The 58,410-nt window shown below is 43.2% G+C and overlaps 2 protein-coding genes across 2 annotated transcripts; both read right to left on the bottom strand.

Moving 5' to 3' along the window:
• Positions 1-12,681: 12,681 nt before the first annotated feature.
• LOC114793405 (insulin-like growth factor 2 mRNA-binding protein 1) lies at positions 12,682-40,613 on the bottom strand. The gene is made up of 15 exons (XM_028985138.1): positions 40,439-40,613; positions 39,143-39,203; positions 20,981-21,029; positions 18,645-18,696; positions 17,920-17,983; positions 17,177-17,467; positions 16,940-17,074; positions 16,104-16,226; positions 15,468-15,603; positions 15,071-15,193; positions 14,564-14,680; positions 14,284-14,358; positions 13,990-14,121; positions 13,371-13,484; positions 12,682-12,837 (listed from the first exon to the last, which is right to left on the bottom strand). The coding sequence occupies exons 1-15, from the start codon at positions 40,611-40,613 to the stop codon at positions 12,682-12,684; spliced, it is 1,803 nt and encodes a 600-aa protein (XP_028840971.1).
• A 6,556-nt stretch (positions 40,614-47,169) lies between these two features.
• On the bottom strand, positions 47,170-56,875 carry LOC114793415 (ubiquitin-conjugating enzyme E2 Z). Its single transcript, XM_028985153.1, has 7 exons — positions 56,108-56,875; positions 55,622-55,694; positions 53,982-54,169; positions 53,116-53,227; positions 50,696-50,808; positions 49,552-49,642; positions 47,170-49,057 (listed from the first exon to the last, which is right to left on the bottom strand). Exons 1-7 carry the CDS (start codon positions 56,548-56,550, stop codon positions 48,881-48,883), a joined length of 1,197 nt encoding a protein of 398 aa, XP_028840986.1. The 5' UTR covers positions 56,551-56,875; the 3' UTR covers positions 47,170-48,880.
• Positions 56,876-58,410: the final 1,535 nt, after the last annotated feature.

Raw genomic sequence — 58,410 nt, 5'->3', positions numbered from 1 at the left:
CGATGCCTCGCGATTCACTAAACTGCTGCTTAAGCTGCCTGACCTGCGCACTCTGAACAACATGCACTCAGAGAAGCTGCTGTCCTTCCGCATTGACGCATGAGACCAACGCCGTGCCCAACACCAGCTGACTGAATCAGCACCACCATAGGTGGATGCACTTTCTTTTTTTTCTTTTTTTTTTTTTTTTTAGGTGCCCAGCACCATTTGTCTGCTAGCTGGGCTGTTTCACCCTGTCATCCCAGAACGAAAAGACTTCTGAAGGGGTGACATTAAATGACCCTAACCCTAATGTCCAAAAAGCCTATGAACAGTTAAGCTGGCATCAACAGTCATTTATAGTCGGCAAACTGCCAATGCATTAGTGGTCCGGTTCACACACTGTACACCTCTGCCTCTGTGATGTGGGGGTGCAGTCATGATCATTATGAAACACAATCTGTAGGTGGTAATGCAATCCTACCTGGGTTTTTTTAATACTAGTAGTAAGAATTTTAAAACAAAAGAACCAGCACTGATAACACCCTATGCTTTACCATATCTGCCAGGTTCTGGGGTTCTCCGGGAAGCTGCTATATGCACACAACACTCATTTCTTCTATGATTTACCAGCCATGTACATACCAGCATATGTAACATGTATTCAGTCCAACATGCACACTTCACCACAACCCTGTGACTTTGTAAGAAGCATATATGTATATAAAAACCAATACTTGAACATTTTTAAACATGTATAATGTGTACATATATATATATTTTGTTGTTAATGTTAAGAAGGAATGCTCAAGGTGCAAAAATTATCATGTGGGCATAAATGTTTAATATTCAGAAAGTCTGTATGCATATGTTTTTCAGATGTTATAAAGGCATTTAAGAAATGCTATTTGGAATGTGTGTATCCTTTTGCCTTTTATAAACAATTGCTGTGTTTTACTTCTGTCCGGCACTGGCTTGTAAGAATGTCACCTTGGGCCCAACACGGGGACACGGGGCACCGGAGTACAAAGGAATTTGCTATTTCCTTCCTCTGGCATCCCCTGATGTAGAAATAAATAGCAAAGTTCTAATATTGTCAAATATGACACAAACAATAATTACAAATGATGAAGACAGGGGTCCAGTTTATATGGTCAACTGTTTGGATTTGGCTTTAATGATAAAAGCCTAGTATGAATATGTAGTTGGACATGTAATTATGTGGTAATTCTTGTATGATGGACAAAATAGGGTTGAGGTACAAGAGAGCAAACTGTCATTTTCAATGTAAAAAATAAATATATATATATATATGAAAAATAGCAGCATGTACTCTGCAAATACAAAATGTCTATTTTCCTATGGCACCTCTGTAAGTGTACACTTTATTCATTTGTACAAAAACAAATAAATACTGTGGAATCATGCATGTGTTGTGTCTTCATATTGCAAACCACTCAGACTTACATGAATCACGTCATTACAATGGTTTGTAACATGAAATAATAGCCACGTTGACATTTTTAGACTGTAAATCTAAATACACTTCCAAAGCAACAGCAAAAGAGAAGTGTCCCACAAGCAGTCAATTAATCCAGAGGAGACAGTCTATAAAAGAGTGGCATTAACCATAATAATTATTATATTCATGGAAAAATGGTGACTGCTCAAAACACACCTGGTCATTAAAGCATCCCCATACCTACAACTGGGATCAGAAAAGTGCACCCACAGGCACAGCACAAAGAAGTGGGTCAAGCTGCCCTTGTAACCCAACTTTTTACAGCTTCTCTATTGGTCCGGTCAGCAGGGGCCCCTCCATCCAAAGAGCCAATCAGAATAGAGCAGACATAAAGCTGAGGCCTGAATGAGCATCCAGTGTTATGACTGAATGAGAATGGAAGAGAGGAGGCGACCGCATCCAGAGGTGGCACGTAACCACGACACTGCTGTTTTTTTTCTCTTTTAAACTGGATTAAAGATTTATTAAAAACTTTATCCACTGAGGGTAAGACAATGGAGGATTGTTTTCCGAACTTTTCTAGGCTAAATTCACACAGTATTCCGGGTCCTCGTGTTATCTAACCTTGTTATGTCACTGGCTTCACGGCATGCAAGAGTCCCGGGGAACGTATGCACCTACTGCCACCTAGTGGCCTGCCTGCGTAACTACATCAGAGTTGCCAACGAACATAAAAGAACTTCCATCACGAAATACATTTCAAAGGTGGCATCTTGCATTTGATGTAGAAGAGTACTAGACAATACGAGTAGAAATAAAAGTGGTTTTATTGACACATAAATGAAAGAAAGTGACAGACAAAACAAGGAGTATCAATGACAGAAACTATACACACACAGTCCCCTTAAACATTTGGGCAGGAGGAAAGATACTCCAGCCAGTCAGACAGAGTGGGGTTTGTTTTGGGTGGCTAGAAAATGCAGAAAGACAAAAGTTACTTAAAGCTGCCACACACATTATAATCCACATTTTGGCATAATTATCATCCTTAATACATTTCAGTACAGGCTTATAAATATGCACAATGTATTGTTTTGCTAATGTATTGTATTGGACTTTATGAAATCAATTGCTTGCTAATGTATAATCATCTGGAGACATGCTGTGGTACTTGCCTGTAAAGCAGAAATGTCAGTCAGGCTGCCATCCTTGAGCACAGATAGCAAAGTGACATGTCCGCTGGAAGGGTACCCTTCACCCACCTCCAGATGGCACACAACAGACGCAGACTTGAGAAACACCAGCAGCTTCTGTGCAGGTCGCCAGTCTATGGCAAACCTGCAAAAACATGCAAAAACTGATAATTGCAGTAAACCATAATCTTGTTATACAACCAACAGTTGCTAAATTCCTTGACAGTAACAATAATATTTTACTTTGTCCTGACTTGAAGACTAAGACATGGCCATTAGGGAACTTATGCACAACCAGATGCAAGATGAAGCCACTCAGATAAGCCCTGTTATTTATACCAAACACCCAGATCCTGGTAATAAGCTTCTGAAAAGATGTCCCAGCAGGGTCACCACAGCCACCAGCACCATAATGGCTGAAGCTTCAGGGATCTTCAAATGGACTGCACTGTCCAGTACCTCCAAACATGGACAGATGCTCTATACTGCTTTTTGGACTTTTCCACCACTACACCTGTTGGACTTTTTTCTTTTCTTTTTTTCATCACCAACCCTGCACTGACACCAATTGCAGGCTCACTCTAACCTGGAAGGGGATCCCTCTCTGTTTCACTTGTTCCCAAGGTCCCAAGGTTTTTTTTAATCTCTCCAAGGGTTTTTCCTTCTTTTTTTTTTGCAGAAGGGTCAAGCGTGGGGGATGTCAAATGAAGGGCCTGTCAAATCCCATTGAGACATTCTGTATGTGGTTTTGGGCTTGAGGGAAACAAGCCTTGCTCTTTACTGCTTGTAATAGTTTAATCAGTACTGCATACCTGGAGTGCAGAGACTGGATTTCAGCCAACTTTTCGCCCTGGCTGACATAATGCTGCATGACCTCTAACAGCGTGGCGCTGAACTGGTGCATATGACCCTCAAGAGACTCCTCCTCAAACCCTGTTGTGCCCTGAAACACCTAAGTGTTGGGTGAGAGCACAGAACAAAAATTAAGATTCAGTCCACTGTTATGGTAGCATTTTCTTAAAAGTCTAACATGAACATCTGTCAAAGGGCAAAAATATTAGTGATAATATTTTGTGACATAAAACATTTTTGTGTATATATATATATATATATATATATATACACACACACACACACACACACACACACACACACATATGTGTGTGTGTGTGTGTGTATAATTGAACATTGGTGTCACCTGCAAGTGGAAGCGTTCATTGGGGCTGGTGGTAACAATGACACGCAGGGGCTCCAATTGTCCAGCCGGTTTCATCTCCACACAAAGCTCTGAAGGGCTCACACACACCACCTTGTACTGCATAAGGCCTTCAGTTCCTTCAATATATTCCAACAGTCTATAGTCAAAACAAGAAATAAACAAAACCGTGTTTGCAGGGTTACTTTTTTCTTTAGAAAATCCAGTGTTATGAAGTAAATGAACACACTGCATCACACAAAATGCTAATCTTGCACTGTGATGGGTTGATTTGGACTCAGGGGGTCCCGGTATGTCATTATGGTACCTCCTGGTCTTATTTGCCCCATTTACCAGTTACATGGTAATGTCAATGCTCTTTTATCCAACCGAATGATGTTGCTTAGCAACAGCACCAACAGCTACACTATACACAGAACTGTACAAAACCAACACCAACCTAAAATGTGTTTAAAATGTTATTATTGTGTGAGTAGTATGCAAACATTACAATTTGACAATGAGCTTTTAGAACATCTCAAGGGTCTCACTTGTCTCTTAGTGATGAGAAGTTATCCAGGCTTGATAAAATCACATCAGTCTCCTCAGTCATCTGTTTGATCTGTCGGTCACAGAGGCGCAAAGCATTACGGGCCTTCTGCAGTGAGTCATCCAGCTGTAGGCTCATCTGTGTCTGTGCAACAGAGAAAGAACGTCAGATGTGATCCTGTCAATGCGTAAAAATCTGGATTTAGCATTCAAGCCCTGCTGTAAAGAGTTTTCACACTTTACCTGAAATGCCTGGTTCTTTTTCTTCCTAATCCTCTGCTTCAGTTTGCTCTCCTCCTTCTTTTAAAGGGTACGCAAACACCACACCACATGAAACCCAACATTTTCTTTCACAACAAACCACTGCAGACATTGTTAAAAACAACTATAAGATTAGATTAGATCACATAACCATACCTTCTTCTCCAGGGAATGAATCAGCCCCTGAAGTTTCTGTTGTTTGTTCTGCAGCAGGTATATACGATCCTGCAGGGCACTGATCAGAATCTCCACCTGCCCCAGTCCCTGCTCATACTGCTTCTTCAATTCTTTCCATTGCTTACGAGCATTACTGTCTAAAGAGAAACAACAGAGGTCGCAACATTTACAGAATCATCTAAAACCTGGGCTCCCAGCTTCTTCCAATACCTTGAACATTCATCCCTTAACAAGGAGCTTATCGAGGCTCAATTATGCATTTAATTATGCAATTTTAAAAAGATACATCACTCTCACTCTATGATTAGTGGAAATAATGATTGTTTTAGCTCTTATGTAATATCAATCATATTATATAAAGTGGTTACAATAACTTCAGGCTCATTATTTGAAAACCCACTAGTGAATATCTTGAGGGAAATCTTGTTTTCTCCATATGTGCACATGTAAAAGGTACTGAAAGTCCATATTCCACATGTAAAACACTGTACGACTGATACATCAGTCTGCCTGCGTGACTGTCTGTGATAGAAAGACTTGCCTGGGTTTCTGGTTTGAGAGTCGCTGAGGAGCTGCCCTGGGGACTTCAGCTCTGTCAAAAATGCAATCATGTCATCCAGCATGCACAGCTGCTGACACATAAGCTTCTGCTTTCTTCTGCAGTCCTGCACATACAGAGATGCACCACTGAGGTCAGGGAGGCTTTTAAATCACCAAAAGACTCAAACCACAGCAAAACATTTACATTACCATCAAGTAAGGCACCATTAGCTCTCCCTCTCCTCTTCCTGAATATCTGTCACGCTGCATGTTAACTTGTTAGGATCACTTCTTTCCAACCAACCTACGTCAGGACACAGGAAGAAACCACGCCAGGTTGACACTTGATTGTTTTGTCCAAACCCAGCCGACCATCCACTTGCAGAATAATGACTATTAGCTATAGCTGACTAATTCAGAATTGGTATTTATTTCAACGGCAACGTATCGTATTATATTAGATTAAGTTTATCTTTCTAGAGTCGCACATTTTTTTGCATGCCTTGTAGCATTAGCATCACTGCAGTAAGAAAAAAAAAAAAACATCGGTCACTCATTTAAGATGACTAGACACACAGATATCTCAAACATTTATTTAATCTGTTTGTTTGTATATTAATATATGAATGTTACCACATATTACTATAGCGGACCATCTTATTACTTACGAGCGAGCAACGTCGGTCTCCATTTCTACTTTTGAAAACAGGCCGCCGAACGCTGATTGGTGAGATCTAGACCAATCAGCCAGTAGCTTTTGCATCACGTGTTACGTGACGTAGACACCGTTCTTTTTACAATCGGTGACCGGGAGATGTCGCCATTCTCAATCAAAATTTATTAGGCCCTGTGCACTGTGTATGCAAGAACCGCGAAATGCTATACATTTAAAAACCAAGCAGTGTTTTCTGACGTTTTTGCTCCAGACTGACACGTGTTTTTAATGGCCTTATAATGAAGGTGTGGCTTATAAGCAGTGTGGCTTCCATAAATTCATGCTTCCAATACCAGTCCATAGAAACTATATGGTTTGGGCCTGGCCAGTACTTTGATAGGAGACCACCTTGCATCCTGTGGACCAGCATTTCTACTTAAAGCTAGTGATACACTTTTATTTTTTTTGATAATAAAAAAAAAATACAACTAATAATAATTCATAATAATCTAAATGGGTCAACTTGCCAATATGTAGTCAGCTTAGCTGGCCTGTACTTTTTGAAGGAACATTCACATTTGTGGCATTTAGCAGAAGCCCTTATCCGCAGCAACTTACAACAGTGGGGTAGTAGACTAGTAGGTAACACACTCATCTATGGACCAGAAGACCACTTCCATAGGTTTAAACCTGACTTAGTACCATTGTGTTCCTTAGTTCCCTGTGACTACTGATAGTAATTTGCATGGGATAAGGGCATCCGATATATGCTGTAAATGTATTTGGTCAAGATTTCATATTATGAATTCAGCAATATCTTATCACAAGTAATTATCAACAAGGCTGTGGTGGTCTAGTGGTTTAAGGAAGCGGGCCCATACTCAGAACGTTGCCGAATCCCGATCTGCCAAGGTGCCACTGAAGTGCAACCGCGCAAAGCACCATCCCCACACACTGCCCCCTCGGGCGCCTGTCATGCCTGCCCACTGGTCACTAAGGGTGATGGGTTAAATTCAGAGGACACATTTCACTGTGTGCACCATATGCTTTGCTGCTGTGTATCACAATGACAATCAATTCACTTAACTTTTTAACAAGAACTCTATTCAAACACAAAATGAACACCCTGGAAAAAAAATTAAAAAATCCACAAAACTGGTCTATGCTTTCAAATTCATTTTCGATCAAGAATGAACAGATCAGAATAATGAAAGAAAGAGTCACAATAACACATTCCGCTTTTCTCATCTTTTAATATCACATTCATGTCTATGCTCTGTATTGTTTACAAGGAGTTTAAAACAAGTGTTGATGAACTAAAGGAAAATCAGGCAGGCAGAAAGTAAAAAGTTGAAAGTCCAGGCATGGGGCTGTGCGCTCAGGAGCTGTGAGGGGACGGGAAAAATGTGTATGATATAGATCCCCCCTCCAAATCCCCCTCATCCCAAAGTTTGTTTCAGCCAGCTACACAAGACCTTTAGCTCCAAATGAATAATTAAAAGATAAAAAATAAAAATGAGATTGCTTTTTGACATCATGCTGCTCTTGAAATGCCTCACAGAGTGTTATGTTTATGCACTTCACAAAGATAAAGAGTGAGAGAGAGAATTCTAATTCATCCAAAACACAAGAGATACAATCCTATGTCATTTTAAAAAGCAATCTGAGAATAAAAAATAAAATAAAATAAAATAAAAAGACGATTTTGAGGTTAAAAACATACGTCTACTGAAGAACAAAACTGGATAATGAAATTTAAATTTTATCCTTTATCCCTCCCACCCCCATTTCACACAACTTTTTTATTTTATAAGCTATTGATGGAGGAAAAAAAAAAAATCTTTGGAAGAAGTAAAAGTTTCTCTTTTAATAAACTATCCACTACAGTATATTGAGATGCTGCTACCCACTTGCTTATTAATAATTTTATTTTTCAGGAGCATTTAGATTTTTTTTTTACATTTTTGTGTCCTTTTCTATTTTAGCATTGCCCTGTTTCTCGAAGAGGTAGATCAACAAAAAATTACATGATTACAGGTTTTTGTGCCCATTTATTCAGGAAATGAGGACAAAGGAAATAATTATGGGGAGATATTTGTGGGGGGGTCAAAGTGTAAGTGTAGAAAAAAAAGGGGTAATTTTTAAGGGAGGAGAGTGGTTGGGGACGGGATTAAGAGGTCATGAGGATCCCTGCCAATTGTTTTTTTGGGCTGGGGCAGAGGGCCTGTTAAGGAAGATGGAACAGGCACAGACATTATTTGATCAACTGAGGTATTCAAGGATTAGTTGAGGGACACCCATAGCTTATTCCTCCCTACAGGGGGTATGCAGTACTAAACTCCAGTGTGAGTACGGGGGATGTTTTCACACGCAGGTGGTTTCATTTAGCACCAGCATACAACAGTGCCTCTTCTTCTTCTGTTTGGGTTCCTCACATTGCTCCCATCCTCAAAGATCCCCGCCTAGTTCTTTTTTTTTTTTTTTATTTCAGCACGCCCGGACTTGCTACAAAATCCCACCCCAAGAAAACTCACCCCTTCTTAAGCAGCACCCCCTTCCTTCATCACCCCTCCCCTGAAGTCCATCCTCATTGCTTCATATTAATAGTCAACTCTAAGCCAGAGAGGTAAAGTCAACCCAAAGTTAAAAATGAAAGATATGGGAAAAAAATAAAATAAATGTAACATGCACTGTCACTGTTGTCTGGTTTTATATAAACAATCTTATGGCTAAGTCTTGAGGTAGCGTTCCTAGTTATGTGAGGTTTATTCGTCCGTGTAGCACCCAATATCTTCCTCGAGTTTAGGCCAGAGTCGAATGCCGATGCTTTCCATCTGATATAAACATGCACCGATGAGGTTGAGGTGGACTCTGTTGTCTATGTGCTGAACTATGTGCTGAAATTAGTGGAGTAATAATCATGTTTTTTCTTTTCTTTTCCTACCCAGCAGAAGAACCTTCCTTGCCAGGCTGTGAACAGTCATTATGACACATGCCACATAATTGCATAAGAAAGACAAAAAAGGTGTATATAAAATAAAAAAAAAAAAAAAAACAGAGCGATTCTGTAGCGCTCAGGGTAAGACTGGGCCACAGTGATCAAAATCAGAGGCCCGAATCGGCTCTGTATCCACAGACACGAGCACAAAAAAGTTCTTATCGGACCTCCCAAAAGAAGCTCTGTTTGGCACAGGTTAAACTGCTCGTTGTTAGTATTTTCGACTGATTTAGTAGCTGTTGAGATCTGTGCATTAAACGTAAAATCAATAAAATAACCCAAGAACCCAAGCTAAAGCAACCATTTCGGGGAAATAATAAAAACTAGAAACGACCGAACAGAAGTCAGAAAACGGACACAAACAAGCCAGCGTAAGAGAGGGTGTATTCCAAAACAGGTGAAAAAATGTCCTTATATATATATATAAAACAAAAAATGCTCACAACCCCAGAAACCAAAACAAAAAGAGAGATGGGTGAGAGGGTGGAATATGGGTTAAAACGGAGAATGACGTGAAGGCAAAACGGGAAGAGTGGATTCCATCACAAGAGCTGTTATAAGGGACACAAATATGTATATTGCTCATATTAATCCTCTCTTCATCCCAATTCTCCTCAAAACAAACGAAAAAAATGTTCACATGTTCCTCTCCTCTCGTTTCTCCCGTTTAAACAAATTGCCAAAAAAAAAAAACCCTCTCTGTATTTTGATTCCTTTCCTACTTTGCATCAAAGTTCCTGGAGATTTACAATTCATTTTAGTCAACTTCTATTTCCCTACTACTAATGAAACAGTATGCAACCAGATGTCATGTCCAAATAAAAGCTTGCTGTTAAAACAAATTAATAAAGTTGCTGCAGTCTGAACAAACCAAAAGCACGCCTTGGCATCTATAGATCCTCTTTGCGTCGTTTCCCATGTGAGGGGCTGGGCAGTGTGTTTGTCTCGGAGGAAAGCGCAAAAGGCAACAGGGCTTAAAAAAAAAATGAAAATAATAAAAATAATAAAACAGCAGGTGTCTCCTGAGACGATTTTGGGAAGCAGAATCAGGATGGCAGATTTCGGGAGCATTTTCGCAATGAGAAGCAATGTTAGTGTGAAATACAAAAGGAGGCGATCTGGCAGTGTCAGTCTATAGTCACACCATGTTAACTCTCAAAAAATCTGTATGTTATCCAACTGCCCCCTCCCCAATATACCTCAAAAATACAAAATGTTACATATTTTTTTCCTGATTGCTTTCTTTCACATTGTATTCACAGGTTAAATCTGTTACGAATTCATGTGATTCTTGCTATTTTTTGCTCCATGTGTCAGAGAATAACATCTCCTTCTACTTTTTCTGCTTAAAAAAAAAACAAAACAAAAAAAATACCCCATATCACTAACCCCAGCAAAATGTATTTTCTTATACAACCCCCCCAAAAAAGCCTCTCACACACACACACACACACACACACACACTCAATTCAAACAGCAGGGAAGGATTCAGAGGGCTGAGGCTGGGCCAATATCGTTGGAATGGGGTCTGTCATATCTCCGTTGTATGATGTCCTACGTAAGGCTCAACACATTGAAGTCATGTGAAACGTGTGACCATATAAACAGCTATAATGAAGCAGCAATATCTAGAGTGGGTTCCACAAAGCAAGATTTCCAGGTTAGTTGGACAACTCAAGCTTAAAGATGAGACTTTTTTTCCAGTTGGATTGTTCTTTTAGTTTAAAAAAAAATAATAAAAATCTTGCTTGTATCGCTCCAGCATTTGTCTGTGCAGTTAGAGACATCGGGAGGATTGGGCCAGGTGGCGCTACTTCACGGAGAGGCCACTCGCCCATTGGCCAGGGCGGAGAACCAAATCAGCTCTAAGCTCGCCCCAGCAGGAACCAGAGGGTCGCTCCATGTCTGAAACTGACCACAAGCGACAGCCCCCAACAGACCCTGAAGCCACCTCTGGTTCTAATGAAATGGGGACTGTTCATACACACGTACACACAACAAAAGGAAAAAAAAAAAAATACCAAAAGCAACAAGACAAAAAAACAAAAAACAAAAAAAAAAACTTTGTCTTAAAAAAATAAAATATTCAGGACTATCAGCTCTTATATAAAACACCAGCAAGCAAACAAAGAAAAAAAAGAAAGAAAAAAGGAATACTGAGGTAACAATACCCTGAGGTAGGTTTTTCTTTCTTTTAATTTCATTTCTCTCTAATTTGTTCTAGTAACAGTGAAGAGGACCGGGATCCGGCAGCCTCACCGGCAGACTCTGGGCGAAATGGGAGACAGAGAGAGGGGAAGGCAATTTCTCCTGCCTGCTCTTGACCTCTGTCCTATGAAGGGTGATTGGAGGTAGCAAGATAGCAGAGTTTGGCCCTCAACCTCCTCCTCCTCAAAAAACAAAACACACGCCTTGATTTCTGTTGAAGGCTCATAAACAGCGTGAGACTGTTCGTAAATGATTAGCCAAGCTCTGCCCTCTACATGCCATCGCTTCACGCCCTCTTTTCTCAGTCCTTATGGGGCTGGGTTAACTCACATATCATATATATATAATATATATAAAATATGCCATTTGGACACAGGCCGCACACCAGCGAGCATCGCTGGCAGGTTTTGGGTCGTGGCTGACTGGGATGCCGTGTTCACGCCACGTAGCTGTTACCCTGCAATAGAACTGCAGGGCCAGCCACGGCCTGTGCGCTTACTGTACTCTCACTGCCCAGACCGTCCAACAAGCCTACTGACATGAGAAGGAAAGACCACCTTCTCGAGAGAAAAAAAAAAAAAAATCACTTCTAAAGGGCTGCGGACGGTCATGCGCAGTATCTCAAACTCATATTTATGAAGATTATATTTACAACCTCATTGTTTTCTCCTTTTGGATTTTTTTTGTTGTTGTTCTTCTTCAACCCTTATGGCTTATACGCCACATGGGACAACAAGAGCAGTGTTAACAACTGCAGCCCCTATGCTGTTCTCCTACTGGCTGGCACAGGTCACCTGATCGGTGGGCCCCCCCTGTGCACATGCCAGTGCAATTGATTCCCTCACTCCCATTCTCCCAGTTCCGCAGCACTGCATTTTCATTAATAATACCTCTGAATAAACATTTCTATACATATATATCTCTATTTTTTCTCTTAAAAAAACACCCTTAAAATATCTGAATGACTGGAGATGGCTGGGGCCAAGGCAGAGATGTCATGAGCATGGAGGACTCTGGGTAGTGTGCATACACTCTGAGACTAGACTCGTCCTCAAATGCAGATCCTGGATCAGGCTCCCCAGCTCCACTCCTAATCTTTAGTACAATACGAAATAAGGCAAATCTGCCCCAGTGCCTGCAGTTAGGGGAAGCTTCTTCTGTATTTTCATAAGGCACACCCCTCTCCCCCATCCTAAAGCCCTGCGATCCCCAGTCACTCATTCAGGCCTGGCATCTGGTCTCTGTTTTTTTTTAATTCTAAGTTTACTTCTATTTTTTTTTTTTTTTTTTTTTTTCATCTAAACGTTGCCGTCTCTCAGGCATTTTCCCTCTCTCCATTTGATGCTTCTTTCTCCCTGTCTATCGCTGGGTCTGTGTGTCGCCATCTCGATCTGTCCATTCGTTCGTTCGTTCGTCTGTCTGTCTGTCCGTCCATGCAAAGGCTGCAATCCCCTCCCGGTCATTTTACTTCCTCCTGGCGGGCTGGGGCTCCTGTGCTACTCCCTGCGGACCCCCCACATCGTACATTCTCTGTGGCTGGGGTCCCGGGGGTCCTCCCACACCCCCTTTCTGCTGCTGTTTGACTTGGGTTAGAATGTCCCTGATCTTCCTCTGTGCCAGCTGAGAGAGAGAGAGAGGGACAAAAAAATATTAGTTTTTTCTTCCGTAGTTCTAGGAATAACATAAGAATCAATGTCAGTGATTCTGATTCACCTACACTATCAGTGAAACGTTTTGACATATTGAATGCTAAAAACATATTCTCACCACAGGAACTGTTTCAGGGCTTTTAGAAAAGCATCCCTGTTGTCTCACTGTGGTTGACAGAAGTGTAAAATGTAATCAAAGAAAACTTCAATGCTTTGAAAAGTCTAATATCTGTAAAGTTGTGTTTAAATGTTTTTGTAATACATGATCTCAGATATTTGATTATCTCAGATATTTGATAGTTTTGAGGGTTCCGTTTTGCCCTAAGATTTTGTCCAAAAAAGTACTCACAAATGAATAAACCTTTCACCAGTATTATGTCCAAAATTCAAATTAGAGGAGGTTGACCTTTAATTAAGCAAGCCACTACAGACTTGCCTGCAAAAAGGATTTGGAAGGTGAAATAACTTATCCTAGGCAGAAAACGCAATAGGGAGATATCACACCTGGCTTGCGTAGAAGTGGCCAATGATCTTGACAATGACCTGGTCCTGTTCGTCTGGGGTTTGCTCACGAGGAACAACCACCTCTGCAGCGGTGAGGTTCTGCAGCTCGTTCACCTAGAAGGCATAAACCGCTAAGTAACAGTACTCTACTATCCATGTAAACCAGTTCAACACTAACTAAATTAAATATATTTTTTAATTTAATTACATTTGATTAATTAAAACGCATGCTTGTGTTTGCTAATTGGATATTTCAAATTGCATGTTAAATCAAAAGGTGTAAAGTGCTATTGTTGCACGTTTTATTACATTGTTACATATAGTGTTCAGCTCTTGCTGCTGAGGTGTTACTAGTGTCATTAAATTAATCCAGAATCCATGTGAAAACATGAACAAATCATGTACATGCTGAAACAAAATTGATTTTTATCTATACTATTTGACAATGTTCAATCCACATGAGAAACGGCATTCAGACAAGATCCAATCACCATGGCGAAAAGTGATTTTAATACCAAGGGTAATGACAGACTGCATAGATTGCATTTTTCATTATCCAGATACCTATCTCAAGCTAACATGATGTGCAAAATGTGCCAGTAAGATTCATGCTATGTACCGTTTTGCCTCCTTTGCCGATAACTCTGCCGGCAGCAGCAGCTGCCACCTTTATGTGTGTTTCCAACTTTACTTCCTCCTTTGGGCCAAAGAAGTTCTCCTCTTTCAGTTTGCCATAGATCCTTCCCTGAGCCTAAGTGTAGAGGAGAGATAACGGTTGTTTGAAAGCTCAATCATTCTTTTCATATATAATGAATGACAATTATGTAAAATGTACTAGAATTCTATTATTTGCATGAATAGAATTTATTTATATCTTATGGCCTGACACTATTCTCTTCAATGGGGGCCATACCTTGAACTGAGCCTCCGGAGGTCCTGTCACAATGACCATGCGCATTTTGGAGTCAGGTGACTCTGCTGGTGCAATCTGAAAACAAACTAAAGAGTTTAGTTTCATGCAGGGGAGGGTTCCCAGTGGCTATGCTGTAATAGATTCTGACAGAATTATGTTATACCATATGGGCACATCAACAGTGAGACCCTCAGTTGATCAAAAAGAACATCTCATCAATCCTAATGCATAGGGCGTGCTATAGCTTTACATGTATATGGTAGTTCTGTAAAAACCCAACCTTAATGGAGGCTCCAGCAAAACGGCTGAGCTGCTTTATGTGCTGTCCCTTCTTCCCAATGATTGCTCCAACTGCTTGGGCTGGTATGTACACATGGACAGTCTCCTGCTCAGGAGCCTAAAGAAACAACATGAATGTCTCTTAAATGGCACAATGCAATGCTATTTAGATGTTCATATAGAAATGTATTCATTGGTACCTTATATTAAAGACAAACAACATCCATAATTTGCAGTGTACAATCAGCAGCAATGTGAATATTGGTTTGGGATAACAATTTGCTGTATGTTGTATATGAGTGTATTAAAACAGTCATGAGTGTGGCTGGCATGAGAGAATCCTTAAGTTTTGGTCACATGCTTGAAATCTGTGCTAAATTTGTAGGTGGCATTCCTGTTCTTTTCTGGGTGCAGAGAGCTTGATCCCTATGGTCACCTGTGCTCATCAAACTCATGACAGAATGTCACTTTAATCCAGTCAATTTTCCAGTAAGACTAGAGTACTTACCCCAAATGATCCATAGGGGGTGCCAATAGCAGGGTTCCCAGGAGGTGGTGGGGGCATAGAGGAAGAAGGAGGGAAAAGACCCAGTGCTCCAAGGTTCAGCCCAGGAATTAGATGAGTCTGTTGCTAACAGAGACGCATAGAGAGGAGTCAGTATGCAATAAATAATTTCTCCCAAAAAGATATCTGACAAATGTAAATGAATGGTGTAAATACTACAGTTTCCATGAACCTGAGAGATGTGTGAAACGATGTGTGATTGGATGCTCACCTTAGATAAAGTGAGACTTGCATTCAGAAACATACATGTACAGACATCTCTCTTACATCCACTTTTCCTTACTAAAACCACCATGCAGACAAGCAGGAGCATGCGATGAGACAGGACAGCGCAACTCACATTCATGGCAGCGATGTCGTTGTCATAAGCCTCGCGCACTTTCTTCATAATCTCTTGCTCAGCAAGACAGCAGGCCTCTATCTGGCCCTTCACCGTTATCGTCCTCTCTGGGTTGTAGAGAGTCAGGTCCTGGAGACTGAAGCAGAACACACAAAGGTGGTAGAACAAAGAAGAGGAAATGTTAAAAGAAGGCAAACGAGGAACTATAGTTCCTAATAATATACAACGGTTAATCAAAGCACACTGCTCCAGCTCTTCCAATATAATCACAACACAGGAGAAGACAGATAGCATTGGGATGCTTCATCCAATGAGACGCTTGTGTCTCTGCCAATATGCCCTCAGAGAATCATAAATAAATCAGAATAAAAAAAATGCCCCCAGACCTGACTGCCAGTCAAATTATTATATTTAAGTATCAATACCAGTGCTAATTGACATCAAAATAGACACAAAAGTTTTGATTATTACATGAGAATGAATTTTTGACAACATTAAGTAGATAGGAAGGCTGTTTCCCTTTGGAGAGAAAGACCTGAAAAATGTTACTTTTTAGCGAATTTTCAGTAATTATTGAATCTATTTACAATATTTAATGTATGTGTGTGTGTGTGTTTGTTTAGTAGTTCTACTCACGGAGAGATGGTGATCTTTGTGTCCGTATCCTGCTCAACCTTCTTCAAGTTACGTCCCTCCTTCCCAATCAGCCGACCCACAAAATTGTTATGTGCCAGAATTTTCAGCGGCACTTCATCTGCCCTGTAACACACACACACAGTAGTGTGTGTTATTCATGTCCAGTGTTCATGTCCTTCTCTAACATACTTGTGAAAAGTACATTGTACCTATGTCAATTAAATCGATTGTTTGACATGAACAATAGGTACATTTCAAATGGGTATTTTGTCATGCTGCAAAATAATGTTCCATGTTCTCAGAGGCCTTTTGCCTATTTCACTTCCACTGAACCCACAAAAGCCATACAAAATATATACCAAACACTGTCCCCCCCAGTCACGCCTGTATGATCACATATGCAGACTTCCACATTCCTAGTGGCATGTAAAGACTTGCAGTGTCAGCAAACCCAACGGTATAGTACTCATCACTCAAACTGACCCCTTGTTCTGTGCATACAAAAACAAACTATTTGCCAAATGGCTTAAAGCATTCCACTCAAGTCATTTAGGGAGGGTAGTAGTTTGTTGTCTAGAAGAAACCAACCAGCGACCCTACAAAGTCACATACAAATCAATGTTATTAAGCCCATGTTGTAGTCAATGTTAAGTTGCTCTCTGTAAATGTGGGGGAAAAAAAGTAGTCTTTTTTTCCCCCAAAAACATTTTCAAAACTTCCTTATCCAGGTGAGGGAATCTCTGCAATTTATGTGCAATGATATCTGATGCATTCTTCTACTAAGAGGTTCCTGAGAATGCAAACACATTTTACTGAGGCCCTATCTGTACACTCACGTCTTTGTGTCCTTGGCCTCCTGGTGCATGATTTCCAGGATCATCCGGCAGGCTGCAGAGCAGCCTTCTGGTGTGGAGTGGATACTAATTGGCTTCTCAGCAGCTCCAGCATTCTCCTTACGATGGACATCAATCCTAGAATAACATTTTCAGAGAATCATATTAATTAAAAGCCTTCCAATGAAGGACCAAAATTGGGGTAGACCTACAGAAGCAAAAAGAATAATGGCCACTCACTTGCTCTGTGTCTGCTTGGTAATGTTTCGGATGGTAGCGCCCTCCTTGCCGATGATGGCACCAACGTACTGGGTGGGCACCAGGAGGCGAAGGGGGATATCAGAGTGCTGGTGTTTGGCTGGGATGCCTGAGCCTGGCGAGCCCTGCCGGGGACCTGCGCGGGGTCCATACCCTGCACGCCTGCCATTATCGGGGCCACGCTGGGCATCTCCCTCAGAGTTCTCGTCTGGGATGTACGAGACTCGCAGTGCGTTGTTCTCAAACTGGTACCCGTTTAGTTTCTGGATGGCTCTGAAAGACATGGATTAACGTGGATTAGAACAAGGCCACCACATAACCAAACTTTTGTGAATATTGTGAATGTTTCTAAAAGTATAAGAGCAAATTGAGAGCAGATATTCTGTACCAGTGTGCCCACTGCATTTCATGCAATCTAAATGATATTACACAAACAATTTTTAAAATTTAAAAGAAAGCATTATTAAAAATCCTCGCTCTTGCTACTTTCCAGTTTGCGAGCGCTGTTCAAGCTTCGCTTCTTGTAACACTAAGCGCACGCCACTAGGTGTCAGAGCGAAGCTTTTCAATATATTAGACATGGCTCAGCGCTCCTGCAAATGACACCTTTAAAAGTAACACCCCAAATCGGTTCTCAGAGGAGCTTAATGATTATGAGCAGATGTGGAAAGATCAATCTGAATGGCAGAAGCTACAGCCGAGTCATAGTGAGAACAGAGTCTTACTGTCTGGCCTGCTCCCGGGTTCCATATGTAACATTGACCACCGCAGTCTCACTCTCTGTGTTCACTGAGAAACAGAAGAACGCAGAGGAGCAGAGTGAAATTGACATCTTGATATGTTCTCTGTTTTAGCAAATCCTTCAAAAAAATATATTAAAAGTACAGATTATTGATTCAGTCATTAGATTTAAATATTGCAACGTTGTTTAAATAACAATTGAAATATGTCAGAACAAAGTCACTGCATGAGTCAAAGCTAATCATGATAGTATTAGATTGGCATAAAACGTTAAAAAAAAAAATTAAATATACAAAAAATTATGTAACTTTATGGCACATAAAAACACCACAAGGATTAATCTCAAGACTAATCCTTTTAAATAAAGACCTGTGTTGTGATCAGAGAAAATTCAGCATTTTGGCATGTCTCCATGACTACAGAGGACTTGCATTTATTCTTCATAACGAATGGTTTCAGGACAAACGGTTTTGTTTCATATCTATATTGTTATTGGGGGGAAACAAATCTGTTGACTGCTTTTAAAACCTTAAAAAACAGGACACACTACAGAAGAAATAATGAAACAATATGTTTCCTGAGATCCAGCTGAAGCAAGGGGAGTGACTAGTGGGATTTTCGAGAGAAGGAGGTATCTAACTGGGTCATCATACTGTGGTTAGGAGTGCTAACAGCAGGAAGACAACCCATAAACCAGTCGAGTTTCTACCTTGTTCACAGTTCTCCACAGTTCCATACTGAGCCAAGAGTCCATCAAGCACCTGCGGAGTAGTTAAAGAACAAGATCAAATCATGAAGAATGAAGGTAACAGACACAAAAAAATCTGCCGACAGAAAGATATTTTTAAAAATTACGGTTATCTGGAATGAATTAACCTTTATTAAATGGTGTGTATATAAAGTAATTTTTTACTTTCAATTAAATACAGAAAAGAGTTCATCACTAATCATCCCTAATACCCTGGGCTCTAATGATAATGATAAAACAATTATAACATAGAAATTAGGAAAGATATTATTAAAAAAAAAAAAAAAAAAAGTGTAGTTTCTTCTTGCCCAATCACATTTGATTGTAAATTTCACCAGTTTACAATAAAACAGCTGTGATCTACTGCAACAGGTTGATGCAAATATCAAGCCAATAAACCTGATAAAAATGTTACAACCGCTAAAGCTAACAACAAATCTTTGCCAATAACCCGGTAAAAGTGGTAAAAGCTAAACCTTTGAAGCCTGCAAATCTTTTCCCTGAAGCCTAATTATCCTGTAATTAATTAGCACCGTGGCTGAACGCTATCAGTAAGTGGACACAGCTTGTTCAAATTTAACGGTGTCGTTGGTCCAATTCTCTTTGTCTGGATGATTTTTACTTAGATATTCCCCTCGTAAAAAAAAAAAAAAAAAAATTATAATCTTAAATCGTTTTCAGCTCAAGTAACAGCACATGCAATGCCACCACACACAGAGATATAGACAGCAATATTAATAAAACATGCTAGAACATGCAAGTGCCTCGTACAGTCAATAGTTTATGTCCAGTATATATAGTATATATAGTTTATTCAAAAGTAAAGGGACATGTACTGATGGACAGTGATATACAGATTAACAGTAAATAGCTTGCAGAACAGGTTGGATCAGTAAGGTAAAAGAGACAGGTGATGGGTTTTTGTTATCTGATCAAACGGAAATCTACACCAATCAGACACAACAGTGGAACCAGACAGGTGAAATGAATAATACAGATTATGTGGTTATGGAGGCACCTGTGAAGTGGTGGATTTATTAGGCAGCAATTGAACTGTTAGCTCATTGAGTTGATGTACTTAAAGCGGGCCAAATGGAAGGGTGCTACAAAACAGATCTTTTGTGGCGCTCCACAAACGATCAAATGAGTAGGACCAAAAACGTGGCCCAAGAAAGGACAATTAATGAACTGACATTGATGCATATGGGGAATGGGGTTTAATACTGTCTGGTCTAATCAAACAAAAAAAATCTGATGAAAAGCTGGATGCTTTTATGATAGAAAGGTGTCAGAACACACAGAGCATCACAGCTTTCAGCGCCTGGGGCTGTAGAGCTGTTGACCTCTATCCCCAGTAGAAATTGGAACCAGAACTGGATTAAGATGAGGGACATTTTCTTGCACCATGGGAAGATGAAAAGTTGGTGGAGGTAAAAAAGTGAAAATCTACAGAGGCCAATGTCTCAGTGGGTCAGTGCTGTTTTGGCGCCATAAGTGAGAACTACATAGAGTATAGCAGATGCTTCATGTGGTTTTATCAATACGTTTCCCTTTCAGAACCTACACACACAGCACTTGAAAGGTTCATATATGGAAATATTTGTGTAGTTGGACTAGTTACAAAAAGCCCACTTTTAAGAGAAATTGCAATGTACAATTTTACAGCAGTTATAGAACCCTACACACCTTTTGGGACTCATTTCACCCAGGTTTTTCTAGTCAAGGAATCACAATCTCTCAGATCTTATGAATGATGCGCTCATACACATAAACAGCAGTTTTGCCCGCTTTCAGAAATGTAATGCGATGTCTCCGCCTATTGTAACTACTTGGAACGAGCCCCCTTGTGGACAACAATGCAAGGACAGGCAATGGAGCACAGTAAGCCCAGCCCACCGGAGCCGCAGCCTGTAACCACGATGGCTGTCAAAAGGCAGCATGTGCTGTGCCACGCCCCACATACGCTACACCCACTTTCAGAAATACAGACATAGAAAAAAAAGAAAAAAAAGAGCTGGAACGAGATAGAAAATGCTAAATATATAGACTTTAATGCAGAAAGAACTGATCGTTTCCTTGAGGGTGACCATTATTTAAGACAAAAAAGAACAAATGCATTTGTGCTACTAAATTCCACCTCCCACCCACTAGAAGGACTGTACATACACTTTGTGAAGGGACTAACATGATTATTTTACACATGATAATTACATGATCAGCCTGGTCAGGGGAGGAAAAAAAAAACAGAATTCCTCTATTGTTTGATACACATTAAAAAAATTGGCTTGTGCACTCACCTCCCACTGTAAATGTGGCGGAATGTTTCGGATTTGGATTTTCCTGGTCCTGGAAAGGTAAAACAGAGTTTCAGAAGGTCATTCTACAGTTCACCAACAGTTGAATGCATCTAACAGAACTTCATGGAAGTAAACAAAGAAATAATAATAATAACACTTTTTATTAATTCCCATATGCATACTGAATCTAAATTGTTTGCATCTTCTGGAGCATGTTGCCTGTTAGGAGCTACTAAAATGTGTAACAAATATAAATACAAAATTTACTGTGCTAATAAAATTAATACATTTTTCCACTCATTCCACACACAAATTAAGCTTTCACGCATTATAGAATTTTATCTGAGAACAAAGTTCCACCTACTGAGCAATTAAACAATGTTCAGCTTTGTTTTAACAAATATGTTAACGAATGGTATGTACAAATTATTCTAAATAATTTATTTAATTATTTCATAAACCGTTTCACAGAAAAATGCGTGGAAGCATTAACATACAAAGAATATCTTCTGAGCCCAATCAAAAGAGAAACATCATTTATCATCAAGTATTTAAATCCTGCAACATTTCAACACAAAAAAGGGGCGTACGAAATACAAAGCTGGACCTGAACACAGTACAGATCGGACCGTGTCGGCTCTAATCAAACGCAATGAGGAGATAGCGACTGGCGCTAACTGCCAGCTTGCTGATCCAACTGCCTGTTGCTAGTGCAGACTTTGTGTAGAATGTGTGTGTGTGTGTGTGTGTGTGTGTGTGTGTGTGCATGGGTGTGTAGGGAAGGGTATACTGAATTGGGATATTGAAACCGGACACTGGCCACTGCTGTAGCGCAGTGCCAGCTGCCCTGGAACCTGTCCCAATACATGGGCACAGAGTGAGGGTGACAGAAAAAGAGGGAGGTGGAGAGAAAGGGAGGGAGGGGGACCGGAAAACAAAAAGGCAGAGAGAGGAAAAGTAAAAAGGAGGTACGGAAGGTTACTAAAAAAAAAAAAAAAAATTACTATAAGAACAAATAAAATCAAAGAAATATAGTTATAAAAAGAATCACACATGCCATATAAAGAATAAAATGCACACAAGGTGAATCAACAGGGCAGTACGACACCTTGCCACTCCACAACCACAGTACATAAATGACAGAGATGAACGAGAAACAAAGGACAGTTAGAAGCGGCGGCCGCACGTGGCCGAATGCCGCGCTGCTTCCAGGTGCCTCTAGGGGGAGCTCAAAACAGAGAACGAGAAAACCGCGAGGAGGATTGGTGCAGAACGGAGCAGGAAGTGAGAGCCAGGGGTCACGTGGGAAGAGGCCGGTCTCCATTCCACTCAGTCGGCTGGGAAACAGGTTAAGAGCAGAAATGCCCCCCCTCGTGACCTCTGAACTCCAATGGCCACACCCACTGAAATTTCATGCTAACCGTCCTGTTTCCTTTGTGTGCCAGTGGACCAGCATCCAATCAGATTGAAGGACTCAGACGTCCAAGACTGGGCAAAAAGATTACGGTCATGGGTGTACTCTGGCCGAATAACACACAGAACCAAAACATCCACAACCAAGACCAGAAAACAGCCATTTTATGTGCCTGCCCACCAAATTTCAGATGGATAAAGGGACTCAGATGGAATTATCGTTTGATTCTAAATTATTTAAGGTTATGCCAAGAAGACATGAACCAATCTTTGCAATTTCCCCCCAAAAAAATCTAATCATCAAGGTTTTCATGCATGTTTTCTGGCTAGAGGTGATCATCAATAGACCATAACTCCACCAAACCCCCACTCAGACACTCCCTGCCACACACACACACACACACACACTAGCCCTTACCCCAACCCCTCCAAGGCCCCGAGACCTCTAAGCATCTCTCCACCCCTCACGGCTGAACTCTGAACTCGTACGAGCTTCACACATCACTACTCGCCACCCACAAAGCAGTCTCATTGGCTGGAGGACCGTGGTTTAGGGAGGAGGCTAAGATGGATGGTCCTCGAGAACACAACACCATGCCCTTTTGTCATGGCTTTTTTGTCAACTGTTTTTAAAAATTATTATTTTAAATGTCATATGCGAGGAAAAAAAAAAAAAAAGCATAATATAAATCAGATCCACTTTACATTGTGACAACTTCAGCCAATGAGAATCGGAATATTCTCTCCACAACGCCACAACCAGAAGACCAAGGAAGAGAAGTCAAAAAGGTGAAGAATATTTTGCGAGACCAAAAGATGGCTGAAGCGGGGGTCCATTGTCACAATGAGGGGGAAGGGCCGTTTTGGTACATTTCAAAAAGTCCACGACTGCCCCTTATGAGTGGCATGTTGGTTGCATAAGCATCAGGAGAGCAGGTGTGTGGGCAAGCAGTTCAAAGACTGTTTCTATAGATATGTCTTATCTCTCAATACTTTTACACTTTGGTTCTAAAACGCTCACTGAACTTTGACCCTAAAAAGATAACCCCCATATGTTTTCTTCTCGCAATCAGCTCGGCATACATGCCCACATGCACATGTGAAACTAGAACACATACATGCACCCGCCCGCCCGCCCGCCCGCCCGCCCACACACAACAAACGCACACAGCAGGTGCATCTCGCAAGGGGCCGTTACACCGGTCTTCACCCGGGGGGCCCCCCACCCATTTAACATGTGAAAGCATTGAAGCTCTGAAGCGCCCCCATAGGGCTACAACTGGTGCATGGTGGAAAAGCCACAGCGGGGACGGCACAACTTCACCGAGAGCCCGGAGACAAAGACAATGAGCTGCATTCCAGCCGCCAAAAACACACGTTCAGACACCTCCACAGCACGACGCACACTCACGCAAGTTCTAGTACACACACACACACACACACACTCCTTAACATGAGTACGCCCCTTCTTACCACATGTCCCAGTACCAACATAACAGTGAAGACCTGATCTTAGAAGGAGAGAGAGGGAGAGAAAGACAGAACATATTTGAAAAATACATGTTCAAAGACACACAAGCCCACACAACCAGAGGTCAATCAACCCACATACATACATTCACTCTCTCTCTCACACACACACACACACACACACTCAAAGCAAATATACCCACAGTGTACACCGAATGTGAAGAGACGCTGAACAAATTACACTATTACAAAAATAAAAAACAAAATACATAGACTGCACAGGGTAGCATTTTAATACCATGAAGAGTAACACTTAGTGTGCAAAATTTGCACAATATTGAAACAAAGCCACAAATCAGCGTTTGTAGATATGGGGATATTCGGCATGACGACACTAAACATGACGTATATCTTGATGTGAAATAACCATACTGACTAACTTATGTGATGTGACAACTGAATAATAAATAAAAACTACCTTAAAAAAAAAAACACTGAACACAGACATTCATTAAAATTTGCGAAGAGGCATATCAAGGCGTTCTAATGTCTTGCACAAGATTTACATAATTTCACTGATCAGAACATAGTATTACAAGCGTTTCTTTGTTTCAACAGCCATTCACAAAAAGCTTTAATAAAATCAGTAGCACCCTCCGGTAATTGTAAATCATTACTGTGCACATTTAGATGCATTGCACCTTGTGTTTGAAGTATACATAGCCAAAAAGATTAAGAGGTGTCATATGATCAGTGAGATTGTTCACAAGGCCGCCCACACACACAGTAGGTACCCACAGACCCCCAGATGTTAAGAGTGCGAGGCCCATAACTAGTGCTAGGGGGTCAAGCAGGAAATGGAGCGCACAGGAAGCGCTGGTCGTATATTTCAAGCCCCTGTCCTGTGGAACTTCCTCTCTGCCCAATTCCCCTGCGCTAATCAACCAGTGGCGGTGGAGGGGGCACGAAGAAACAAGGGTACGAAAAGGAAAATGGCCCGCATTGACAGCAAAGCGTGCTCTCTGCTTCCTCTGCCGACTGCTCCAGCCCGTTCCTCCACCCGCCCGCCACAGGCGCACAGAACAGACTTCCTCTCAATCTCCAAAGAACACAAAAAAGCTACTTGTTGTTTTTTTTTGTTTGTTTTTTTATTTTTTCTGCTAAGGTGACGTAAAGTGCCGTGTGGTGTGCGCTACACATGTCAGGCACTGAAAGAAAGTTCTGGAGTGGGTGAGCTGCACACACCGCGGGGGCAGGTGTATGTACAAGCGAGCAACAGGCAGACCGGGCAAGATGATCTACACTTAAAACAGTCTCGACCATGCACATATTAATTTCATTTTAATTTCAACAAAAAAAAAAAAAAAAACCCACACAATTAGAGGTACCAAAACAAGCGCTAATGCTAACAAGGAACAACAACATAGGTAGGTTGGTGGTGGCAGTGCCAGAATGTGCTGCCACAACAAATATAAAAGGAATAAATCCCTTTTTTCCCCCCCAGAGATAAAATCGCCCAAACAGGTGAAATGCAACATTGGACTTTAAAATGTTTCTCTCTCCATCAGCACAGCACCTTACTGAATGTAAAGCCTTTAAGAAGCTAATGCTAACATCTGTAGATGCTCAGGAAGCCACCAACAAAAAGGTACGTCTCTGTGTCTACACCTGGTTTACTTTGATTTAAAATTGTGCATTAAATCATTTGAAGATTTTACATATCTTCCTTTATCCTTTCCTGCAATCATTCTGCCGAAATCGCTCACTAATAGGCCTTAAAAGGAAACTGATTTGTGTTGAAAAGGGTAGGGAACAAGACTGAGCAGCAAAGATGTGTTAATTGAGCTTCTTTGTGATAATTGTGATAACTAAAGATCCAAAAATGCAGATTAATATGCCCAAGTGCTAAATGGATGAGGCCTGCTGGCTTTCCTCTTTTCCCCTAGAATACAATTAATGCTACTTATGCCTTTTTAGTCAACAAACTTTTACATGTACAAAATACATAAGGCACTGTACATGCTACACATGTAAATAATTATATTCTACAATCTTACATGCATATTTACCATGAATTATATTTTACTAAACTGAATCAGAATCTTCAGCAAATGTCCAACAAAATTAACACAGAAGGCATTTCTGAACATTTATGCAAACTAGTCATAAAGATACATTTCCTACAAAATTATTACTGTGTAACACCAGCAAAAGCAAAGCAATAATTACATTCAACGTTTTTTTAAGCACTGGTTTGTTATTGACCAAAATCATTGTGAACATTAAAATTATTATTATTATTATTTTATTTTTTTAAATCGCACCAGCCAATAATTACAATATTTTATCTAAACATTCAATCTGAGCATTTTTGAGTCAACATCAGGTGATATCAATTACCTGTTTCCAAATTAATTAAATTCAACTGTTCTAAAGAAAATGGCATCACTCTCTACAATACGTGCCGATCAACCACCAACCATTGCAGGCGGTGGTAGTGATGGGGGTGGGGTTTTTCTGAACATTTTGTCCCTCCTCTTGCTCTCTCTAGGTTACTGGGGCCCACAGTTGGACGTTCTAAGCTGATTAGGTCTTGCAGGAGGAGAACAGCTTACAGTATGAGGAGGTTTCTCAACAAAAATCAACACACTTGAGTTGTTCAGTTTCAGTTTCAATTAGGTCAGTGTCCACTTCACTGCAGTGCCAACCTGCTGACGGCTACAAACGTGGTAAGAATCTGTGATGTTTAGTGATCATGGTGCAAGTAGTGCTCCACTCCAACTAGTGGCCACCACTCTTGGCATCAAACAGAACAGTGTGGTTTAACTTACGAATGAAACGGTGGAATGGAGGGTAAAGGGGAGCGGTAACTTCAAAATACCCCTCCCCCTACTCTCTCTTTCTTCTCTCACTCTCTACACCCCCCATCCTCCCTCCCGGAATACCTGATAGTGCCCCCAACCCCCTTCTCGCATGTCTCTATGGCCTGCCCCACCAGAGAGGTTAAAGGTCTTTTCCACAAGCTTGGCAATCAAAAGACCCTGATGCAACATTAACCCCATGGCATTCCAAGCGGGAGTGGGGTGCAGTCAGAGCACCTAAAACTGCCACGACTACCCTGGAGCTGCCACAGTGCAGTCAAAAGGGCCCAGTGACCAAATACAAATACGTCTCCAATATATACTGAAACAGAATCTGTTTTTTTGAGATAGCAGAGTTGTTGCATGTCAGACCATGCTGTAAGACGCAGGAGGGAAAACATGTTGCAGGTGATGCAAAACCCTATTTTGAGAGTAATCATTTAAACAGTAATATGGTTAATCATATACAAATTCTAATGAGGTTAAAGAATGACCATGTTTAAGATTGGCCTGATAGCTACATATTTATTCAGCGCTCAGTTTCTAAACAGGAATATAGATTAAATCAACCAATAACATTACCAATGCCAAATGTACTACGACTGGTAAAAGGGAAAAAAATTATGCAGCAGCTACTAAATGTGAAACGATGGGCAATTGGAACAAAATATATTTATTCAGTTTGTTTTTAGTAAACTTAAACTGAAGTGAACGTTAAGAGTTGAAAGATGATGTTGCTATAGGGGTTGCAAGTACGAAGGAGATGTGAGGGTAAATATTTAATAGAAGCTATCTAGGCACCAGAAACCATAAAATCATAATGAATATTTAATAGTTGGTGAAATAAGGGCAAAAGCTACAGAGGATTTAGTCACGTTCGACCTATGTGAATCTATGGCTGCAGACTTGCTGGACAAACCATTTAAAGTTCAGTGCGTCTTTGAGGGTGTACAAACCAGTGCAGATGTTAGACAGTGCTTGAGTCTTTAAATAGCCTGAGACAGAGATAGGGCAGGAGGAAAAAAGGAAAGGCTGAGGGTGAAAATAAAAAGAGGGGACAAGGGCCGTATTTCTGTGTGTGTGTGTGTGTGTGTGTGTGTGTGTGTGTGTGTGTAAAAATGAGAGGGGGGATGTCAGGGAGAGCTTTCATCCTGGTCTTTGGTAATAAGCATGTGACAGAGTTGAAGAAAAAATGCTGATTAAACACTCAGTCTCAGCATCCAAAGCTTTAAATCAGGACTGAACTATGTGTTATACGAATGGCTACACACTGCAAAAAAAAACAATGTGTGTTTTAAACTGTTCCTTTGAAAACCTTGCAACATAATTTAATTATATTGAAATAATTAATTAAAATACATAAACTCTACACATTTTTACTAATGCGAAATTTTTATTAAAAATAAAAACTGAAACAATCCTGGATTTGATCCTTTCCCTTTATGAACAACCCATGTTGATAATGTGTAGCCACATTATCAAAACACACACACACAACTGCCATTACTCTAGCATGTCACAGTGCCTTGGGGAGTGACGTGCTCAGCTGAGGAATGCCAGGCTTTTGCCCCGGTAACCATTGGGGAGAGGAAGGAAAAAAATAAAAAATTCTTTCTGCATTCTTTCTGTATGTATGTATATATGTGTGTGTGTGTGTGTGTATATACACACACACACAAATAATATATATAGTGTGTGACTGTGTATGAGAGAGCGAGAGAGATAAAGTGCACAAAAGGAGAGACCAACACAGAATCCAACAGTTCCCAACCTAGCGTCTTGACCCTTGACCTCGGGGCGGATAAGGATAAAAAGAGCAAGGCCAGGGGCTGGGGGCAGGGGCAAACAATTGGACTTTTCAAAGGAACTATGGCCTTAGTGGAGGTAAAGGAAGCCATGTTTGCAGGGGTGGGCGCACCTTCCCCCCACCCTATCACAAGCATTAACGTCCACAGCACCTCTTTATTAAAACACTACTCCCAATCTTTTAAATGTGAGCTAATTTCCCAATTATATTTTATGTGAAAAGTAACAAAGCTTAATTAAATATTTGATCAAGTTAACCAACACTCCTATCTCTCATAAATGACAGTGTACCTTGAAGGCGCTGCAGCCACTGGAGCGCCGCACACACTACATGCATGAAGACCGCATGTGCAAAAATGTCCTTTAACCCCATTTGTTTGCTTTGAAAAGGCGGGTTCTAATGGGGTGGGTACGGTGGGGTGGGTGGGAGACCCACTTTATGGACAGGCCTGGCGAGAAAGAACTCTGGAATTCATTTAATGGTACATAAAGGGGGTGTGCCTCGAGTCTGGGTCAAAGTTCACGCCGCGCTTTGCTGTGACCCGCTCCACCACCAGAAGATGGAAGCCGCCCGAGCCTCCATTTTGTGAGGCACCGCCGTCGGTGGGGCTGTGCGCACTCAAAGCGCCCAGAACCTCCTGCCCGGGGGCCGCCAAACGTTCCGAAACGTGCGCGAAAGCGGAGTGGAACCTTGCGCCACGCCACGCCACGCCACCGCCGAGCGCGACGGCTCCGCGTACGCACACTGGACGCTCGCCGTGCGCCTTCACTAGCCCAACTCGGACCTTGGGTCGGCGCGTCAAGGTGGAGGCGCCATGTGCCCCCCGTGCGCCGACGCCATTTTGTGGAGGAGGAAAGGGCCCGCGGCGCCGAGACGAGACAAAGCGGGGCGCGGGCACGCTGCGTCCCGAACACGATTTAAAACAAAGAGACGCAGATTATAAACTCCTAAATAATTTGCTGAAAGACGCGGTCTTGCTTAGTTGGTTTCAAGTTGTTCCGACAGGTTTCCCCGCCGCGTCGCCTGTACGTCCCTGTTCCGGCTGCTGGGATAGTTGATTTAAAGCGCGCCCGTTCGAACAAGGTCGACAGCAACCACTTCTGAATAAATATTTATTTGTTTATTTGGGGGATCGATGTATTAAACCGGTCGGCTGTCACTGCGGTTTAACGGGGAGCGGCGAGGACTCGGGCTGCACTCGACTCCCGTGTTATTTACGACACGTGGATTCGGTTAATGGAACGAATTTACACCACCTCTCAATGACCCTAAAAAAAAAAAAAAAACCCACAGGAATCAAGATTAGAATCGGGGACTGCCTACGAATTCTGGCGAACGGACGGGGACCAGACCAGGGCGATCTACCCGAAGCCGTCCGACAGGTCGCCCTTATCGAATTCGTATCGTCATATATAAAGCCCTGTTGCGTGCTCGGCCACGGCGCACATAGTCGTGCGTGCAGCGCCACGCTTGCCGGAGAGCTCAGGCTCCATCCTCCGGGCGGCCATCTTCGCTCGACAACGCCCAATTACCACAATGAATCACGGTCACATGAAGCAGAATGTGCTGGAGAGCTACGTGCAACCTATAGAATCCCGCGGGACTGGCGGCCAGGGGGATGGGTGCGGCCGCCCCCACCCCCGATGGCGCTGGCTTAAAAAAACACTAGTAAAATTGCCCGGTTTGTAGGGTATTTTTTTATATATATACATATTGCAAACAGTCATTTGTCACACCCCTTCACCAAACACCGCGGATGACGTGCGATCAAGTATTGTTGTTGGTTTTTAATAGAAAAAAAAAATCACTGTATTGGCATCGATGATTGACGCAGGCACGTTTTCGCGTGTGCGCAGCCGACTCCGCTGCTTTGTAGCCGCACGGTGCCAAACGAGATCAAGCATCGCGCACCTATGCTGCATTTTATGGTTTTTATTTTCTACTGTTGTTTTTAAATGTTACTTATAGACAGAGGGAGGGGGGGAGAGAGAGAGAGAGAGAGAGAACGCGTTCCATGCCTCCCCGCGGTGGCTCTGCACCTCCCCCACAGCCCGGGCGGTGCGCGCCGCAGCCCCGCTGCCGGCCTGCCTCCATTCATAAAGTCAGTAAACTACTCCCGAGTACTACGGCGCCGTGAAAGAGGCGGCGCGCCGCGCCGCTGCGCCGCCCACCCGGGAGCTGTCAGCTCGCCGGCTCGGGAGGGCTCCTGATTCCGCCCGATCAAAGATGATGATCATAATGAATCGTAATAATAAAAACAACAACAACAACAACACCGGAAGCGCGCTTCCCTTTCCCTTCCACGTGAGCAGGGAGAAGGATCTCAGACGTTTCGTTAACATGGGTCAAAACTAGTCAAAATGTGGGTTTAACACACACACACACACACACACACACACACACACACACACACACACACACACAGAGCTCGCCGAGGGAGGACATCTACGGACCCGAGCTGTTGCGGGAGCAGAGGAGACCAGGTCCCTCTTCATTTCAGACATTCTACGGCGTTTGAGGAGTGCATTAACCAAGTCGCCGTTCCTCTTGAATAAAACGAACAGGTGTCACTACCCCCCACAATCCTCAAAATGAACACAAGTCTACAAACCCAAAAATCGCCATATCTAAAGTATATCTGACCAATGCAAACAACTTGAGTGGTTTATGCAACACCTTCCTGCGCAACAAATGATTGTTGTTGTTTTACACACTTGTACCTGTATTTCACTATTATTCTATAATAAAAGGGGATAAAGGCCAGATAAGGTTTTTTTTGTTGTTTGTAAGACTAAGACCTGCTTGCAGAAGATTAGAAAATGTGCCAGCAAGTTAGAAAAAGTTCATATAAAAGACTGAATTTAGCTCTCAAACGTCTAGTAGTCCAAGGGGCACACAGTTGTGAAAAATATTTAATATATTGTGAAAAATACTTAAAATAAAAACTTTCCCACTCGGTTCTAATAAAAGTCTCTGTGTGTAACAACCACCTTGAACCAATTATTGCCCCCCCTCCTCACTGAAGTAAATGCATTATAAAAGCATGTTGCTTTTTAGTGCTAAATTGATTACCTAAAGCGTGACCCCATTTAAAAAGAAATATTTAACTTATAACCTTGAGGATTTTGGATTTAAAAAAAAAAAACCCAAAAAAAACAGGGTAATTATTTACAAAAGTGATCACATGCAGATCCACATTCTCTGTGTGGCCACAAACTTCTACAATTCTTCTCAAACCACACTCTCCCTCATTAAAGTACCTTAAAATTAGTTCATATATGCTTCGTGCTTTTGTTCTTTCATATATATAATTCATTATTTAGAGCAAGTCAAGGCACTTCTGATTCGGACAGAAGGTTCTACATCCAGCATCCTCAACACCACTAACACACTCGCTCAGCACACTTGACTGCAGATCCGTGAGCACATGATGATGAATAGTCAACACATGGGTGGGACCATGGGCAACAAAAAGGTGCTTGAGGATGGAACAAGTGTTTCATCACAAACAGGGTTCTGGGTTGAATAGGTGGAGTTTCATATAAACCAATTCACTCAGCAAATGTTCAGAACAAGATGGCATGCAACTCGTTGGATTTTCTAGCCGTGTTTCACTACGTGCAGTAGCTTTCTTTTAAAATCTTGGGAGCACAAGCTTCACTCATGGTCAAAGTTTGTAGAAATATATTTGTTTAATATGAAATACGCACCAGATAGCAGCTCACCAATAAATGCACACCGACTACAAACATGACACAATTACAACAATGTGAATCCAAGTGAAGACATCCTGGATAATTGTCTGATGTTCCTCCCATACGTTCTCACGTACACGCCGCAATGAGGTAGGACTGCACGTGGATTTAGGGGATTCATGCACTCAGAAGTGAACGTTTGCAAGCCCCTCCTCCCATTTTCACTCCCAGTCTCTTCTCCTCCTTGAGCCTATGTGTGTGCTGTGGGGCGTGCATGTGTGTTCCAGAGTAGGGGGGGGTGGGGGCATGACCATACCAGCACATGCTTGTTTGGCAAGACATGTGACCCAGAGGCTCCATTTTAACTTATTCTGAATCACAGTGGAGAGAGAGAGAGAGACAGAGAGAGAGAGAGAGGCGAAAGACAAAAAGGGTGGGGGGAAGTGTTGGAGGGAAAGGTAAGCATTAACATTTTGGAGGCACAACTCTACATCTTCCTAAAGAGAATAAGTTCCTAACACAGCATGTCAGTCCATAGGACATTGCTGTAAATGTACAAATTGTACCCACTTGCTAAAATGATCATAAACTGACTTACACACACTCGTCAGGTTCTTTGCAAGAAAACCTCTTAAGCACTTTTAAATATAATAACGCGGTAATTGCGTTAATCATGTTATTCTTGAGTCAAACATGTTTTGGTCATGAGGAGCAAAAGGAATAAAATATAAAATTGTTGACTGTCCAGTGCAGGGGTGGGGGTCTCCATTCAAAACACTCCAAATCTGAACGAGGCACATGAACAGTTACTCATTCAGTCCGTCCATCTATATAAAATGTATCAGTCACATATAACTATTTTCTACTAGTAAGTACTTCTACGTTTCAAATGCTTTGAAGTACTTTTGTTTTTTATTATTATGTTAACTAACAAATAAAAAAAAAATACAAAATTTAATCTATAAATGCGCACACTCGTGCGCACACACACACACACACACACACACACACACACACACTGAATATTTGAAATGATAACAGTTCAGAGCAGTCAAGAGCCTTGCTAGGTACACTCACACAAAACCTAACACTGATGTTTGTGAAGAAGGGGGAAAAATTAAGTAAATAAAGATTTTAAATAAATAAATAAATAAATATATATATATATATATATATATATATATATATATATATATATATATATATATATATATATATATATATATATATATATATATATATATAAATTTAAGTTTGAGAAAGTGTTCCTGTAGCAGTACCATGAAAATGACTTCCTTTACATATCAGTAAGATATTTTACACTGCATTTTTATGAAAGGAGCCTTTAAATGCAAGTGCAGTGTAAAAACACACTCACGCAAATCGTGCGCATCAATGAAAGTGTACGCCATTTACATGGACATTATTTATACCTACACACACAATTCTAGTCTGGTAAGATCCACATCTTAACTGGTGATTCAAATTATAAGTAAAGTCACCACCTCTGAGTCTCAGACATAGCTATAGATATTTAAAAAATGATCAACGTTTGCTTATCCAGCCCAACTAACAAGCATCGTTTCCCATCTGGATGAAAGCACCGCTGTAACATTATTCACGTCGTTGACCAGCCCAGGAACATGTGGCCGTGTCCCCCCGCCCGCATTTGAGAGAGCAGGAGGAAGAAGGATGTAAAGAATTTTTAGGTTTAGGAAACACCCCCCCGTTACACATTTGCACCCCTCCCCCAGTCCTCCCGTCTCACCCTTCTCTAAGGGTGTTTAATGTGGCCTTTGGCGGGCAATACCTTCTCAATGAACACAATGAGGGTGTGAGGGGTGGAGAGGACAAGGGCCCCAGGCCTTAGACCAGTGAAACAAAATACAATGAAGTTGTTAATTTTCAAATGTAGTTATCAGCATTTTGTAACCAAACATAAAGGCATCAGTACAAAGTATAAGCACTCAAATATAGCAAACACTAAAACTATAAATGTAAATGGAAGCATGAAAACGTTCCTGCAATATTAAATGCCTTATTTGATCCAGCATATCATTGGTCTTTCTGACAGTCCAAGAAAAAGCCAAAGACTGTTTATTAAAGCCTTCCTAAAGTTCTGGCTAGACACGTGAACACCTCTTGGTCCTGACATCTCCAGCAGCCTTATATTCTGTTCCGAAGGGCTGACATAAGATGCTTCAAAATGGATGCCCCTCCTCAGTCCATCGCCCCGTCCTTCCAATGTTTAAGCCACGTACTTCCCGCCTCCTCCGAACCGGGAGCTTACGAACACTTCCTCATTCACATTCCACGGCCACTGGCTCATGTGTTTTCAGAGAGCTACATGCTTCTGCGAGTGTACGTTAGCATCATGCCTGCCTGGGTGTTTTGGGGGGCATTTAATAGCCACAAGAAGCAGGCGGAAGATTTTGGTGAAGCGGGGACCCCACCCTGTTAAAAAAAATAAATAAAAAATCTGACCCACACAATTTCAGCTATTGTTGCAATGACATACTGAGGGTCCCCATCCAACGGAGTGTTGCCTGGACCCACGTCATTTTAACAAGGAGGCTCTGCCATTCAAAACCCAACACAGAACCTTCCTCCCTCAATTGTCCCTCCACCCAGTCCCTCCATTTCCTTTCATTCTCCTTACCCCTGGCTTCTTCCAGGTCAACGCTTTGTAATTTTAAAACAAATTTCAAAAGGACATGTTGCAAATCACACAATTTTTTTTTAGGATGAGCGTGAACGAGGGATTAGAAAAAAAAAAAAAAAAAAGTGGGTTGTTAGTGGGGGGAACTACTCCCTCAGCCCCTTTAAAACAGGACAGATGGCTCCAACCGAGGAGGGGGAGGTTGCACGTTGGTGAGGGTCTTCTGTGGAAGGCTAGTGGGAGGTGTTCTTTAAGGAGGAGGCACACATTCCCTCCGCAAGACATTCGCCCGCTCGCTCCCGAACGCCGAACCATGCCGATGACTAGGCAAACCCCACGAGCGACGCCAGGCAACGGCCTTCTACATGGCTGCCCCTCCCTGCCTCATGCACCCCACCCCCCCTCCATTCCCCTCTCCCTCTCTCTCTCTCTTTTGCCACAACCCCTTTGCAGTTGAGCAGTAGGAGAGAAGCTGATCATATGACTTCGGCAGACAGCGGGAAAGGAAGGGGGGGGGACGGGGACAGAGCGCTGGACGGAAATAGTCACGCGTGCAGCAGTCCTCGCGCGTTGTGCTGGCCTGGCAGAAAGTCGCATGTACATGTGCGGCCATAATTGCTGGCGGGGCGGGGCGGGCCTCCCCCCATTGTGCTTGCGTGCGCGTGCGACCGCCTCTCGCGCCGCCTCGTCAACAGCGCCTCGGAACGACGACACACAGGTGCTCCTGGCTCCTGATTGGTCGCACCCCCGTGAGCCTGTCAGCCCTCCCCTCGTGCTCAGTAGTAGTACAACTGTGAGTGGGGAGAGGGAGGGAGGGAGTGCGCGAGCGAGCGAGGGGCAGGAGCACAGCCCACGCCAGCCGGTGCGAGCGGTCGCGGCGGCGAACGCGTCTTGGATTCAGGCACGGGAGCCTTCGGGTTTTTTTTTTTTTTTTTTTGCTCGCGTTTCCTGAACACGGAGCTTTAACACCGAAACAGACGCCATCATTATAACTTAATTCCAGAAGCAGATAGTTTCCTCCATCATTCCTTCTCATTTCAGATGAACAGGCTGATTCGTTAACAATTCCATTCAGTGTGCAGATGTGCTCTTATTGTGTAGTTTTCTGCTCTGCAGAAGAAATAAATGTAGATAATCGTACATCACAGGTACATCACAGTGTTAATGGCCAAGTCTCGTTTAAAAGGCACATCGAGGTCCTTGTGCCTAGAAAACTACGGCTCATAGTTGGGGGTCTAATAAAACAAACGATTACGGTAATTGATGTAATCAGAAGCTGATTCTTTTTACCCCCTTGCCTACTTCAATACTAAAGTCTCTTCCAAGCCATGTGGGCTTCCATCCTTGAGCTACCGGTCACTACAGTTTGACACTACTGGGTCAAATAAACCAAATACGAATTCATGAGCATGTAGCATTTTATTAAATCCCAAAAATAGTGCATAAAACTATGAAAACCGGCTTTTGTGTATGTGCGTGACTACAGACAAATTCTATTTTCCTGGCTTTCTAGATGCGCTATTATAAAACCACTTAGCATTTAATATTTAAATAATTATTTACAGCAGCTCAATGGAACAAGCAATTCACCCATACATATGTAGCATTCCTCGTGAGCCCTAAAGCAGCAGGAAGGTATGCGTCTCACACACACACACACACAAAAAGCACTCTTCCCCTCCCCACTAGCCTCCTATAAAGAACAATGTAAGCACAAAGCAAAAAAAATAAATAAAAAATCACAGAAGTTGTTAATGTCTGATACTTTGACAGAGAATCTATATGTTTCATTCAATGTTCTCACAAAAAGCTCATTCAGAACAGGATCTACAACTGCTTTGAGTGACATTCCGCAGTACAAGAATGTTTAGGTTGTGTAGGGTCTAGATTTAATGCACATTAGGTAAAGTACAAGAGGAAGAGATACTTCCTCCGACTATCGTTGGCCCCCACCAAAACTCAGGCGAAAAGGACCTAAAAAAAAACACACCACCACATCCCTTGAGCACAGGGCGGGGGGTGTTGTGGATCCATGCATAAAACGCAGGAATCAAAAGACACCCATATGCATGACAGTGCTCTGCAGCAGCAGAACATTTACACACATGCAAATACGGGGCTGCTGGGTGGTCCATGCCAAAAGCAATGAATAATCTGGGACTGCAGATTAAATGGGTATGCAAATTCAGCAACAAAATGTAAAGTTACTGTCAAAACACAACTTTATTCATAAAAAAAAAAAAAAAAAAAACGATTGTTAATTTTACACGTGGTCTACAAAAATGTAAAAGGTTTACTTCGCAGCGGTGTTGGTAGGGTTGAAAAGTTGCAGCAAAACAAACTCATTCCACTCGTTCATTTCGGACAGGGCCGACGTTTACGTCACGACAAAGCCATAGCATTTTTAAAACGACAACGCGTCGGCCCGTTCATTTCACCCGTAAAGGAATGGGCGTTGAAGGCCTGCGCCATTTTGCTCGCTGGTGACGTTGCTCCACACAAAATGTGTCCACGTGTTCGTAAAAGGTTCGCGTGGACTTCTCACAAAAACCACCATACGTAAGAATAAAAAAATAAATAAATAAATATATATATATATATAACAAAACAAAACGCACATACACACACCAACCGTCGTCATTTGCCTCGCACTTCTCATTTTTAACAGGAGTGATTGCGTAGTTAATTGCTAAACCTATTTACTGCGTTTCAGTGGCGACCTGGGTCATTTTTCATTTACCTGCACGTTATACCACGTCGTAACCCACGCCAATATATACATATACACACACACACACTGGACCCAACGCGACAACTTCCACCAAGACGACGCTACCTGATCGAGCGCCAGCATACGCCATTACTGACGTCCGCAAGACTTTCAGTCATTTTCCTTTTTATTACTATTATTAATTTGACACGATTTGACAACGCGCTCGGCGCTGTGGCTACACGGAATAAAATCCAGTTAAACCACGTCGTCGTGTACAGTGCGTAAAAAAAAAAAAAAAAAAAAAAAAAGTTATTGCTTATTAATATATTTCGTCGGTTTGAGGAAGGATTTAAAATAATAATAATACTAATAAAAGAGCATGGTCGCTGGTGAGAAGTGATGAAGCCCCTTTTTCCCCCTCACGCCAGAGGAGTGGTGAAGCGGAGGGTGGGGGCTCGGAAGGGGAGGAGAGGGCGAGGGGCCACCATTTTTGCTACTGAATGCAATTTGAATATTCGTGCTCAGGTTTTTGGGTCCTTGCTCTCTCGTTCGACAAAAAAAACGACAGGGAAAAAAAAAAAAAAAACAACCCCAACACGCACCAGTCGAAACTTGCCACGCAAATATGGCGCGTTTCGCACAAAATGTGCCCAAGTCGCGATTTCTGAACAATTCCGCGGACCTCGCGAAAACGAAGAAAGCGTCGCCATGTGGCCATAAAACCCCCACCCCAAAACCGGCAAGTAGAAATAAATCACTTTTTCCTATTGTTTTTTTTTTTTGTGTGTGTGTGTGTGTGAGAGAGTTTGTTTTTTAAGGTGCCCAACATGCTCCACGCGTTCCAGCTGCGACCGCGGTCTACTTCGCCTGAGAGGAGGCGAACAAGGGGGCTTCCGAGGCCTGGTCGACACGTTTAAAAACCACACACGACCGCCTGTCCCGGGGTCTCTTATCTGCCTGTAAAAAGACGCCCCGGGTTCTTCTTCCCTTTTTTTCTTTTTTTGGGGCGAAAGGTTGAGGCTCATAAATATGCAGTGCAACCAACACCCAGGCCTACAGCATGGCGGAGCCTGGCGACGTGTGAGCATGTGCGAATAAAGTGATGACGCTGTGGCCAATGTTCTCAAATCCGCCATGCGACCGCTGTCCAGCCGGCCACATGCATTCATATACAGAGAGATATTTATACAAGACGATGCATTTCGAGGGAAACGTGCAAAGAAAGGATGTGCTGCCAAGATCACAAAAAAAAAAACAAAAAAAAAAAAACGCTAGTGTTTACAATACATCATGGAGTGTAAAATAGACCCAGATCCATTTCAATCACCATTTTTTTTTTTTTAAAACCAAAAAAAAAATTATACAATGTTCTAAAACACGACCAATGACAGTTGACTGCTTTGAATATAATCCAGTAAACCACTGATGTCGATATATGCACCATGACAGGAGGGGAACAAACACACACACAGTCAGATGCAACAATTGAACTCTTATTAAAAAAAAGAACAATGAAAAAAGAATAGAAAGAGAGAGCCAAATACCTTTGCTTCTTGGGAACAGAATGTTCGACCTCGATTCGTTTGCCGTGAAGCTCCACTTTACCTGGAAAAAACAAACGTTACGATATAAAATGAGGCCACGTCGCCATTCATTTAAAACGCGGAGCTCATCTGAACGTAGAGTTAATATTTACATGTATAAATATAAAAAAAAATGTATTTATTTGGAAGGAATCAGCAGCGTTGATTTGGTCGGACTTTTAATTCGACTGAGATGTACAGTCGTGGCAGCAGCGGGCCCGCAGCGTGACAGAAAGTAAAGTTGCACACTCGCAGAAACTACTAATGGTCGCGCAACAGCGTCCAAACGTCGCGTCCTGGACGCCACCGACCCACGAAGCTGGCCTCGCACACCCACACGGCGACCCAGTGCGTTCCCCGCACTTTTCCACGTCCATCCATCCGCCATTCATTCATCGAGCGGCACGTTTGCCGCTTTAATAAAAGACGGAGGAGGACGCGGCCGCGTGTTGGGGGGGGATTTTATTTTATTTTTTTATTTTTTTGCAGAACAGCAACGCGTTTGAAACATGGCGACCTTCACATGCTACATACGTGGAAACGTCTCAGGAAGAAGGGGAGCTTCGAAAAGACAGATAGGCGCGTGAATCAGACGTGCATTTGATAGCCCGTCCGCAAATGTACAAGGAACGTATATATGCACATATATACAATCATATATACACACACACCGAGAGAGGGGGAGATTTCTTTTAAATCGTAGGCTCGCAGTGGCCTATTAGGCCAAAGGGGGAGGGGTGTGAGTGGGTTCCACAGCAGAACCCAGCATACAGCAATTTACACACCGAAGGCGCCCCCTCCCTCCCTTATTAAAAAGTGGATGCATGCTTTTATGCCTCTTTTTTTTAATTCTTATTCTTTTTTTTTTTTTTTTAAACTCCAGCGGAACAGAGGCCCGGTCGCCGGGTTCCCTGGCAAACGTGCTTCGGCGGGACCTCGCCGGGACGGACGGATCTCTGGAAGGGCAGAGAACGCGGGCACGGTGGTCGCCGCGTTATAGCCGCGCATTACGCGCCGCCCGCCCTCCCCTCGCCCGCATTTTTAAAAGTTGCACGGCGGCGTCCTGAATTATTGCTGCTCGCTTACTTGCCCCCCTTCCGTACACATTTCTTCTCAATACAAATACATATACACACACCCACATTCACGTTTGAACGTGGGACTCCGTGGACGTCAGCGGAGCGGGGTTGCTCGGAGCGTAATTTCGTGAATTAAAACAGCGGCGGCGGCGATGAACGAGACGCCGAATTCGCTTACCGGAGAAGGTCTCGATGGCTTTCATAGCCCACTGGTCGTCCGGACAGTCGACGAACGCGTAGCCCGTTTTCATGAGGAACTGTCCGGAGTACGGGATCTTGTAGTCATCGAAGGTTTTGACCAGGTCCTCCGCGGTCACGTTTTCATTCAGATTTCCGATATAGAGCTTGTTCATGGTGGAAAAGCGGGGCGATCGCGTGTCCGGTGGAAGAAAACCAAAACAAAAACTTGCAGCAGCGCGACAAATAAAAAAAAAACGAGAGACGGTCTGTAGATACAAAAAAAAAAATTAATCACTTGTAGATGTCAACGAGCCGCGCACATGAGCGGCGAAGTAAGACGCGTAAAAAAAAAATGTCCAAAAGGCGCAGGAGGAAAGTTGATAGTAAAAGCAGCAGTCTGATAAAGTCCAGCGGGAAGAGAAAATAAAAATAAAAAAAGTAGCGAAAGGAAGGAAAAAAAAAAAATCTCGACCGTGGCGACCGGAGAGGATTTCTCGCGGCGTGCGGAATTGTTATCAGTCGGAATTAATTTGGATGGTTGATTGTGGTGGAATAGTGGAAGAAGTATGGCGGGATTGGGAGGAGGAGGAAAAAAAAAATATTTTTTCCCCTTTGCCTCTCTCTCTCTCTCTCTCTCTCTCTCTCTTCCTTTCTCTCTTTCTCTCCCTTCTGCCCTTGCTGTACCCAGCACTGTCACAGATCCTTCTGCCCGGCGATGGCACCGCCTCTAAACCGACTCGAATTTACTCGTTTTTTTTTTTGTTTGCGAAGAGGAAACCACGTGGTCTCGGAGTAGCTGGCCCGGCCCTCCGAACGCCACAGCGGATGGGTGTGCTGGCGAAGGGGGTGGGAACGAGGCTCGTTTTTCTCGCTTTTTTTTTCTCTTCTTCTTCTTCTTTCTTTTTCCCTGTGTGCTTTGCGTTTTGTCGTGCCCCGTGCACAGGAGAGGGGGTGGAATTTATATATATATATATATATATATATACATACACATACATACGTATATATATATGTATATGTATATGTACCCCACCCCCCACGTGCACACGTTACCTACACATGCGCGGTCTTCGCCGTGTAGGTGCGCGCTCTCCATCCGATAACAATGCCGGCGCGGTTTGTTCCGTGTTGCGCGGCGGAATATTGGTGAACGGGGACGTGGCCGTAAACGTCTTAATTTCGCGGCGAGTGGCCGTCCAAAGGTGAGACGGGCTCCGCTGCGAGGTTGACCTGGGTCGCGGTGCGGCGGTTTGGTTTCTTTCCGACCCGCCACGGACCCTTTCGATTATTGATAATCGGTGATTGGCCCCCCTCCCCCCTTCGTTACGTAGTCGCTGGCCGCCAAAAACGCGGCCTCATCAAGGAAGCCCTTCAAAAGCGGCCATTGTGGTACAGTCAGGGGGCAATGGCCGTTTAGTGGGTCAGCGTGCTGGATCGAGGGGGAGGGAGGACCACGGACATATACAACAAATCATGGCACCGCGTCCTTTCAGCGCGTCTCGCCCCACGCCACGCCACGCCACCGCGCTGCAAACGTCGCGGAGCCGCGATGGCTGCACAGTCCCAGTCGGACGGTCCCCCATCTCAAAATGGCGACCCTAGGCCCCGAAGCGCGACGTGGGTGAGCCCACGCGAGAAACGCCCACTTCGCCCCTGTTGTGATCGGCGCCCACCACCCGAGAGATCAAATGTGGCGACCACCGTCAAACAAAAACCCCACGGCGACCCGGAGCGTGGACGTGGCGTCCGCCATTTACGCGCGTGGACGTGTCGCTGATTGAGAAGTGGTTTTGATTTCCGCGCCCACGTTTAATCGCGCACGTTTCGGGGTCTCGAGTGGGAAGTTGAGACACGACAGGTTAGCCGTGACACGTGGTCCTCCCTCGTAACGCGCGGGCCGAGCGGATTCGCCGATGATTTAAGATTAGTGGATTATAATATGGCCCCACGGTGGCGCGACCGGTCTGCTCCAGTTTACGGCGTGGCGCAGTCCCACAATTAAAAATACATATACATTTTTCTTACTTTTTTTTTTTTTATGCAATAATCTTTATAAATATACGTTTTAATTCCACTTCCTGACACCGACCACAGTAATCCAGGGCCTGCGGATCCTGCGTGTATGTGTACGCTTGACAGACATGCCGCTTAACCTCTCCGTCATGTGAGTGGGGTCAGTGGTTTTTACCGCTTTAATTCTGTATAAATGGGTGTAGTAGCAGGTAATCAGAACCGTGACACTGCCCCCCCGGAAGTTACCGGGTCAGGCCCCGGAAACTCGACAGGACCAGGCTGGTTGCCGATTAGTTAAATAAAGGTTTAGGGAAGCGTCTTTGTTGACAGATGCACTTTCCTCTGCCAAGGTAGAATTACCAGCACGCCTGACGTATATATTACGTCTGAATTCAGTTCACGCCACTGAATCGGCACAAATGGTTTTAACCAGCCTTCACCTAGTCCGTTTGCTGTTTGGAGGGGCCTTACATATCCGCTGTACGTAGTTTTAGAACGTTTGTACCATGCAACCTTACAATTGGATGTCTTAAAGCTCTCATTTAGGATGGAAAGCATTCAACGTCCTTTCACGTTGCAGAATGTGATTTTAGACTTTAAAAAGTGGCGGTGGGAGGTGATGCAACGAGGATATTGTCTAATTCACCAGGAAGTAGCCGACTGCTGTCATTTGTTCAGGTTTTATAGAGAAAAAAAAAAAGTCGTTTCACCCCCCATACTGTTCAGAAACTGTACATGTTTAGTGTGAGCTGAGTGTGTGCACACTGACCACTCCCGAGGTCACGTGGCTGTAAAGGAACAGGGTATGTGTCAAACGCTGGCACACGGAAGTGGCTCCATGTGCTCCTGACACGCCGAAGACCGCACAACATTTAACGCGCTAGCTGCAAGATAATCGCAGAGGCGCTGGTCACGTGAGGCTCGCCGTGAGTGGCGACAGTGTCCCGAGTAGTGGTGTTTTCATAAAGATGTGAAGAGTTATCAGCGCTATTGTACGTTTAGCAAATTAAAGACCGTCAGGATCCATCACGCAGATCCACGTTGCTTACACGTTTCATATCGGCCCTTTCCCACAACGCCATATGCCACTGTCTGTGTTTTTTTTTTTTTTTTTTTGATGACTTTTCAGGAATATTTCTGCCTAATCTGCACTGTCAAAGAGCCCCCAGGCCCCACCCCTTTAATCCAGGTTTAATCCGGAACCGTATCCCACGAATGACCGAGACACAGTGTTGCATCTAGTATGTTGAATTGTTTATTCATTTGTTTGTGTGACCATGACCCCCAGTGATGTCTGATTAATGGCCCACTGCTGATTAAAGTAATTAAGATCACCGTGATAATGATTTCTTTTTACGCTGGGGGAACCGGGTGAAAGACTTCATGCCACTTCTTACTGAAATTACCTAAGTAACTATGCATGCATCTTTTTAAAAAAAATATATTTTTAAAAGGGACATTTAATACCACTACATTTTACACCACCGAGAGAACTGAATGTGTAACTTTCACCAGGTTAAATCCAGTTGCCTTTACAGCAGGTTACAACCAACACCGTCCACATCGGTGACCTGTACAAACTGGAAGGCTGTTGTACCGACGACTAACTACCCACTAACACGCTGTTGGCATCGTGATTTCAAGGACAACAGGAAAGAAGGAATAGAAAGTTAAGTTGGAGACACGTCAGAACTATAAATAAATGACGTCTTACGAAACGCGCGGCAGTTTAGCGATTTCCTCGGGAAAACAGACGCGCAAGGGCTCCACGCTGAGCCACTTTTGAGTTGTTTTCGTCTTTCGACGAAAATGCCGAGAGAGAAAGGGGAGAGGACCGGGGGGGACACCTCCCCGTTCTTACGAAACGCGGTACAGGGCACCTACTGTTGGACCCCGCATCACGTTATTAAGCCACCGGCTCACTTGTACCCTGTCGGGTCTCCCTTTTCTCTCGTTTCCCTCGCAGGAAGAGTGCGAAACAAAGCGTGGGCCGAATGGAACTTTTTCCACGCAACTGCACATGCGTAAAAAACGCCCAGGAGTGGCCCAGAAACCACGCCGCAAACAGCCGCGCGATTTGTTACTATCGAAGAAGAAGAGGGGCGGACACGCAGCCCCGAACCACCACCACCCCCCCTCGGCGCCGGTAGTCTTATCGGCGGCGCGACCTCGGGAGAAGCTGCGGCGGAGCCCCGGTTTCCGTGCGGGACTGGCGCCCCCGCGCGGCGGCCCGGGGAACGGCAGCGGGAAGCGCGCCGGCGCGACTTATGCAATGCATACGTCGCACGTCTCCGCGGAGAGAGGGAGGGAGGGAGAGAGGGAGGGAGGGAGAGAGAGAGGTGGGCCAGGCGCGGCACACCCGTGCCACCTTGCCGCCAGAGCGGCTCCTCGCTCCCGAGCTGGGCGGAGGGTGCGCGGGATGGACCGGGGAAGTTGCGCCGTGTGCGCGGACGCGCCCTGGAAGCGTCCGCGTTATTACTCCGCCGAAACGTCTCCCCGGGCTCGATTCGCGTGGCAAGTGAAGCGTGAAATTCGTCCGCCCGAATTTGGCGCGACGCGACTTGGGAGGCGCGAACCGGGAACGAAGCGTCGAACGGCGGCAAAAGATCCACAATAATGTTAATAATAGAATCCGCGCAAGTATTTTCGCACGAATTTAACAGATCTTTATACTCTAAGGTTGGAGTTATTACTGGGCGAGATTCTTTGCAACAATTTAGACAAACATTTAGCGGCTCAGAAATTCGGAAACGAAAGTTAGATTCAAAGACTGGACGAAGATCTATTTTCACAAACTCATTCTTCATAATGGACATCGTTAAAATAGCAATAATCTAAGTGTTAAATCATCAGAATATGGGCCAAAAATATACTAACATTTGAGCGTAGGTATTGGTCAAATAAAATGAAATCACACAAAAATGTATTTTATTAAAAAAGAGCATATCTGACAAATCAATTCGAATCAATGGAAATGGATGTTTTGTTGATATGCTCGAACCTGGGTCTCTACGTTTGTTCTCTTTCATTCGCCAAAGTCATTTGAATGCTAAATCGCTTCAAAAAGTTTACTAAAATTGTTTGACACAGTAGACGTCGAAACAATTACGACAACAAAAGCAGCAACAATAACGCCCGAACAAACCCACGCGGCGGCGGGATTTGACGTCGTCGCGATTCGCTCCGCGCCGACATCGGGGAAGTTCAGGTTCAGGCTTGAACCGCAGTGGTTCGTTTTTGTTTTTTATCAAAAATGATTTATTTCTTCTTATAGGTTCAAGGTGGGGAATTAAGCTGCCTGACAGCCCACGCAGCTACTCCGCAAAACGATATATATATAAAATTCTCCTGGACTGGCACAGCAGTGATATTCAAATGAGGTACTCTGCATGGGGAACCCATAAAAAAAACCCTCAACGAGATCCAACAGTTTCCTTACTTATCGTATAAAGCTATTACTTTGTAAGTCATTTGCACCTAAACAAAGAGTAACAGGTAGTAAAGAGACGTAAAATACAACCATGGATCATACGTAGGACTGTAAAAAAAAAAAAGTATTTACCTGTGAGCCGTTACGTGCATAAATGACCAATAATTTATACAAACGCAATTTGCGCACATTTGTCTAGTCTCAGATGAACCACCTGACACAATCGAATTCAAATTAAAACAGAATAAAAGAAACTGAGACATTAGTGACCAGAGACGTGCTGCCATGAAATTCAGCCCTAAAGCTCAGGAGGTTTAGGACACTACAGTTCTTGCATTGCGAAGTTCTACCTCTTCTGGTAACTGCACTAAAACTAGGAATCCGTGATTTGGTCTTGAAAGAAACGTGTCATGTCTACCAGAGTCAGTCTGCAACAAAATCGACTTTATCAGAAGCCGAATGCAGTTTGTAGTGAGAGGACATCACGCACCTGTCACAGCGACATTCTCAGATGAACTTCAGCCTCTTTCAAACAGTCCATCATATCTTCAGCTGCAACTTTAGATTTTTTCATGTTTCCAGCAAACTGTTCACAAGTCCCACCCACTGCAGGAACCATCTAACAAGATCATTTCGGTACTTTCCAAATTAACTTTCAGACCATGTCCATGCATCTTTTCCTGTAGATTTGACATGATAGAAAGACATGTGCACGATAGTGAGGTGTGGACTGCTGAGAAGTATTTGTTGACCAAAATTGTGAGATTGCTTCCATCACAGGGAGTTCCAGTCTGGAGAATATATGATACTGTACGAATTATAATAGATTCCCTTACAGAACAGGTACATTTTTTTAGGACCTGCCATTACAACTAGTTCAAGAATCCCTTCCTGCAGTAAACCTGTGCTGAATTTTGAGTGGAGCAATTAATCATGATCAATATGAGCAGAGAGCTTTCCATGTATTCTCAAGGCCAACTGAAAACATATGATTTAGTTTATATTTTCATGAACCCAAAGATTACATCCAAGGTCACAATGGATAACAGGCATTCACACAGGCTCACATAATCATACTGTAATTCAGCTGCAGAACTAAGAAAATAAAAATAATAATAAAAAAAAAAAGACATTAGAAAAACACAAACGTAGACTTCAGTAATCAGCATGGTAACACATTGCAGTTGCCTATAATCTCAGTCAAGGTGCTCCATATGTTTATGAATGAAGAGTCTGAGAGAAAATCACAACAGAACACAAAGTAATTTACGTTTTTACACAGATGCTACGGATGTCTGGACAGATTGGTGTATTTATTGTTTCATATTTACATTAGCAAGGAATGAAACTAACAAAAAAAAGTGAGACAAGCTTCTTACAGAGGAAAGTAAATGTCACACGCTGTATATTTGTCATCGTAAAACGCGGGGGAAACCGGTCTCATAGCATTCAACAATGTAGCCGGTAAGTCTGGAGAACATACTAAATTACTGCTGTGTAAAATGACCGAAATTAAAAAGTGCCAATCATAAGTGCTATAATGTTTAAACAAAGCTAGTGAGAATAACCATACCCAGAGAAAACTGGATTATTTAGAGATTTAATAGATCCCTAACATAGACGTTGTTTCCCCAAATGCTGATGACAAGACCAAAGATGCTAAAAAAAAACTGTGGACCATCAATACCACCTACTTGTAATTAAAGGTCCAATCAAAAGATTGATTTCTTTTTCTCTTGCTACCATTAAATAAATCAAACTATGTTAGGTGAACAAATTAGTTCCTCAACTGCCCTCAAATCCATGCAAGAATTAGGACAATCCCAGTTGTCAGTATCTATGTACGTCTAGAGCAGGGAAACAAGGGAAGATATGCCATTCATTCCTGCTAGATTTGGGTTTTCTACACATCTTAATTGCTTCAGTATACCCTTCTGTCTCCATTTCTTGAAATCACTTGCTAGCCTTGATTCAAACCACAAGCTCATTAAGTGCTTGAGGGTTAAATAAGCAACAGAGAGGTGCTGCATTCAGGGTATTCGCTTTCTGCCACTGCCTGACTTATCATGCTCAAAGCTGCATTAAGAGAGTCTTTATTAAAAAAAAACAAATAAATAAAATAAAAATCTGACAGCCACAGATGCAAGGCTTTTATTTCTCACACTACACTACTGTTCTTGGCATCAAACAGAGAGAAGGCCTGAGGACTGTGATTTATATACAAAAAATCCAAAAGCACACCTGGCTTTTCAGCTCTGAGGTAGCATCCCAGCCTCGTGACGGATGTCTCGGGAGCGCAGTTGGAGTGTGCGAACGCAACGGTAAACGCTACACAGTTAGGTGAGCCTGTCTAGCAGCTCCAGTCCAGATGAATTAGTTAGTCTATGTCCATAGGGGGGGGCTATATAGACTATGCACACTATATTGACTATGTACAAATTCACATTTGCATCATTATCAGTTTGATCTGATTCAGGCAAAGCACTTAATTATGAATTTATGATTAAATTTTTTTTATTTAATTTTACCCTCGTTTAATTTTACTCTCGTAACCAAACAAGGTAAAAAATGTTAAGATGCACAGTTAATAAAGGATCTAGGATGTGGCTGAGGGTGGCTCAGAGGTTGCATATTTCTAACCGTGTTGTCAAACATGAGCGGATCAAAAAAAAAAAAAAAAAAGCAAAGGTTTCCATTCTGAACGTCCCAATTGCATACAGTCCAACCTTATGACTATAGACAATGTATGATTTTTTTAAAAAGTCCCCCCCCCCCCACAGATCTCCCTCAGGAATGACAAGAATGCAGTCACTGGCCTATAGGAGGAACGAGGAAGAGTAGGAACCAAACCAAAGTGAAACTTTTCTGCTCCTCTTAAGTCACAAAAAGTCACCAACAAGACCAGTATAACCCTGTTTTTGCTCGTGTCCTCGCAAGCGTCCTGGGAAAACAGAAATGGGACAGAACGCTTTGTGGTCACATGGTGCCACCTGCCGTCTAAGGCTGGGAGCTGCCCTGGCTGTCGGGGTCAGTGCCTGAGGAGCTGGTGTCAGAGTCTGAGTCGCCGTCATTGTCTTCGGACAGGCACTTCTCACGCACCCGTCTCTGAATGGCACTCAGGCGTGCCAGGAGACCCTGGTAGTCGAAACGACCCCTCTTCTCTCCAAAGGGATCCTACAATCAGGGACGGAAATGCGTTAAAATTCTGTGTTCTAGATTCCGAAATATATTTTGATACAATTTATGGTTCACTCTGTACATGCCACACGCATGTAGGTGAGTTGTTTTTGTGGGTGGAACCCTTTGTCTAATGAGCGTGCTGGGAGTGTCACACACAAACAAAAAAAATTAATAGTAATACAGCCTCATGTAGACTATACAGATGTTTAATTACATAGCAAAGTATGCAGTAAAGAAATCGGTCATTACATGCTCTAAAGAACAGAACAGTTGTGTCTGTGAATAAAGTGGTGCACAGCTTTCCCGCAGCGACTTTCCTGCTCGTTTCTCCTAGCAACCAAATGCATTGATGTTTCGAAATGTCAAAAAGGGCAGCTCAATAATAGTTGACAGGGAAGATGTACACGACACAACACCAAGCGTTACTATTACACTTCCTGCCTGCGTGTGGTATAACAGCGAGCCAGGAGGCGCGTGTTACTCGTTACCTGCATGTTCTGTCCTTGCAAATGAAGGCGGTCTTTGCAGACTCCCTCATAGAAGTCATAGTACTCCAGAAAGGACTTCTCCATCACACTCCTGACAAAATAATAAAAAAAGCAATGTTAATTTAAATAAGCAACCTTTCCTCATTTTTGTTGTGTATACTGTGTACTCTGTGTCTGATAAATGCTGTAAATGTGTACTATACACAATTAAGTAATTTACTCGCACAGCCAAATGCTTATTCAAAAAATTGAATATTCTAGCCAAAAAAGTGGTTACAATTTCCTGTTTGAGACCTCAAACAGGAAATTGGTTACAAATGAAAGCAGACATATTCCTGACAAAATAAATAAAAGTTGCACCATTTTCTCTTAAAATGGTGCAACTGAAGGGACAGAGATACAACTCCATAAATATTCTAGAAGACAGAAAAAGAAACGTATGCTGTTCATTTGTTTGTGTGCGCGCATTTCCTTAGTCCCTGTGACAGGGAATGAATACCATAACACACCTCAGGTATGGGACTTCTGGTAGGGGTGTTGAAATTGATCTCATAGTCAATGCAACATGATGCAGATGTGGACGATTCTGCATCCATGCAGTGCATAATTAAATATATGATGTCGATTGCTGATTTTATGCGTTTTTTTCGGCAGAAACTGACACCAAGAAAAATGCTGCATGCAATGCTGCACAGCCAAACGAACGTTGGCGCTCAACATCCATGTGGATGCTTTGATTTGCTCCTATCAGCAGAAAAACGTTCAGCGTTCAATCTGCACTCACCTGATCGGCAGAAAAACACCTGCGTGAACGAGGCCTTAACAAGTGAACGTTCACACATCTATTACTAAGGGTGATGGGTTAAGAGGAACCATTTCATTGTGTGTGTTTTATCACTTTCACTTTGCATAATAAAACAAGAAAAAAAACTATTTCAGCTCAAATGCTTTATCCTGAAAGATCACTATGAGGAAAAAAAAAATCTATAATCTATAATTAAAGAAACATATTACAAGTAAAGAAAAATATTTTCAATGTCAGTCATGCATATGAAAGCGAATCCAGGTGACTGGAATACGAGGAGTGGCACTAATTATGGAGGAGGAAGGCATGAGTGGCATCAGAAATGCCAAACACACTCACCACAAAGCCTCAGGGCAGGGCACTTTGCCCTCCAACATGTCACAGACTGCCACGCGCATGGTCTCGTGACGAATGCACTCGTTGTAGTTCTTACTGTCTCCTGGATGCCTCTCCTATGAAAGAAAAGGAGAAAAAAATGGGACACCAGATGAAAATGAACTATGTAACTAGACATTGAACTGTTACCCATCCTTTCTTGGATCACACGCAAATTATATGATGAGCATGAAATTCTCGTCCGTGGTGAGATTCTTCACTTGATTCTTACTGCCTTGTATAAAAAAATAGCCTGCCAATAACCATATTTACAGTTGAAACCAAAAGTTTACATACACTGTATAAAGACATAACGTTTTGTTTCTTACTGTCTGATATTAAATCATACACATTTTTGGATTCTCAAAATAATTTCTATTTGCTAAATGTCAAAATAATGTTTGAGAGAATTTTGAGATTTTCTTATTACTTTCTTCAAAGTCAAAAGTTTACATACATTTGCTTAGTACTTGGTAGAATTGCCTTTAAACTGATGGACTTGACACAAACAATGTGGGTCTCCTTCCACAAGCTTCTCACAATAGTTTTATGGAATTTTGGCCCATTCCTCCTGACAGAACTGGTGTAATTGAGTCAGGCTTGTAGGTCGCCTTGCTCTCACACATATTTTCAGCTCCGACCACAAATTTTCTATGGCTTTGTGATGACCACTCCAAAACACTGACTTTGTTGTCCTTATGCCACTTTGTAACCAACTTTGCAGGGTCCAATGCTTAGGGTCATTGTCCATGTGGAAGACCCATTTTAGCCCAAGATATAACCTCCTGGCTGATGTCTTAAGATGCTGCTTCAATATTTCAACATACTGCGCGGGTCAGTGGTGACCTAGCGGTTAAGGAAGCGGCCCCGTAATCAGAAGGTTGCCGGTTTGAATACCGATCCGCCAAGGTACCACTCAGCAAAGCACAGTCCCGACACACTGCTCCCCGGGCGCCTGTCATGGCTGCCCAGTGCACACTCAGGGTGATGGCTTAAACGCAGAGGACAAATTTCACTGGGTGCACTGTGGGCTGTGCATCACAAGTGACAATCTTCACTTTTCTTCATGATGCTATCTATTTTCTGAAGTGCACCTATCCCTCCTGCAGCAAAACAACCCCACACAACATGACGCCGTCACCTCCGTACTTCACAGCTGGGATGGTGTTCTTAGGCTTGAAGGCATCCCCCCTTTTTCCTCCAAATATGACAATGGTCATTATGGCCAAACAGTTCTTTTTTTTTTCTTTTTTCATCAGACCACAGGACGTCTCCAGAAATTAGGGTCTTTGTCCCTGTGTGTATTTGCAAAGTGCACATTTACAGCATTTACAGCAAGTGTAATCTGGGTTTTCTTTAATGTTACTCTTGTGGAGTAACAGCGCATGTCGGTGCACACAGTGAAATATGTCCTCTGCATTTAACCAATCACCCTTGGTGAACAGTGGGCTGCCATGACAGGCACCCGAGGAGCAGCGCGTGGGGATGGCGCTTTGCTCAGTGGCTCCTCAGTGGCACCTTGATGGATCGGGATTCTGATTACGGGGCCGCTTCCTTAACCGCTAAGACACCACTGCCCAATGTGGCACCTTAAGGCATCCGGAAATTGCTCTTGTGGAGGTCCACAATTCTCTTCCTGATGTCTTGGCTGATTTCTTTAGACTTTCCCATGGTGTCACAAAAGTAAGCAGTGTGTTGAGATGTGCCTTTAAATACATCCACAGGCGTGCCTCCAATCAACACAAGTGGTGTCCGTTAACCTATCAGATGCTTCCAAAGCCATGACGTCATCATCTGGGCTTTCCCAAAGAGTTTAAAGTCATAGTAACTTTAGTGTATGCAAACTTAAAAAAATAAAATCTCTCATGCATTATTTTGACATTTAGCAGATAAATTATTTTAAGAAACCAAACAGGCCTAAAACTTAAAGGGTTTTGTATGATTTAATATCAGACAGTAAGGAAAAAAAATTGTGTTTTTATACAGTGTATGTAAACTTTTGGTTCCAACTGTATATCAGCACTACATTTCACAGATACATTAAGGACAGACAAGTACATTATATACATAAACATAAAGAGTCAGCTTCCTCTTCAATGATTAAGCCTATATCCTCCTTTTAGTATAGGAATAGGGTTAATTCATGAATGGGAACAGTTGTGCAATTAGTCAGGCTTTATCTAGTGGTGCCCACTAGCAAGTACAAATCTTCCTTGGAGGATCAGGTGTCCCTTACACTGCAGCTTTAGACAAATTCAGGCTCATTTGTTACAATACTGCCTTCATCTAGAAAGCACTAAAAGCACTAAACGAAGTGAAAATGTTCCTCCAATAAGTGTGTGTGTGTGTGTGTTAGGAGATGCAGGGTTGCAGTCATGCTTTACCTGTTCAAAGCCAGGCTCATTGTGGTAGGGGTTTTCTGTCATCAGGGACTGGATGGAGATTAAAACAGAGGAGATACTCTGAGCGGGGCTCCATGCTGGACCTGTCCAGGTGCTGCCGTGTCGAACACACATAGTACTGGTCAACCAGCTGAGTCAACAGCGACACTCTTAACATCAAACAGGAACCATAGTAATCTGATGGAAAAACTATGGCAACTGCCCTAACAAGTTCTAGGGGGTCAGAATGGGGCAAATGCCACAATTAAGTGGAAGCTACCAAGCACCATTCTAATTTTATCAATGCAGAAGGTGCTTCATTTTTTGTTTTATAACGCTGCACTGGGTCATAAACCGTAGAACCACGCATGGTTATTATATTTTGAATGTGTAGAATCTGATCCTTGGCGTGAGGTATGGCACCAACTGCGGTACTAAATGAATTTTTACCGCTATTGGCTACAACAGTTCCGCATTAAAATAATTCCCAAGACAACAACGACAGATCCAATCATTAATAAATCTGCTTTTCTGCATGATTAATACCTAAAGTACAAATACCAGGTTTTATGCCACTAAAGCGAATGGAGAATTGTGAAAATATAAACCCGTAATCCTTTTGAGCAATACTGGCTAATCCTTTTTCATTTCAGCAGCAGAACAGAAGTGGAATCAAACTTTCCCCCCATACAGAACAATGTAATGGAACAACAAAAATACACATCATTAGAAAAATATATATAAACAAATAAAAACTAAATAGAAAATCCCTAATAGGAATTGAGGGGACCACCAGACAGGGCCCACCAGTATCATGTAAGAAGTTACGGCAGCTAATAACTGGGTTGGAGGTGAATGAGCAGCCTTACCCAAGGATACTGAGGCACACTTTGCCATTGCGATAGAAATTTGGGTTGAAGCGCACGGTGTTGTGTCCTGTGGTGATGAGCTTCACCCGTGGTGGGTGGATGGGGTAGTCCGGGGGGCAACGGAAAAGAAAGAGGAAGAAGCCCCCCTCATAAGGTGTGTCAAATGGTCCTGTTATGAGGGCATGGATCTGAAAAGAGGGAGGCTGAATGAGTCACATTCTGCAGAAAAATAAAACAGTCTCTGATATGGATTAAGTGGACAGTGAGTAAGCGAGTCAATATGACGGTTTTAATTAGTCTTGATTAGTCAGGTAACACTTCACTGGACTTAAATTAGGAAATTAAATCAAACATCTCATACCACATCTGGTAAAGCAGAGGATTCTGATTGGTGGGAATTATAAAACCCTATAATGCACAGGAACAGCAACCATTCTGGGTGCAGCGAATATTCTTTCTATGAATTATACAACAAAATCATATAATTCAGTCCACAAACAGGTTTTTGTTTTGTATTAACAATTGTCCACACGGAGGCGTTATCTGAAATGTTGTCCACACAGAGACGCAGAGAATGGCTGTTTTGACCCTCCCTCCACTCCTGTTAGTGGCGCTGTAACTCCCCGGTCTCAACAAAAGTACTCTCCTTGTTTCGAGTCTCGTTCTCCTCTGTTAAACAGCCAGAAACTTGCCGGTTCAAATCCCGATCTGCCAAAGTGCCACTGAGCAAAAGCACCGTCCCCACACGCTGCTCCCTGGCCACCTGTCATGGCTGCCCACTGCTCACCAAGGGTGATGGTTAAAAGCAGAGGACACATTAATGATGTGTTTGGGGTTATAGGTCAGTGCTATTTTATAAAAAAGAAGCCAGAGAAGATAAATTAATTCTGGAAAATAACCAATCTGGTCTCCATGAGGATGCAAGGTCAGATCAGATGGACATTTTTCCCATTTTAGTGAAAAACAAACATTGTCGTGACTTTAATTATTACTTACATTAAGAAACTGTGAAATTACTCCATGTCAGGGTTTGGTTACTGTTTCACAGCATATTTGTTTTGATGTTTAATAACCGTAAGGTTATTAAACATCCCCTGACAGTTTATATAGCTCTTAGTGGACCCCTAATACTGTATCTGAAGCCTCTTTCGTAAATTCAGCCACACAATGAGATTTCCCCAGGAAGCGTGCTTCAGTGTCTGCAGCTTTAAACGGTAACGAGGAGGAGATTCATGGAAATGACGCCACCAGCCACAATATTTGGCACAGACAGGGAGTCGTGTCGCCGTTTTTTCCAAAAAAAAAAAAAAAAAAAATGTAATAAACCCACTGATTCTTCAGAGTCTCGTGTGACTGAACTAAAAAAAAAAATACATTGTGCTCATTTTTAACAAAGCAACTGCAATGCGTCACACCATGACGATCGGTGGAGTTACTTTATTTATTTTTTAGGGGAGGGGTGCAAAATTCCCTGGACACACTCTTTTCCCCTATTGCCATTTCTAGCCACTGCAGGACCAAAGACAGGCTAGTGAAAATTTCATGTCGTGGGATTTTAGAAAAAACAATAATCAAATCAATGTACTCATACGTAGGCTCCATCGTTGGAAGACGAATAGTTGCCAAGTGTCAGAAAATACCTTAGTCATGTCATGCGGATCAGGGACAACAAACATGCCTGGAGGAGGTTCCTTATAGATGGACATGATATCTCTGTGGATTAAAAAGAAGACAAGAAAGGTCAACTCTAACGCAGCAAGCAGCGCTGCTAAAATGCACTTTTACACTCAGTATCATCATCATCATCATCTTCATAACCATGATGCATTTGACTGGAGTATTCAAAGGACTCAGTCCATGTCAGGCGGACACTCCAGGTTTTACAAACTACCGTAAAACCGAAAGTGTCCTGGTTGTAGTTTTGACTCGACGCCCTTGTTCCAGCGGAACAGTGCGGTAGTTCACACCGCCTCGGTGCTGTCAGGGATGTTCTAGGGAGACGAAGCCCGTTTAGGGAATTACGTCAGACGGCCACGATGTTTAAAATGCCAGCCGTGACGAAATAAAATCACGAAATGACCCGAGCGCTCCGCAGTCCGCGGCAGGGTCCGGGCCGAGCTCCGCACCTTTTTATCCGGAGGATGCACTGCTGCGACGCCTTCTCGTTGTCCCAGTCGGTGCTGAGCGTGGGGTCCCAGGACGTGGCGTGGATGTGCGACAGGAGGCCCGCTCCTGCCAGGTTCGGCCCGATGCTGATGGGCAGCGTGGGCGCCACGGCGGAGGGCGCGGAGACGTCGGAGCTCACCGCCGTGCCGAAGACGCCCACCCCGCCCGCGTACGCGCTCTCCACGGCGCTGATGGCGTACGCGATCATGGGAGCCTCCACGGTCAGGTCGCTCTCCGCGGCGGCCGCCGGCGAAGGGGAGGCCGGGTTCGCGCCGCCGACCGAGTGCCCCGCCAGGGTGTGGACGGTACCCAGAGTCGGCAAGAGCAGAGCCCCGTTGCCCTGGCTGGCTCCCACCGCCGAACCGACGGCCCCGTTGGACTCCTCTCCAACGTTGTCCGCCATTGCCCTCAAACGTCAGCACACGAGCCGGATTCGGTTCTAGCGAGTTCGCGTTTCTTCGTCTTCACTTTCTCCCGTCGTCCTCACAGCGGCGGCTAACGAGGGGACAAAAAGGGAAACGAAGTTCGGCGAAGCGGGAAACGGCGCTACGGCATGCTGCTCGGCGGCCCCGTCGACCCTCCGGCAAGACGTCGGTGTTCACGGAGTCAAAAACAGCGGCTCCCGAACGCAGGCACCGGAGGGGCGGCCGCTGCTGCTTCCACCAGTCGCCCAGCGCCGACGTAGCCTCCAGCCCGCGGTGTGTCACGGTGCTTTCCTGTTTTCTGAAGCACTTCCTCCTCAGGCCGTGGAGCAGCGCCCCCCAGCGGCCACCCAGCGGCAGCGGCGGAGCAGCGCCCCCCAGCGGCCACCCAGCGGCAGCGGCGGAGCAGCGCCCCCCAGCGGCCACCCAGCGGCAGCGGCGGAGCAGCGCCCCCCAGCGGCCATCCAGCAGCGGAGCAGCGACCCCCAGCGGCCATCCAGCGGCGGAGCAACCAGAGCGACTTGCAATCGGCAGATGTGGAAAGTAACGAATAACATTTTAGTCACGTTACTGGAATTTGGGTAGTTTTTTTGTGACTAATTTGTAGTTTTTAAAGTTGTTTTAATCAAGCTACATTGGAAATCCCGCATCCCGCTGCTGAGTAAAAATTGAACTGAACCGAAACGAACCGTCTGAACCGAGAGGAAATTCCCACTACGTTGTTGTAGACTAATATACTGCAGCGCCCAATATTGCATTTACATTTAAGGCATTTGGCAGATGCCCTTATCCAGAGAGACTTACAACGTGCTTTCATGTTACCATCAATGAAGTGATCAATTCTAGTTCACTAGGACCCCCAACTATGAATACAATCTTTTTATTCACATTTGTTGTAGTTTCTATACATAAATAAGACAAAAAGAAGGTTCCAAGTTAATCTAAATATTCTCAAAAGAGGAAGGTCTTGAGCTGTCGTTTGAAAATACTCAGTGACTGAGCTGTTCTGACCTCGAGGGGAAGTTCATTCCACCACCGAGGGGCCAAGATGGAGAAGAGTCTAGATGAATGTCTTCCTTTTACCTTCAGAGATGGAGGGACCAGGCGAGCAGTACTGGAGGCTCGGAGTATACAAGGTGCAGTGCGAGGTGTAATAAGGGCTGTGAGGTAGGATGGTGCTACTCCATGTTTGGCTTTGTAGGCCAGCATCAGTATTTTGAACCTGGGAGCCAGTGGAGGGAACGTAGCAGAGGGGCGGTGTGGGAGAATTTGGGAAGGTTGAAGATCAGTCGTGCTGCTGCATTTTGTATGAGTTGTAGAGGTCGGATGGTACATAGTGGTAGACCAGCTAGAAGGGAGTTACAGTAGTCCTAGTGCCGGAAATCTAAACGGACTATCAGAAAAGAAAGGGCCAACACGACAACCAATCAGAAAACAGCAACATTGTACGTGGGTGAATGCAACACAGCCACCAATAAAAAAAAAGACGTCCTGGAATTCGTCGCGTTATTCTGCTATTTGTAACAAAATCAATGTTTTATATCAATGTTACAACAATTTCAAAACTTGTTTGACATCTTAGAGAATGTTGCCCATATAATTAGCATGAGTTTATCAGAGTGTCTGAAGCGTAAAGTTTTACAACCTGTTCAACTCCTGTCCAGAACAAGTAGTCTTGGTGATCTTTCATTATCACAGGATGACTGACATATTATAATCATCTCTCTTCAAAAAGGCTAAATAATTTTATTGAATGGTCTCTGCCATGTATAAAATCTGACAAATTAATAACAACACTTTAGCTGACAGACAGCTCTTTGTGCACCGTTGGACAGAGGTGT

Source organism: Denticeps clupeoides, chromosome 7 (genome assembly GCF_900700375.1).
Source record: "Denticeps clupeoides chromosome 7, fDenClu1.1, whole genome shotgun sequence".
Classification (NCBI taxonomy): domain Eukaryota; kingdom Metazoa; phylum Chordata; class Actinopteri; order Clupeiformes; family Denticipitidae; genus Denticeps; species Denticeps clupeoides.
Note: the sequence above shows the minus strand (reverse complement) of the source record. Positions and strands in the feature narration are given on the sequence as shown.

Coding starts and splice junctions, on each gene's coding strand:
- LOC114793415 (XM_028985153.1), bottom strand. CDS start 56,550: ATGGCGGACAACGTTGGAGAGGAGTCCAACGGGGCCGTCGGTTCGGCG. Junction 55,695..56,107: donor TGCATCCTCCGGATAAAAAG/GTGCGGAGCTCG, acceptor TTTAATCCACAG/AGATATCATGTCCATCTATA. Junction 53,228..53,981: donor GTGTGCCTCAGTATCCTTGG/GTAAGGCTGCTC, acceptor TCGACACGGCAG/CACCTGGACAGGTCCAGCAT.
- LOC114793405 (XM_028985138.1), bottom strand. CDS start 40,613: ATGAACAAGCTCTATATCGGAAATCTGAATGAAAACGTGACCGCGGAG. Junction 15,604..16,103: donor ACAAAGATCACCATCTCTCC/GTGAGTAGAACT, acceptor GTTCTGCTTCAG/TCTCCAGGACCTGACTCTCT. Junction 15,194..15,467: donor ACGACATCGCTGCCATGAAT/GTGAGTTGCGCT, acceptor CGTCTCTGTTAG/CAACAGACTCATCTAATTCC.